The 72,089-nt window shown below is 36.6% G+C and overlaps 1 long non-coding RNA gene across 3 annotated transcripts; it reads left to right on the top strand.

Moving 5' to 3' along the window:
• Positions 1–23,328: 23,328 nt before the first annotated feature.
• LOC149793678 (uncharacterized) lies at positions 23,329–49,341 on the top strand. 3 transcript variants are annotated; one of them, XR_016422869.1, is made up of 9 exons: positions 23,329–23,790; positions 24,308–24,429; positions 29,333–29,447; positions 46,206–46,331; positions 46,650–46,766; positions 47,620–47,816; positions 48,317–48,474; positions 48,670–48,776; positions 49,229–49,341. It is a non-coding gene; the product is annotated as an uncharacterized LOC149793678 (long non-coding RNA). The 3 variants fall into 3 exon arrangements; XR_016422868.1 differs by having other exon boundaries at positions 23,330–23,790; positions 46,677–46,766; XR_016422870.1 differs by lacking the exon at positions 46,650–46,766 and having other exon boundaries at positions 23,331–23,790.
• Positions 49,342–72,089: the final 22,748 nt, after the last annotated feature.

Genomic DNA, 72,089 nt, shown 5'->3' on the forward strand with positions numbered 1-72,089 from the left:
ACATCTTTTCAACGCTGTGTGCAGAATAGGCCGACATATCACGAGTCAGGAAAACATTGGGGTGATATCCCCTGTGTCCAAAATTAATATTTTGAACAGAATATTCTGGTGACAATTGCCTCATTTCAAATGATAAGCATTGGTGTATTTTATTTTCGTCAATCGGTCAAATTCATTATGCATTTTGCTTCACTATTGGAGACAGAAACCTTAAGTGCAGAGAAATGCCAAACAGCATTGTATATATTAAAAACCAATACGAGCCCTTGTATCAAAACGGGTTTGGGGACTGGTTTAACGAGTTACAAGAAGACAAGTTGATTTTACAGAAAATTCAGTCCTTGTTTATACAAAAATATACAATTTTGAAGGTCTTTAATCAAAATGTAAATCAGTCGATTTGAAAATAATTTTTAAATGATGGATTTTTAACTAGAGATTGGATAGTTTAAAAAATTTTGTTTGGAATTTTATTGGCAGAGATAAATTCTGGGTTAAACTCTTTTCGTTACAAGACAACATTCTAATTCTTTGCGTTTATTGTTTTTTTATACTGTAATAGGAAAGATTCACTTTGTATAAGATGCATATATATATATATATATATATATATATATATATATATATATACTATTATTTAAGGTGGGTCGTGGGCAGTTTTGTCGTCCTCGGACTGGTATCGTGGGCAGATGAAAGCTTCGTGGGCAGATGGAAATCTGCCCATGAAGCACGTCGTCCTTTTCTGCACTCTTGCCACGAATATAAATAAAATAAATGCATATTTACGCTGCTGAATGTTAAATATTCGATAAATATTCATCTGCAAAATAAATAATTGCCTTTTTACCTATTTATTTCCATTTTTTCATTAATGAATTGAATTGAATAGCACAACTTGAGTTACCTCCCATTATGTACAAGCATTTCTTACATGGTAAAAATAGATTGACCCGGAAGTAGTATGTTTCAAATTTACTGCCCATGATGACAGGGGGTCGTTACAAAGAAAATCAAGGGATGGGGTTCTAACCTGTAACAATATAATATGTTAATATTGTTACAGGTTAGAACCCACATCTGTTGATTTTCTTTGTAACGAGCCGCTGTGCCCGTGATTATTATTGTGAGAGATCACAACTGCCCGGGAACCAGGATGTGGAGTGAATAATCTGCCAATGTCGCCAAAAAGCACCATACATAATTACATATATACTATTTATTATGATATCTAAGAAGTTTTCAATAATGCTAATTAGTAATGTACATGTACTGTTTAAGGTACAAAACTGTTTTGCATACTTCATAACTTATTTATCTAATAGTGCAAATAATAGGAGACAGAAGACAGTTAGAAAGAATTAATTTGTCAAAATAAGTTAAATATCAAGATTAGTTTAATGGACGTTTGAAAATTTAGTATTAAAGTAAAATTGCCTATTTTTGAGAGAAAAATCCTAATAGTAATACATATACTTTATTTAAATTAACAGTAATGTAGAGGATGCTGATTTATTTATGAAATATACCATAAACGTGTGTTTCATGTTCATTACTCCAAAGTAAAATATCCAAGAACCACCTCAGAAAATCAGTAATGACATATTCATGTAAAACACAAAACACAATTCTAAAAAAGTGTTGGAGATGCAGTTATCAGCTGTGAGTCACATAGCTAACACATGTTGAGTAGCAGACTGGATGCTTGGTATGGTAGGAATTGTATTTGCCTTGTCAGAATAGTTGGTAAAGATTGTAAGAGGACTTCCTGGTTGGAAAAAAGTGAATTTGAGAAATGTATTATTTTTTTCATCGTATGTGTCCTTGTTTCACTTCATTAATAATAATGATATGACTTTTGACAAATCTTTTAGTCTGCGTGACTCAATGCTGATATGTGTAAAACAAATGTCGAGGCTGCGACAGATGTGTCCTCTGTAGAAATGGGTGTTTATTAAACTAGGTCAAAATAAGGTAGTGTAAAAATAGGAAGTGGAACAATACACAATATGGAAAACGCTCGCTTTGGAAGACATTGGGCGGACATACAGACACATCAAGATGTACTTAATAAGATTCATACACATATTATATACTGTTGTATAGCTCTCCTTGTATGCTTCAGATTTATACTATTAACATTGAAGTTTGTGGTACCGAGGCAAACGGCAATGGTAGATGCACGTATCAAGGATATAAAGATCGTTAAATTCACAACCGATACAGAGTCAAAAATACCAAAAATTTCATATTGCATTTTCTTACATTTCTACTATCACAGATCGATTTAGACTGATGCGAAACCTATCAATTTATATCAAATTTGTCAAAATCGGGGTTTATTTACTATTGTTATGAGTTATTCACCTGTATGGAAAACGATCGTATAGGAAGACATTAGGCGAAATGACAGACAAAGGAAGACATACTTAATAAGATACATACACATACTATTTACAGTTGTACGGCTTTAATTATATGCTTTAGCTATATAGCAATAGCATTGAAATATGTAGTACGATCGCAAAACGGCAATGGTAGATTCACGTAGCAAGGATATGAAGATCGGTAAAGTCGCACCCGATATTCAGTAAAAAGAGCAAAACCTTCTATTTTGTATTTTCACACATGTCTATTGGCACCGATCGATTTAGTATGATTAGAAACATATCAATTAAAATCAAATTTTTTATCTGATATCAAATGTGTCAAAACCTTGTTTTTGCGATTGTTATGACTTATTCGCCCATATGAAAAACTTTCGTATAGATCGGATCTAGGCGCACGGACAGACAAATAAAGACGTGCTTATTAAAATATATACACACATTTTATAATATTGTATAGTTTTAATTCTATACTTCAGATCTCTAATATTAGCATCGAAGTATGTGCTACAATCACAAAACGGGAAGGGTGTATTAAAGTAGCAAGGATATGAAGACCGGTAAAGTCGCACCCGATATTCCGTAAAAAGTGGAACTTTTTTATTTTGTATTTTCACACACGTCTATTGGCACAAATCGATGTAGGTAGATGAGAACCTATATATTAATATGAAATTTGTCAAAAGCTGTGTTTGTTTACTATTGGTATAAATTATTCACCTATATGGAAACCGTTCGGATAGGAAGGCATCGGGTGCACAAACAGACATATGAAACCGTACTTAATAATATACATACACATATTATTTAATGTTGTACATCTTTAGTTATGTCATTCAAATCTATAGTATTAGTATCCAAGTATGTGATACTATGGCTAAACGGGAAGGGTAGATGCACATATCAAGGATATGAAGATCGGTAAAGTCGCAAGCCATAATGAGTCATAAATACCAACTTTTTTATTATTAATTTTCTCGACTTTTTTGGGGGACAGATCGATTTAAACTGATGAGAAACCTATACATTGATATTATATATGTCGAAATATATGGTTGTTTAAGATTGGTACAACTAATTTACCTATATGGAAAATGTTTGTGTTGGAAGGCATTTGGCGCACGGAAAGCCAAATGAAGACGTACTTAATAATATATGTAAACATGTTATATGCTGTTGTTTAGCTTAAATTTTATGCTTGAAATCAGTAGTATTAGCATCGAAGTATGTTGTAACCCCCCTCCCCTTAGTACGCTACTGCAAGCAGACTTTGTCAAATGCTAAGAGACACTAACTTGCTGGAAAATTATAATTTTAATAATTTTGTGGACTCGTATATTATAACCTTATAATGCGCCTTCATTTTCCATCAGGTAGGTCTCCAGGTCGAGTTGTCATGAAAAACAGGAACCAGTATCGTACATTCTTTTCTAAGCGACTTCTCCGATGGTGCAATGTGTCTATAGAGCGTCCGCCTCGGATGCGAGTGGTCGCGTATTCAAACCCCGGCCGAATCATACTAAAGACATAAAAAATGGTACTAGCAGCTGCCACTTTTGGTGCCGATCATTAAGAGGTTAGTGTTCGGATTAGCCGGCCTGTTGTCAGGATAGTGTGACTGGGTGGGACAAGTTTGTCTTGTGTCCGCTAAAATGCAAAAGCCTACTGAACCAAGTCGAACAGGATACGTATTATACAACTTATTTTCGACGTTTCAGCGCCCCCCCCCCTTAAATGCGTACATTTATTATCAGCATACCTCCATACGCAAGCCTATGCATTTGGGTTACCCCCCTCCCCCCTCTATGCGTACATACTAAATGGACGGCCCCTAACCATTCATGAGATGGTATTGATTCAAATTTATGAGTGCGATTGTGATGTACGCATTGTCCTACACAAACACGGGATGGTATTATTCAACCGTACATGTCCACAAAACTATATATATTTATAGATATATGTATACAACCATGGTACAACAATTAGGTATCTAATTACATAATGACAGTGTAGTGGTTAGCAAATTTGAGAAATATACTTTTTTATTCAGACACCATGCCAAAAGGAAAGAACTAACTTACAGTTTACTCTAAACTAAATTAAATTTACTATTTTTGTTTCCAGCATGGTCGGAATATGTTTAAATGTTTCATATTATGAAACAATTTGCATTATGGCTAAGTATATCTTAGAAGGAAATAAAATGTTCTTACGAACTCTTATTTTGTTGGTGTATTGGTTACCTCTCAACATATGAACCATTCTTTGCCATCTCACGATTATAATCCGTATGTACTTATGTGTTGTCTCATTTGTAGTATTAATTTTTAAATGTATACTTTGCTTGTAAAATGATCCCACTTTATATAAATGTACAAACACCGCAATCGTGATGTGCTTACAGGAATACATTCTTCTGAGTTCTACTGAAGTCAATTATTCAGTATAATTTGTAAAACGATATGGACTGATTGATAAAAGTGACTGTTTTCTTTACTTTGGTTTGTCGCAATATTTTTCTAACACAATACTAATATACACTGGTCACACATGACGCCCCAAAGAAGCAGTTGTAGTTAATTCTTTTTTCCCTGTAGTAATGGGATTTTTACAATATATGGCAGTGGCAGATGTACGTCGATTATCAGACAATGGTCGGCTTTTGCATTATTCACTTATTTCCCTACTGCGAGTGCGGACTGATTGACCGTTAAGCAAAATCTCAGTTAATCTCTGCGATTTATGTGTTATCATTTTGATGCAACGTACGATATTGTCCCCAGTGTTTATTTAATTCCATCATCGTTTAACAAGACTTCTTTTCTTATCCACTCTAAATCAACTTTTGTTGACCAAAGACAATACATTTTATAAGCAAGGCAGAACGCAAAATCACATTGCCCATTCACGAGTACAATGAAAATATATAAACAAAAATAGTTAATAAAATTCCAAAGTATGTATAATATTGTAATATATTTTGGAGTATGCGCGTTTGTTTACAGCTCTCCATTTTAAGGATTCATTATATACTTGCTTGAATATGGGAAGTCGGTGCTGGGATTATAGTCTTTAGACCGAAATAATTAGCCAGTTACTAGGGGCAAACGTTACGGAGTGAAGTGTAAGTGAGTTTCAAGATGACATGGTTTACTTTTGGTGAATTCAGGTCAGAGCCGCATGAGTGTCCCTGTCACTCAGTAGTCCCTATTCAAATCTAGTTGCGTGAATTGATCGTGTGACTCCAGGTGCAGTATTTATGACTGGCGATTGGTAAATTATACAATGGAATCAACAGGAAAGGACTGTTCCGCCGTCGGCAGGCGCCATTTATTGTTGCTATGGTGGTAAATATATTACAAAGTTACAGGCGTAATTAAGCAAAAAAATCATGATTTAAATGGCCTAAGGTGGCGTAGTAAAAACGGTATTAGGTTGTTGAGTTGTATAGTTTCACGGCGTGAAATACTGGTGGTAAGTTACGGAAAGTTAACGAAGAGAAGCTTTGCAGTTGTGACCTTGACATTCAATTGGGAAATTGGGATTTGTGGTCATGTATTAATTAGAGTAACATTATTGATAGAATGGACGCGTTGGACTTTCCAGTTTGCAGAAGTAGTTGTACAGGATTCCTTTGAATCAGGGGAAACTTATGACTCGTAGCGGGATTCGCGCAAGGGCTTGACATCGCTCGGTCAAGAAACCCCTTTGGTTGATACAATATTTCTTGCGTGAGCATAATGCAAATATGTATACTGGCTTGCACTGTTTTCAGCTATGATGTACGATGTTGAGATCTCAGTCGGTCAGAATATTCTTTAACAATGGTATCTTTTATCCTAACACGTCTTTCAATACGGTTCCATTTCAATAGGGTACCATTTACCCCTTGCAATAAAGTATATCAGTTGGAGGTTGAGGATGAACTAATCGATATTGAATTTCTCTAAGTACTGTTTGGTCAATGTTCGGATCTCATTATCTTGTTATTGCAAAAAATATATATTGGTTATAATCAATTACACCTTTAGTTTTATGATTATTTAGACATTCTATTTAAATCCAGCATGGTATTAGTTAATATTTCGACGATATTATTATATGTGACCAGTACATTTGAACAGGTATGATTATAAACAGTAAATATAGGCATTTAAACTGTAGGATAAAAAATTCTACTGAAAAATGTTTCATCAGCATAAAAAAATAAGGATTGTCAAATCCGAGACTAGACAACATTTTATAGTACCTATATTTGCTCTTTTCAGGCCAAGTTCTCACATAATGGCTTGTTTTAGTAGATGTTTGCATTCACTTGCTTGTTTTTATGTGGGGTTTTTTGTGCTCCCACACAAAATGCGCATGCGCGGAATTTAATTTCCGTTGCCATGACGAATAAAAGTTACCGGCCATGCACCAACATTTTTCTTTTTGCATCAGATTTGCATAACATGATTAAAAGTAGTTATACTTGAACAAAAAGAACCAAAAAAAAAAACTATCAAGTGTACAGAAAAAATAATTTAATTTCTCGAAATAAAAGTATACATCACTGTTACTTAGCTACGATTTTCCACCTATAGAGGACGCCAGCAGGAAATGACGTACATTTATCCCCACAAGACGAAGTACTGGGGTGGGTGGGGGGTGAGGGGCACCAGACAGATCCCCCCCACTTTTCCAAAAAATTATGGTGTTTTATGTGTATTTATTCCCCCCCCCATGTGTTGTATGTTTTATATTATGCAAAAGAATTTAGGTAAAAAACATTTAATTCTAATTTTTAACGGGGTATTTTTTTTTAAACTTAGTTTTATCTATAGGGTTGTTTTTCCGAGTAGGTTTCCATCTTTCCATCACCTGACTTGAAATCCCTTCCCTATACTCTTGGTTGACCTTGGCTAGAGGTCGCCTATATCCCGTGTGTGCTATATGTATATATGCTATAGTTTGTGTATGCTATATTTTGCTTCCATGTTGGGATATCCTATATTTTTTTTTTACCAAATCTCCCCAGTAATCTTAGGACCTTATAATCGGATCAAGAAAAAGTTTATTTTTATTTATTTAATATATTTTGGAATTTTGGCGAAGTAACGGTGTATTATAATTTAATTAAGAAAAAAAAACCTTAATGTGTTCTGTGTGCAAATATATTGTGTCATTATTCACATATTGAATTTGTAAATTGAAATCCGCTGTACTCGAGTTGGAGTCCATACACTTTTTTATTTGCTTGTATTTCTCCCACCTAGAGTTAGGCCGTCTCAAATTATTCATTGGATTTCTGCCAAAATCTCTAAAAATGGTTGTTCTTCCCCCCCCCCCCACACACACACACACAGTGGGGATTTACCGTGCAGTGCGAGAGCTGCACATTTAGAGCGAATAGAATTAGAAGAGAGACTTATTAGATCCTTTGTTTTCGTGTTTGTATGTAAAGTTTCCTATATGGGGTGTTTTCCCCGACTCTTTCATAGCCCATGACGTCATTATCTCGTACTTTTCCCATATAGTTTCTCTGTCCCGATAATTAAGATTTGTGATAGGTTGCGTAATATAATTAAAGTCTATTTAATTATTTAATTTTAATTTTAATGGATAATAAAAAGAAACTGAAGCTTTTTAGGAAAATTTATAAGAAATTAAAAGGGTGGCGGCTACAGCAGATTCCAATCCGGGGTGGGGGTATGGGGGCAAGGGTTCACTTTGTGGTGGTCCCCTTTAAGGGGAGACTATCCATTGCCCCATCTCCCTCCCCTTCTTTTCACCCTTTGCAGCCCCGTCCCTCCCATTCACAAATCTTCCTAGAAGGTCTTTTTTCTAATTAATTTGAAAGGATTACAAAAAAATTGGCCTATTCATTTTTTTATGTTTATGACTTGGTCACATGCCATCATGGTTTTAGTTATGTAATCTGTTATTTTTCCTATTAAATTTTTGTTAAAGTTGCCGTCTTGATATAAAATTTGGTTTCTTCTGTATTCTTATTTCTTGGATATCTCCATAATAATTGTATCCTGTCTTGTTTCCTAAACTCGCACTGTGCTATCGCATGATATTTTGTGGAGTTCGCACATTTGCACATGAGATATTTTACATGTATGCGTATCATTCTCCTTCGGAGTGCCACTTTACCAGTCAGCCATATGTCGTGTAGATATTTGAATATCAAGCTTTGTATTTTTGGAGAGCCGATGTTGGTCCAGTACCTCCAAGGTCTGTCCCAATTAACCGAGATATTTCCTCCTCTACTTTATTTTTAATTTTAGAGGTTAAGTTTTCCCTTATCCAATTATATGTTTCCTTAGTTTCAATTCCCCAAAGTTCCTCATTTTCCCTATATTTACATAAAAGTTCCTTTATACTTCTAAAGGTCCTTGGTTTTTCTAGTCTTTTTACCAGTTTATTATTTTTGTAGATGTCACTTACGTTTTTCATGCTAAAACCAAACCCGTAAATGTATAAAGCTTCCTAAGGGGTTTTGGGTTGGATATTTATTTCTTTTACATTATAAATGAAATACTAGAGAGGAGGCCTAACTCGAATTGGGAGAAACACAAATAATTAAAGAAAGTGCGGACCCTGACTCGAATACAACCTGCCTCATTTTGAAAATAGACTTTAATGTGAGAAACGCCACACCATAGTCACTCACATAAAACAATAGGTTTTATTTTAATTTCAACTGGTAGTATACCGTTCATCTCGCCGGAATTCTAAATTGAAATTAATTCAAAAGCAACTAAATTTATACCAGGACAAACAAATAAATTTGAAAAGTCCATAGAAAAATATATATTAAGACAACAGGGACAAATTTGACATAGTATTGCTGTCCCTATACACAGACTATGTAGCATACACACACCATAGCATTGATACACATAGCATACACGGAACATAGGAAATCCTTGGCAAAGATCACTAAAAATCAAGGATATGAAATCTAAAAATGGGAATAAGACCCGTGTTTCAGACTACTACCCTTTAGAAAACACTGGGACTAATTATAAACTAAACGTTTGATCAAAATTCCTTTTTTAAAACTTTAAACAAGCACACACATCTTGGGGTATACAAGAGTACATGAAAACACTTTATTTTTTGTGGTGGGGGGTGCATCTGTCTGGTGCGTCCCCCCCCCCCAAAAAAAAAATAAAATAAATAATAATACTTTCGTAACCCATACTAGCGAAAGATTATCATTTGCAGTCACATTGTATGTTCTTTAAAATAATGATTTTTTTTTTATTTGCGAGATATCGTCGTATAGTTAACCTGGATACAATACAATCTTGGTCCGTTTGCACCTTGTAACTTATCATGCGTGAATGGCAGGCGCCTTCAAGCAATCTGGTGATATTTTCGTTTCTTTTGCGATATTTTTTTTTTATTTGACATTAGCAATACACACACAGTAAGGATGCATACGCATGCCGGCATCCGCTACATTTACGGAGTTCGTTGATATATTTTGTTCTCTAAATTTCGCATGATGAAAAAAGAAGGAATACATTATAACAATGCAAGGTTAGTTTCTTTTATTTTATTTTCAATCAAGTGTTTGTTTATTGTACCGTGCCGGGGTGGGGTGGGGGGTGGGGGCACAAATTCAACACAAAATTAGTTCCTTTCTTATCTGCATGGAATAATGGAGCAAATATGATTGACGATATTGACTAGTAATAACAAGCTTTCAATTTACACACACGAAGACAACTTGAAAAATAGAAACAAACAATAAAATTAACTGGTAACTTCGCACTTGTTCAAGGTTTTGTAGTTACAATGGGGGGGGGGGATTTTCTTTGCTATTCTTTGGTTAGGCATGACTATTTCGCAGAAATACAAACAAATCTTTTGAGATGAGCATAAAAGACAATTTCTTTTCCTCCATACATTTACGATGCTCTCAAAGGACCCACATATTTAGGTAAAATTATGACCGTTACCAGGCGTTACTGAGTTGAAAAGATGCCGAGTAAACTTACGAATTACGCCACGTACAATGTATAAACAACACTTGGCAACTTTTAATGATAAAAGTTGGTGTTTTTATTTATTTACTTTTTTATTTAGTTATCAGAACTCTTTCAGAATAACAATGTAATTGCCGATTATACAGCTCGCCTCTAAGAAGATTTTCGTAGTTTCCAACTGCCATGCATAAAATAAGTTTATGCCAAAGTGATCGTGACCTGCATAATGTTGGCCATTGTCACAGGGCATAACATTCATAAAACAATAAAGAGCATTCCTTTTTGTTCTATCAAAGCAGCGGAACCATAATGAGTTGATAAAACACAAGGATATTTGTTGTTGTTTTGCAAACCATTGCTAATAAAATCAGCTTCAGAAACTATTATTATTGTCCGCCCTAGAGGAAAGATTTTACAAGGTGGAAATCACTGACTGTCAGTATCCCTGGAATGACAACCAGTATGACAACTCTAACTAGTTTGTGCATCAGTAAATAATCTTGAGTAGCCACTGCACCTGAAATGCATGCAGTCCATTCATCGAATACCTCCTATTCATTTATTGTATAATACACATTTTACTTACTAAGAATACCCTATCACAGTATAAATGTTTAGTCATAAATCGGGAAAGTTTACAACTGGATATGCATATTTATTTCTATTTTAACCGTACTGTCATAAAAGTACTTCTGTGGAGGCTAGTGTGTATATGTCATGATGAAAGGTTATGTCATCAATAGTTTTCTTTCTTTGCTCTTTACAAAAAATCAAAATAATAAGACTTTCGTTCATCTTTTGTTAGATTTCATATTTTCTTGAGAAATTTTTTTAAAATGTATCTGGAAAGTAAACATAAAAAAATACGATAATTTAAAAAATGAAATTTGGGTCTCCATCTAAAGAATTTATATATTCTTAGTTACTACTCAGTAATTTTTAATTATTCATAAATGATTGTAAGAGAAATTAGTTTTACAATGTAAAAGTGCGAGTTTGCTCCGTTTACAGAAGGGTTTACTTGCTTTTCTCTTTGTATAATTCTCCCAGCTTTAAACTGCAGAGACAGAACATTACATAAGACAACGAATTTCAGTCTTAACCTAAAGCTCGATGCTGGAGAAGAGGTCACTAAATTACCGTTTCCATAGTTACACACTGATCAGATAGAGCAGTCTCCCGCAGGTATCATTCCCTATAGATGAATTAGAGGCCAAGTAAACTGCCTTCATTTCATGAGCTATACTAGTGTAGTATAGATGAAATACGTTTTAAATTGCAAAAGTTGTCTCTTTTGTAACAAAGTTGTCTCTTTTGTAACAAAGTTGTCTCTTTTGTAACAAAGTTGTCTCTTTTGTAACAAAGTTGTCTCTTTTGTATAACCAAAGTGCAAATCAATAAAGGAATATAATGACATGTAAAATTACATGAACAACAATGAAGGATCTTTTACGAGAGTCGCAAAAGATTGAAACTATTTAATGAATTTCATAAATTTCATTTTAAATAATCTTAAATGTAAGATTATGTTATGTGTATCACATGACAGAAATGATATTCAATAAAAAGCATAAAAATAGGTTACATAATTGACTTTAAATTACATTCGTCATTACACCTTCAATTCATATGTCGTCATGCCGGCATTTGCTGAGTTATTGGGTGTTATTAAACGTATCATATAGTTACGTATGATACTGGAAAATATCATATGGGTATATTAATCTTAAGAGGAGCCACATTGGCTCAGTGGTTAGCGTCTCAGACCTGCGACCGAAAGGATGCAGGTTCAACCCCTGCCATCGGATCAAATCCTCGACTTTATTGGAAAATAATGAGATAACAAGTACATTCTACAAAGACATGGAACCTATTACTTCCACTGAAACGTACGAAATGATCATCTAAATTTGCAAAAAGTGATCAGGAGAAGTGCGATCTGTTGAACTCGCAAGTTTGATATGTTACACGTTTAAAAAATTATGATAAACAGTTACCGCATTTTGAAGTTAGAAATCAAACTTTTATTTCTGCCATCATTATATATAAACAAGAAATTATTGATGTAATAACTAGTCTTGACCTAAACAAAACCGCTGGAACCAATCCAATAAGTAATAAACTTGTACAAGTATAGTTGAAGAAATGTATGTTCCATTGCAAATACTTTTAAATAAATCACTCCCAGCCAGCGTGTTCCTAACATAGTGCAAGCTAGCGTATGACATACAGATGTATAAGAAAGGAGATAAAACACTACCGTCTAAATACAGACTAATTGTTGACTTCGGCTAAATTATATACACTATTCATAAGTCCAACCTTAGAATATACTTCTGGAGTCTGGGATAATTGCTCTATTGAAGATTCGGAAAGATCAGAATAAAGGGGGGAAAATCAGATGGAAGATGCACGGATCGTTCCAGATCTATACCCATTAATTCTTCTAGATAGTCTCTTTATGCGGAAACTCTTTGGTTTGCACAACGAAGGAAAAGGAAGAGATTATGCATTATGTATTCGAGTATAAATACTCAAGTACCTAACTATTTAAGCGAACTTCTTCCACAAAGGAGATATGAGGCATCTAATTATCGTCTACGTTACTCTCAAAGTATCACACCAATCTCTACCAAACTTTATATTTTCACACGACCTTTTACCATATACGATTCGTCTTTAGAACTCTCTCCCTGATGCTATCCGAAATCCTCCAAATCTTTCTATTTTTAAGAAACGTTTCTCTAATTTAACTAACGGATCATCACACAAGCAGAAAGACATCTTATTGTAGCTGGGTAGTCACGTCACTTTTCAATGATAAATCTAGACTTAACCAAGAAGTGTGTTGAAAGGTAGAGCGAAAGAGCTGGGATCTTTGGCATTAGGTAAGGGGCAATAGACAAAGTGCTCAACTTCTTCATTATCATAAGCACATGCACACGTGAAAGAGTTAACTAAATTCACCATGTAAAGGTCGGAATTCAGGAGACTACCTGCTTATCTAAGTTTAGTATGTAGGATATTAAGATGACATTTGTCAGTAGCATAATTTTAGCGTGATGACCCGTTAGTTGAATTAGAAAAACGTTTCTTAAAAACAGAAAGATTTGGAGGATGAGAAACCTATAAATTGATATCAAATATGTTAACATCGGTGGTTCTTTACAATTGGCATGACTTATTTGATTATATACAAACCATCAAAAAACGGCAAGGGTAGAAGCGGGTGGCAAAGATATGAAGATCGGTAAGTCTCAAGCAATACCGAGACAAAAAAGGCAACTTTCAAGGTAGCATTTTCACACATTTATATTGACACGGGTCGTTTTAGACTAATGAGAAACCAATAAATGGATATCAAATATGTCCAAATCTTTGGGGTTTTTTTACGATTAACATGACATATTTAGCCTTATAGAAAACGATCATGTTGCAAGGATATAGGCGCACGGACAGAGAAATGAAGATGTACTTAAGATACATACACATAACTTTTACTGTTTTATTGCTTAAGTATATGCTTCATATCATTAGTATCAGCATCGAGATATGTGATACCATCGCAAAACATCAATGGTAGAGGCACGTAACAAGAATATAAGATTGGTAATAGTAAAGTCGCAAAGGATAATGGGTAAAATATATTAACTTTTCTAGGTTGCATTTTCACACATTTCTGTAGGCATATATCAATTTAGACTGATGAGAAACCTATCAAATAATACCAGATTTGTCAAAATCTTTGTGTGCTTACGATTGGTATGACTTATTCGACTCTAAGATAAACGTTCGTGTTGTAAAGATCTAGGAGCACTAACATTCAAATGATTATCATCGAACTATATGGTACCATCTCAAAGCGGCAAGAGTAGAGGCACGTAGGTAGAATATGATGATCCGTTGATGATCCGTAATATCGCAAGCGACACCGAGTAAAAAATATCAACTTTTTTACTTGCATTTTCACACATTTATATATTTCACAGATCAATTTAGATTGATGAGAAACTTATCAATTGATATCAAATTCGTCTAAATCGCGTTTTTTAAAAAATTACTAATGTTGTAACTTATTTGCTTATATGGACAACGCACATTGAGAAAGACATTGAGCTGACATACAGACACATAAAGATGTACTTTATAAGATGCATACACATATTATATACTGTTGTATAGCTTTCCCTATATGCTTCAAATCTATACTATTAACATTGAAGTAGGTGGTACCGTGGCAAACGGCAATGGTTGATGGACGTATCAAGGATATGAAGATGGTTAAAGTCGCAACCGATACCGAGCCAAAAATATAAACTTTTTTATTTTGCATTTTCGCACATTTATGTTGGCACAAATAGATTTAGACTGATGAGAAAATATCAACTGATATCAGATTTGTCTAAATCCGGGTTTATTTACTATTGTTATGACTTATTCACCTATATGGAAAACGATCGTATAGGAAGAGAGGGCGAAAGGACAGACAAATGAAGACGTACTTAATAAGATACATGCACATATTATTTACTGTTGTACAGCTGTAATTACATGCTTCAAATATATAGTATTAGCAACGAAATATGTGGTACGATCGCAAAACGGCAATGGTAGATTCACGTACCAAGGATATGAAGATCGGTAATGTCGCATCCAATATTCAGTAAAAAGAACAAAACGATTGATTTTGCATTTTCACACATGTCTATTGGCAGATCGACTTAGTCTCATGAGAAACCTATCAATTGATATCAAACTTGTCAACATCGCTGGTTGTTTGCGATTGGTATGACTTATTCACCTATATGGAAAATATTTGGTTAGGAAGGCACTAAACGCAAGGACGTACAAATCAAGACGTACTTCATAAGATGCATACACACATATTATTTACCGTTGTGCAGCTTTTATTATATGTTTCAGATTTATAGAATTAGCATCGTAAAAATGTGATACGATCGCAAAACGGGAATGGCAGATGGACGTAGCAAGGAATCGATGATCGGTAACGTTGCAAGCGATACTGAGTGAAAAATATTAACTTTTCTATTTTGCATTTTCACCCATTTATATTGGCACAGATCTATTTAGACTCATGAAAAACTTGTCAACTGATATCAAACGTATTAAAATCGTTCTTTGTTTGCGATTGGTATGACTTATTCGCCCATATGGAAAACGTTCGTATAGGTCAGATGTAGGCACACGGAAAGGCAGATAAAGACGTGCTTAATAAGATACATACACATATTTTATAATTATGTACAGCTTTAATTCTATGCTTCAGATCTATAGTATTAGCATGGAAGTATGTGCGACCATCGCAGAACGGGAACGCTGTATGAACGTAGCAAGGATATGAAGATCAGTAAAGTCGAACCCAATATTCAGTAAAAAGTACACTTTTTTGTATTTTGCATGTTAACACATGTCTATTGGCACAGATAGAGTTAGACTGATGAGAAACCTATATAATAATATGAAATGTGTCAAAATTGGTGTTTGTTTACTATTGGTATAACTTATTCGTTTATATCGAAACCGTTCGTATAGGAAGGCATTGGGCGCACGAACATATATATGAAGACTTACTTAATAAGATACATACACATATTATTTACTGTTATACAGCTTTAATTATATGCTTCAAATCTATAGTATTAGCATCCAATTATGTGCTACCATCCTAAACGGCAAGGATGGAAGCATCAAGGATACGAAGATCGGTAAAGTCGCAAGCGACAATGAGTCACAAATAGCAACTTTTTATCATTCATTTTCGCCATATTTTTTTATTGTGTGTGTGTGTGTGTGTGTGTGTGGCATAGATCGATTTAAACTGATGAGAAACCTATAAATTGATATCAAATATGTCGAAATCGGTGGTCGTTTACGATTGGTACAACTTATTTACCTATGTGGAACATGTTCGTGTAGGAAGGCATTTGGCGCACGGTAAGACAAATGAAGACGTACTTAATAAAATATATTAACATGTTATGCTGTTGTTTAGCTTTAATTTTATGCTTGAAATCAGTAGTGTCAGCATCGAAGTATGTTGTAAACTCCCCCTCCCCTTAGTACGCTACTGCAAGCACACTTTGTCAAATTCTAACAGGCACTAACTTTCTTGAAAATTATAATTATCAAAAAAATTCTGGATTCGTATATTATAACCTTATAATGCGCCTTCATTTTCCCTCAGGTAGGTCTCCAGGTCGAGTTGTCAAGAACAACAGGAACCAATATCGTACATTCTTTGTTAAGCGATCGCTCCGGTGGTGCAGTGTCTCTACAGAGCGTCCGCCTTGGATGCGAGAGGTCGCGGATTTAAACCCCGGCCGAATCATACTAAAGACTTGTAAAAATGGCACTAGCAGCTGCCTCTTTTGGCGCCCATCATTAAGAGGTTAGTGTTCGGATTGGTCGGACAGGTGTCAGGATAATGGGATTGGGTGGGACAAAATGCTGTATGTTTGTGGCATGATGCCACATTGCTACACATCATTATAAACTGTCACAATGCAGACATGGTAGCGATATGATTGCATTTTTTTAAAGCTACGTAAAAAATTACACACACACACACTTTACTAGGGTATTTGCTATTAAAAGAGATGGAATCTTGTTCATATTTCAACCGCTTTTTATTAATGATCATAGCTGTGACCAACATATACGATAATAATAATCCCGATGATGATGATGATGGTTGCTGTTCATGATTTGTTTTATTACTACTGCTCCATGGTTTTATTATATATCGAACTTGAAAACAGAAGCACTACCAGCAATAAAGTAACTTTGAAAACAAATCGCACTTAGTCGATATAAATAATATTGACATCAAAATGAACGTCAAATGCTCTTGTGCAAATGTATCGAAATGAACTATCACAAGCCGGGTTTTTATTTTATTTTTATAATTTTTTTTTTTTTTTTTTAATTTACATTTCTAAACCGAAATAAGTAGTACTTCAAGGCTCTGTCTATGGTATAAATATGTTCATGTACACTTTTCCATTGTAACTTTAAGTGTATAGACTGCAAATACGATGAAGCACAAATCGAGGACGTCGAGTGGTAACATTGGAACAATATTACTACTTCGGTCCAGAAGGATAGCGACCTATATATATATTCCTGCCCACTACCATGTAGGATGTATCAAACTGTATATTACTCAAGCGCTCTTTGTCGAGCGTGCTGGTGTGTGTGTAAATATAATAACTTTAACTGAAATATATACAATTAAATTATATTTAAAAGTGATGCGGCACCTGGGAGTAAAGCAAAAATGGAAGAAACAAACTTCCGGATCGCTACTATCAACAGCAAGGGGATATACAAAGCGAAAGCAGACAAAATAGCCAAAGAAACAAACTTTGAGATAATAATGATACAAGAAACACACTATGGAATTAAGCCAGAATTCAAAATTTTAGTAGAAGACAAACTTAACGCAATAAAGATATGCAACAATTTTACAAACAATGATATTAGAGTGGGTTGCAACAATAATATTTTTTAATAAAACAGGCAGTAAGCTAGTAAAGGTTTGAGGTGGGGGAATTTTTTTAAGGGACGGTTGCTACATGTTAAAATGTTGAATTGCCATATTATAAATGTGTACATGCCAGCTAATAAAAATAAGAAACTAATTTTAAAGAAAACTTACATACCTACCTACAACAATATTCGATGGAAAATCTAATCATAGGGGAAGATTTCAACTGGGTAGGGGACGAAATTGACAGAACGGCTGACCTAACAAGTGACAAAATATACCGAACTGAAATGGTAAATTTATTAAATAAACACAATTTACATGACATTCATAGAAAACTGAACATTTTAAGAAGAGAATTTACCTTTAACTATAAATAAAACCAGTCTAGCAGGTTTTATAAATTTTACGGGAATTTTTATGATCCATTAATATATATTAATGCTGCAATAACCAACCAAAAACTATCAGACCATTTCATGTTCACTATTGACCTAAAAATGAAAAAAAAATAATAGAAAAATATGGGCCAAATAATAAAATAAAAAAAGAAATTGAAACCTTCAAAAATGAAGAAAATATTAATATAATAATTGATTGGGATGTTTTTGAAAAACATAATGAAAAGAATATATATTCAGTACTCAAATAGAGGGCGGAAAAACAGAAAAAAGACAAACACGAACTCAAATTTGAACTAAGCAAAACAACAAACGACGATGGAGAAAAAAAAACGATTGACAGACAAAATTATAATCGTTGAAGAAGACGAAAATCAGGGGGGAATAATAAGGGCGGGAAAATTTATAGAGATCTACAACAAGGCAAAAAACTTATATAAACGAGAAGAATTTAGAAAAGGGGGTGATACAATTTTAAACAAAATCAAAATAAACAATGTAACCCATACTGTAAAAGAAGATATCCTAAATAATATTTCCCAATATTATAAAGAACTATACACCACACAGAACATATACTTCAGCACAATCGACAGCTACTTAAAAAATGTCGACTGTGAGATGACATCAACAGAACATAGAGACCAATGTGATGACGTCATCTCAGATGAAGAAATCACAAAAAGTATATCTACACTCACAACAATCGCCAGGGAACGATGGACTCACCGTGGAATTCTATCAAAAGTTCCACGGTGAACTGACCCCGATCTTAAACGCTTTGTATAACAATATATTTTTAAGTAAAAATAAAATGACTAAATCTATGAGGGAGGGAGTTATCACACTTATATACAAAGGGAAAGGGGATAGAGACGAGATTAAAAACTGGAGGCCCATATCACTTTTAAACACGGACTATAAGATTTTAAGTAGTATTTTAACAAATAGAGTAACGGGTAGGATAAACAAAATAATTATTGTAAATCAAACTTGTGGGGGAGGGATATACAAAACAAAATTTTAAACATTAAAACTATAATTAACTACATAAATGAAACATGTATGATGAGTGTTATGGTACTCTTCGACCAGGAGAAAGCTTTCGACCGATTTGAACAAAACTATATAAAGAATGTTTTTAAAAAATTTGGTTTCAGACCCAGTTTCTGAAATGGACCAAAATCCTACAAACTGGGATAATTTCATGTGTACAATTAAACGGGAAATGCACGAAATAATTTGAAATAAAACGATCAGTGAGACAAGGATGTCCACTATCAATGCTACAATACGTAATGGCAATAGAAATCCTAAGTCACACGATAAGAAACAACCCAGAAATACAAGCAGGGGCGTATTAACCATTAGGCAGACTAAGCACTTGCTTAGGGCACCAGGGCCAAAGGAGGCACCACAAAGTTGAGAAAAGGGTGAAAAGAAAAAAAAAAGCGAATGAAGATTTGTAAAAACAAATTGATAAAACTAGTGCCAATTGATCATAATGTTCTGTTTCTTGATCATGGTACACCCTAGGGTTATCTTCCCAGGTGTACGTTGAAAGGAGGGGGTCACCAAGATTTGTCAGTGCTTAGGGCACCAGTGAGCCTTAATCCGCCCCTGAATGCAAGGCATACAAATACCAAACCTAAAAAAGAATAAAAAATGCTCTAACATGCATATGATTGCACCAACTTTATAAGAGAGGGGAAATGCTATATGCATCTAGTAGAAGAATTTGAAAAATTTGGTAAAGCGTCGGGTTCCAAAATAAACCACAACAAGCACGAAATCTTAAAAATAGTTAACTGGAGGGGCAACCACCCTGGATTGCCCCCCCCCCCCCCAACACACACACACACACCTACTGAGAGACACGGTAAAGGCTCTAAGGGTTTACTTTGGTAAAAAAAGAAAAGAAGCTGTAGAAAACTATGAACATATTATCAACAAAATAAGAGAAAATATGAAAATCTGGCCATGGCGCCATTACGTATCATGGAGCGGGCCCAAGTGGCCAAGACTTATTTATACTCAAATATTAACTACATAATTAAATCCATATATACGGATAATACTATTTTAAACAAAACAGACAAGGAAATAATAGATTATATATGGAATCATAAAATGCATTATGTAAAAAAAGAGACATTATATAGGGCCAAAAGTAAAGGGGGCTTGGGGTTGCCGAGCCCCCTACTACTATAATTAACTAACATAATCAATAGATTAAAAAATTGCAATCAGACCCGGCTACAGCGTGGGAAGCACTGTACATCTACTGGTTCGGCTTCACCTTGAGAAACCGACCAGAGATATACAAAAATAACAAATTAATATAAAAAATTGAAGTGCCACGCAAATTTAAATATATAAGAGAACTAATCTTAAAATATAGAGACAAAACAGATTTATGGAAAATAGAAATAAGTAAAAGTGACGCTTGGATTAGAGAAGAGGTAACCAAAAATATAAAATGTAGATTAGAGCAGGACAACTGGGGGGTAAATTGGACAAACACTTGGAAAAATTGGTGAAAATAAGATCTGTCAAACACAAAGTATAATTTTTTAAATACCTGCACAACACCTGGCTAACAGACGAAGAAGCAATCAAACGTCGTATGCTCAGGATAATGCCGAAATGCCCTTTATGTAAAACAGCGAACTTCACCAAACTACATACGATTGCCCAATGTGAAAAAACTAAACATAATAGGATAAAGTTAATAATGGAAATTTGCAAAAAAAATATAAGTATAACAAAAATAACATTTTATTCATAGATGTAGACTACGAAAACAAAATCGTTCTAAAAATGTATAGACTATATAGTAACTACGATGATATCCTGTGAACAGGTGATAAAGATTTTTAAATAGGATACGCCGTAAAAATAAGAATATTAACCACAATACGAACTCAGTACGTCTTACGACGAACAGATACTTACCGTCAGGCTGATATAACGCAATTTATGTTGGAATTGGGTAGAGAGGAATAGGTATGACAGACCGAAGGGTCGCGTAGCGCAATTGCGAGCTGATGCCATACCCATACCCCCTCCTCGCACCCCACAACAGCCATATTTTAAAGAAAATTTCAAATTATATTTCAAATATTTCAAAGAAACCCATATAACTTTTTTTTTAAAAGAGAAAAGGGAAGAAAGGAAGAAAGAAAACAATAAAAGAATTTTGTAATTTATTTTTTTTTTCTTTCTATGAAAAAAAAATTCTAAAGACATATATAGTAAGGGATACAGGGAAAATATAAGGGGGAAGTAAATAGCGATGACATCATGGGGCTAAGTCACATGGCGTTAAGCGAAGTGGACAGGCCCATCAAAAGTCTTTGAAAACACGCCATGTAGAACATAAACAGACAAAACAGAGACACAAATACATACTGTATAACACTTAGTTTAAAACCCTACTAACTTCTATATCTTAAAATCCATACAGCTCCCGCACTGCATGGTTGACCACTGCACAATAATGTGGTCTCATACATACGTTTGGATCTTTCAATAAAGCATAATCAGATAAACTAAATGAAGGAAGCCTAATGCGACCCAGGAGAAACACATAAAGAATAAAGAAGCGTGAACCTTGGATCGAGCGTAACCTACCTATCAACATCTTTAAAACCTATTATGAGGAACGATCATATTATCACTCGAATAATAAAATGAGAAATTATTTTTTTTTTAAACAAAATCTAAATAGTACACCATTCCATCGTCAAAATTAGAAAACCATAAAACAAATTAAAAGATACAATATAACATCATAAAGGAAGAAATACAACTGGGAAAGATAGTTGATCTATACTTGCTGTCTCAAACATAAAGAAAATATAGCATACATACAATATAGCACCATTACATATAGCAAACACTGAGACCTAGGCGACATATAGCAAAGGTCACAAAATATTTCAAGGGAAGGAACTTCGAGCAAGGTGAGGGAAACCAGACTCGGACGAACAACCCTTTAGATAACACTATGGAAACATAAATACCCCATCAAAATATCTACAAACTAAATTTTTTTATATAAAATTTTGTTTTAAATAAAACATACAACACATCTGAGGGGGAAAGACACAAACATAAAATACTTTTTAATTTTTTGGAAATGGGGGGGGGGGGCATATTTCCGGCGCCCCCCCCCCCAAAAAAAGTGTGTTTGTGTGTGCGTGTGTGTGTTACTATACCCATTACATTACTTGCAAAATATATATGGTGCTGACATTTTCGGCAAGAGGGAGACATACCGATATTCTGCATATAATTATTTTAATGTTTGTCAGAGCGAGAGTATTGGGGCCTGATCAGTTCAATATATTTCTCAACTGATATAGCGGGTATAATAGAGCCCCCCCCCCCCCCCCCCGAGTTCGCCACAGAGCGCTCGTGTAATATACGGTTTAATACAAAATACATGATCGTGGGCAGGAATATACAAATTTTGGTCGATATACATGATCGTTGTTATCTATTCAAACGAGGGCCATGAAATACATTAGTAAATCCCTACAGTATTTAAGGCAGGCGATTACGAATTATTTAAACCACATTCTTCATCTGTCACAGATTTTATAATCATTTTGAAGTGGCTGCTTTATCTCGAGGAAAACGAGCGGTAAGTGTTATATAAAACAAAATCTTAATAGCAATTTGATCACTTTTGCGTCATTTTACAGTAAGAATAGTAACAAATAGAGGATAATTTCTTTTCCTACGTTAGGCCTAATACCTGGTATGTTTCTTAGTGTGATACACACACACAAAAACCAAAACAACACCAACAACATTTTAAAAAACCCACAAAAACGAATGGCGCGCCGAAGCCACGGGCTAAAATGTTTTTTTAAATATTTATTTATAGTATCAATCACAAATTGAAATATATCCAGTATTAGCGTTGGAAAAGAAAGTTTTATTTTTGATATATTTTTTTTTAAAATTATCTCATCCTAGCGAAACACTTTCTGCAAATGACCTTAATAAAGGAAAATAATAAATTAACCTAAACCACTTTGAATGTTGACCGTAACTTGTATTTACACGGCATCATGCGCGGAAGAAAATACCAACTGAACCGGGATTTCAGACAGCAGATGAACTTGATTCATTGAACTTCATGAGCACAATCAAACAAATGCAACAGTGAAAAAGTGGAACTATGAAAAATCGAGAATGTTAGATTTGCGGAGGATTTATTCCGAATTATTGTCTGCTAATAAAGGATTCATGTCAGTTGCTGTGTCAGGGATGCCCACACAGCACGCCGTCCAAATGTGAAGTTGCGTCGTGCTGAAAGACATAACACTGTGCCATAATTTATCTTATGTCATGTAAAGAAGCTGCTTAAATTATAGTATTTAAAATTTTCTTCATTTTGTAAGAGCTCAAGAAATTAATTCTGGTTTGAAAGACAAGATGACGGTAAAACTCAGAAGACGTAGCTGTACAGTACCGTTGGTGTTTGAGACATCATAAAAAAGGTAACTGCGTTAACTTCGCTTTTTGTTTGGTAATATGTTGGAGATCATCTTTTGCAGATCTTCTTTGAGCTTGGAGTAGCTTTTACATTCTAAACATTTTTATTTGCACTTATCTGCTTAACATGTATTGCTGGGATATCATATAGAATATGAAGTCAGTATAATGGTACTATATTTTAAATATTTGAATGATAAATTACTGATAAATGATATAATGATAAACTACAAAATAAATAATTTGCCCATTATCCAAAATATGTTAATTAAAACAAACATTGAATGTAAATTCAGATATAATGAGCAGTTGTAAGAAGTCAGAAATAACATTTTATCAATTGAACCAGTTATGTGTTATCATCATCAATTGTAAAATAAACACATGGAGACAAGTATGCTTAAATTCTAAAATGAACACACACACACACACACACACACACACACACACACATGGTATTTTAATTTAATACAGAAAAGGTGACATTGATATATGCAGACCAATAATTTTTTTCTTTTTCAGATACAAATTAAAAAGCCTAATTCTGAGAGTTTCACCTACAACATTCATGATGGAAAAGGGCCACTAATTAAGAGCTGACATATGTGGAAGAAAAATACCATCCATGTTGAAAAGGGCTAGAGGTAATGTGAGAAAACATAATTTATCAATCTGAATTAACATTATTGTTGCTATTTTATCTCAACTGGTCAAAAGGCTAAGTGGGTTTATGTAATGGTCCAGAGTGTGTTATTTATTTCACATCCCTTCTGTCTTTCAACAGTAAGAAATTAGCTACTTTGGAGTCCATAGTTCTGATCAATTTGTTTATATAAAACTTGGTTTTGGGCTTAAATCAACATCTTGGATAAATCTAATAATGAGCAAAATCCAAGTTTTTTTTTTTTTTTTTTTTTTTTTTTTATTAACCCCGTAACAGGTTGACCACTGGGTCGGGGAACCATCCCAGGATCACCTTACAATCAAACATTTCTGGTTATCAGATAATCTAGGGATAATAAATATAATCTACAGAGAAAGTAAAAAAGAAAAACACACACACACACACACGCATATACACATGCATATGGCCAAAATCTAGGTGACATGGCTTTTGTGATATTACAGTATTTTGTTCCTGTTTACCCTCAAGTCAGAGACAAGTTAAATGTTCATTGTTGAGGTCCATTTTTGAAGAAATTTGTCCTCTTTTTTATTTACCTTGGCAGTGTAATTTTCATTGTTCTTATGCATTGCAACTATTTGCTTAAAAGCAAAAATAGAAGGATTTTTCATATTGAATCTGCAAGTATAAATATAATATTTTGCCAAAATAAGCAGAAAATTACCCAAACTGTCCAGTTGTTCACTTCCTAAAAATGTTTCTTTTTTGGACAGATGTACAATATTTGGGCAAAAAGGTGCAAAAACTTCATTAAAACGGTACCAAAACTGTGAAGTAATACTGCAGTCATAAAAGAGATGCTCAATACTTTCAGTTTCACTCTTACAGAAAGTACATTTGTTGTCATCAAATATGTTAATTCTTTTAAGAAAATCATTAGTAGCGATTATTCTATGGATTAATTTAAAGTTAAAAGAGATCAACTTGGTATCCTTGGTACAGCATTTTGCCCGGCTATATATATCAGACCACTCCTCACTACTTATATTTTTATTTAACACTTGCATCCAAGTTTCTTGCTTCGCAGTGTGTTGCCTTTTAGCTTCCTGTCAAAGATCTTTGTAAATAAACTTGAGTGAATCTTGTTTTCGCAAGTTCGTTATTTTATCATCCTGCTTATCAAAATTATTATGTACTAGGTGGTTTTTTATGGCATCTTTCCATGCTTTAGGAATTCAGCAAAATCCAAGTATATACACGAGGTGATCATGTATAAGATTAGTTGAGTTCTTTTAACCAACCTAAAAGCCATACTTCCACAATATAGACTAAAATCATTAAGTTGTCCTCGAAGTTTGATGAGTGTTAACCATTAATAATAATAAAGTGATCTTTCACCTGACTGAGCATGTTACCACCGCATGCAGTATTTATGCATATAGTGCAGTTTTTACTAAATTTAGAATACATGCTTATATAAATGAGATCTAGATTGAAGAAGTGAAGATGCATACAAATACACGAGGTTATAACCACTACTGCTGATTCAAGTTTGATCATACTTGGCCATTGGGCTTCTATAGTCAAGCTTCACAATGATGCTTATTAAGAGTGTGATAAAGTTATGTTAATGAAGTGACCTTGCATCTGATTGGCAGAGTTTCTTACGACTTGCACAACAGTGTTTATGGTCAAATTTAGATCTGACTTGTTTAATTATTTGCTTGTATGTCTGAGGCTGTAAGCAAATTCTATGCAAATAATGTGGTGGTTCTACATCTCACTCGCCATTCTTGCTACTGCTCTTAAAACTATTTCTCATTAATTTTATCAGACTTGGTAAATAGATTTATCTCATCAAGATATAGCAAAGGAGCAATTTTGTAAAAAAAATATTCATTCATATTAAACTCAAATTCTGCATCTGATTGGTTGACCTTGCAAATACTATAAGGGCTCTATTTCTGACAAAAAGATTATTTTGATCTAATGTAGCAGAAATGCTTATATGATCAAAACATCTAACATATTTGATAACAAATAAGAAATAGTTTTTCATGTAAATTTGATAAACATTGATAAATCAGTTCATATCATTAAAAGCTTGGAAGAGTTTGATTACATGCGAGACCTTCACATATTAATCATGCTTTATTTAGAGAATTATTTTTGTCAGGATTTAGTAAAATAGGTAAAATCAATATGGACTGGTTTTGTTATGTACAGCAACACTAGTTGTTTACTGAGTACTGAGGGAATTGGAGTAAGGCAAGGGTACATTGCAGTAGGTAACCTGGTTGACTTGATAACAGGATTGTAACACAAACATTTTTGTCAGGAGTCTATCATACATACCATTGATTCACTGCAGATCCTGCCCCCATTAGTTACCTTTTAATACATAAAGCATTTGGGTTTTTTATGTCACAAATCCCATAGGGATTAAAATTAACATCATAGGTCTCACTGGATAATTTTGTATTTTGACATACACCTAATTTTTAAGGTAGAAGGCATGAACCTAATTATCACAAGCCTAGCATTTCTAAATTCACACATAAGCTAAATCTATAATGTGGTTTAGATTTACTTTGAGTTAGGCATGGAAATAGGTTGGCTTGTTAGTGACTGCCTGTCACAGTTAGATGAGCATTGGAGATCAAATGCTTGATCTGCAAATGAGCTGCTGACCTTGATGTGTGTCTGCTACAGAGGCAAATATAAAAAAATCTAGATGGTTGAGGGTTGATGAAAAAAGTATGCTAATTTGTTATAGTACTAGTGAACTTCATTCATGCATAAGCCACATACTGATTCTTTTAGCTGCCTTGTCACAGAAAAATATTGAAAATAGCTATTTCTTGTCAAAAATGAATGTAAAATTTAGGAGATGGTGGCAGTGATGGTTCAGTATAGAAATCAATAGCTGCATCAGGAATTAACCTGATTACTGCAGTCAAAATCTCACATGTATGCTTTCTACAATAATCATTAGTTTGTTTTTGTTAGTATCTTCAGTGTAAAATTATTCTCATTTTTCTGTAATTGGTCATTGTCGGATGAAAATTCACCAGATAAAGTGTCCAGTGAGACCATAAAATACACAATTAGAAAATAAAATAAATTTATTCTAGAAAGAAATATTGCATGCAACTCTGTGACACAAATGAAATTAATGAGAAAACACTTAAACAAATGGCTAACATTACTCATCTGGCTTATATAACTTAACAGTTGGCCATTTCACTGTGGAGTAGTCAGGTATATCTAGTATTGTAAGAACAGAGCCTAAACAGTAATCTCAAAACTTTTATCAGATCAATTGCTTACTTAGGTTTGGAAAGTATTACATGGAAATTATGTTAATTTTTAAAGATCAAAATGTACCTGCATGTTTTGACCCTACCAGAACCAAACTAAAAGCTCAAATGTGTGCAGTGCTTTTTGCTCGTCACAACATAATTGGGATTATAACTGCTAACCCTACCCTCTAGCACACATTTAAGATCTTTAGAGTTTTTAAATACAGCCTTCTAATTATATAAGTTTCATTACATTGGTTAATAATTAGTCACATGTGATGACACTTGTAACTAATCAAACCACAGCCACTGAGAGCAGACTAAGCACTGATATTTATGTGGTACAGTGGCAATATACAGTCCGTCTGCTGCACATTTAGTTACCTGCCCATTAAACTGACAACACATGAAACAAACTGGACAATTCTGAAAGCCTTGAATTTGACTTTATTTATCTGTATGGTAGAACAGAACATGAGTTGAAAAGCTTTTAATGAAAGACCTTGATATCAAACCTAATAATAACTGCAGGAGTTATATTATGGATAATTAACCATTCTCTCAGTTTCAAACTGGGCATTCCATCCCATGGGGTTCTAAATGTAAACCAAGTGTAACTGATATCCTAATGAACTGTAAAGACCATAGCAGCACAACAGCAGGGGGCCAGATATGTCCAGATCCAGGAATCATAGACCAGTTTCAAACTGATAATGAGCCACATAAAAATGACACATCTGCTAGAACTTATGTGATGAAGATAACTTAAACTGCATTATTATTAATCCTCCTCCTCCACATCATCATAATTGAGATGCATCATATATGTTTTATTGTAAAATAGTTTATGCAACATAATTCAGTGAAGACCTTTACTGCCAATTTACCAGTGAACCATTTGTTTCAATGAACATATTTTATGTTGTAACAAGGAGCATCATTTAAACATTATGATACACTTATCATACCTGTATATGAAATCTTAATACTAACACTTATACTTGCAATACTACTACTAATAAAAACACCTGCACTGATAATTTGATTATGTTCAATTGGACTTGTATCTAAATGATCACCAGCTGTATGAAAAGACATATTTTAATATATAGATATTGGATGGAATACTAGTTACCACAATTGAATAGTCATATGATAAATGATATATTATTATTTTAAACAATTTATATTTGCAGTGAAACATACTTTTACATTATCTTCCCATAAATTTCATTTATAGAGCAGTATACTCTGCATTCATTAAATTACTGAAATGGTTAATAATACAACAACAAATACTGCAACTTCCAGAACCACAAAAATCAAAAGATATAAACAAAAACTTCCCTACATGTATCAACAGTTGTCACTTTATAGACAGAACCATGAAGATTTAGGACAGGATGTTAACAAATTAGGTATTCAAGTTAAAAAGAAAAAAATTCCAAGTAAGCTTACTACCAAAAAAATCAAACATTAACAGTGAATTTTAGTACATTCCCAGGAAACAGAATATATAATTTTTCTTAACTTGATCTGATACATCTTAAATCTGTAGAAAATGATTCATATTGTATGACTAAAATATTATGTAAACAAAAATTCCATCACTTTTTTCAGATGCAACATGCATACCCCAACCCATCCTTCTTGATCATAAAGTATACCAGCATTCCACTATAAGATGGGGAGCTGTAGTTGCTCAGTGGTTAGCTTTCTGGACCTGTGAAATAAGGTAGGTTCAAATTCTACCATCGGACCAACCTGGGTTAGCTACCATGGTGCGTCCTTGGGCAAGGCACTATACTTAAAGTGCCTTGGCACTAAATAACTTACTTGTGTTGCTTTACCATAAAAAGCCAAACCAAACACAAAACAACAACTTTAAAATATGAGTTGTGTCACTACTAAGTAAAGGAAAATCATACTGAAGAAATGTTTTTGTTAATACAATTTAATGGATCTAAAAATCTCTTTCTTCTGCAGGAGTTTAAAATGTTAAATTAAAAAGGTCATGGTACACATTGCTTTGTTCATACACATCAGGCTCCGTATCCCATATCCAGCTAAAATTTTCAGTAGAGTCTGAATAAAAAATATTTTAATCTGGATGATAATATTCTTTCTCCATTCATATATTACACCAGCAAGATTGATCCAGATAAGATTACATTTTACTATAACACTGATGATGAGTATGCCTCATAACAACTGACAAATGTGGAGAGAATGGAGTTAAAATGAACTCGGATTTCTTTTCAGCCATAACACAAGATGATCATTTATTATGAAAAAACCTGAATAAAGTTGGAGTTCATAACCATGACAGTCTTGATATAATATAAATTCAATATATTATTGTTGTCTTGAGGTATAGTTCTGTATATTACAATCTCACACAAGATCAGGGTATATTTTAGTACCATACAGTTAATTCAGGATTGTATTAATACCTATTCTGGTGAATGAAAACTGAATAAGTTTTACTATTTTGGAACCAGTTGCAATAAAGTTCACTACACAAGAGAAAATATGACCTTACTGTAATATCTAAAATGTAAAATCTGCAAACAGAATACTCGCTTGACTTTACACTTCAACTATATCATAATATTTATTTGAAATGAATTTATACAAATGGCATTAAATTGGGTTTCAGGCTGGTAATGACAATGGTCACACTGACTTAGACCCAGGGTGGGCAACCTTGTCACCAATTGCCACAAGTGGCAAATTGGCCATGTAAGTTTGGCTCAGTTGTGGCATCGTATGATGTTTTTCACTTCTCATTCGCCACACCTGTGGCTACATTGAAAAATAGTTTGCCCACCTCAGACTTAGACAACTAGTAAATTATGAAAGAAAAATGTCATTAAATTATGCTTTTCTGGATTGCTAGATTAATAAGTTATTGTTGACTTGAAGTTAGAATATTATGTCAGTGAAGATAACACTCACAGTGACTTTGACATTTTGAGCTTTTTGTGAAGACATTGGAATTATGTGTGTGAAGTGCTAGATTAAGTGTGTGTGTGTGATTTGGATTTGTTACATTACAAAAAAATGTAATGTAATTTAAAAAATTACTAGTTTAAAAAAACCTCAATCATATCATGGATTAAGTAATGATTAAATTGTATCGCAAAGATCAAATCAGCAAGGATAACACTCACAATGACTTGGGTATTCTATATCCCTAAGAACATTTTTGGACCTATACTGTATAAGAAATTGAATCATGTATTGCAGCATAAGAAAAATTTCTCAGGCATGGAATTAGAGTCTTAAATACAGAAAATCAGTACATACACGTGTTGGTATGTGAAGATAACACTCACTTGACAATATAGCCAAGTTCTTATAACAAATGATATAACTATATGTAGTTTGCTTGTAAAATAAGTTAGGAATGAATATTAATTATTTAAATTAGAATAGAGAAAAGCACATTAAATTCCATCAATAAATATTTTGTGCTTAAATAAAATCTTAAACAAAAATGTACAAGTCCAAAATATTTTGTTTTAGTGCTATGTCTTACTACCCAAATAACGGCCATGTATATGTGTTCCAATGTCAATTGTCATCGGAATGAGTAGTCCAAGTTTCAGGAATAGCTCACACACTTGGCAGCCTATATCGACACTCTTCCACTAATTTATGTCTAATTAATATACTTACAGTGGTGTCTTTATCCTGGTGGAGTGAAAATATGACACTAGCAAATGGATACATTATCATGTTCGATTGACATACATTTGAATTTGTTGCAATGCAATGGTAGTCGAGGTACGCCAAAGTTTGTTTAAGTAGGTTCATGTGGGGAATATGTTTCTTGAATGAAACAAAACATTGCTTACAGTTCCAATAGGCAAAACATATTTTTATTTGTTTCCTTAAAGAATAATGTTTCAGCTTAACCCGATTTTGGCATTCCTGACTTTCATCGCTTTCCAGCCAACTGAAATGTGGGCCAACAAAACTTGAAAACAGGTCCGGTTCTTTTGTGAGAATTTGAATTTATTAGAGAAAAGACATCAGGATAAGTGAAGTCTGACAAAAACATTATAACTTTACTTTGTAGAAATGCATTGTTATTGGTTACCAGTTGTGTGTGATATTTCAGAAAATTTGACTTTCATTACACTGTTAGTCGACATCAAAACGCTCCACACAGCACCCTTCGTTAGGCAGTAAGACCCATCAGCCCCCCAACAAATATATTGGGTGATGTGTCTTATGTTATCGGACTAGTCCAAAATATTGCTTAAAGTTTCTAAACTATATACAGAACAGTAAGAAACAACTTAAAGAAAATAAATAACTTTTAAAAAAGCTCATAGTAATTGCAATATTAGTTAGAAAGCTGCTGAGCTGTCTTCATACATGCAGCCCACAACACCTTATATACTTATGACATATTGCATAAAAACCCCAGCTTGTTAGAACCTTTAAACAAACATTGGACTTAGTATCGCAAAAGTACATTTAGTAAATCTGCACAATAATTATATTTAAAAAATTACTTAATAGTTTACACATTAGTACCTAATGATTTTATAGCCAAGAAGAAAAAAAGTTGATTTCTAGTGGTACATGCCATGTTTACTGCTGCTGCTCATAGCAAGAGTTCGAAACCTGTGTTAAGCTATGCACTTTTACAGTATGATCGAGATACACCACATGACAAGATTAGTCAGCATGTGTTTGTATCAAGTGAAATAAAACAGAGAAAATCAAAACTTAAACACAGTGACATACAGAAACTTAATATTGGTATAAACACATTGAGAGTAGTGAAGTGGGACGATATAGCGTCAATGGGACTTACCATTAAAAACCACCCTGGGACGATATAGCGTCAATGGGAAATTTAACATTGTGGAAACCCCTGGGATGATATAGCATCAAGGGGAATTTAACATGGGAATATGGGACTGTTTAGCGTCAAGGGGAATTGAACAGGGTGGGACTGTATAGCGTCAAGGGGAATTTAACATGGGCAAAAAAAAAAAAAAAATCTTGGGCCTGTTGAGCGTCAAGGGGAAATGGAGCAGGGTCGGGACCCTATTTTAATAAGGTCCCGACCTGATGGGTCTATGGAAATGGAACAGGCGAAAATTGAAACAGGGAGGGGTCTCTATTTTTTATTTTTTTTAAAACAAAAAAAAAATAGAAAAAGGGTAGGCAGTGAAAGTCAAGATCTTTTCGAGACCTATGAGTGGCCCTGAAAAGGGCCTTTGGGTTTATGTTAATATGCCCTTAACATAAAGGGCATCTGTGACTTCTTCTTGTCCTTAGGCTTCGCCTGACTGCAGGACCATAGACTAAAACTCTTTTGAGACATCCTTGCCTCTCCACATAGATCCTACGTATCCATAGGCTGGTATCTGTCCTATGGACAACTGTCCACTTGGATCGGACGTACATCGGTATGTCTGTCCTGAACATCATCGAAGACACAAGCGTAGAAGATTGAACGTTGGTCCACATGTTGAGGCGCCGAGAACAGGTGAAGGAATGCAGTGAACTACACTTATTTATAGGGAGAGGAAGGATTGAAACGGAGTTCACTGACCAATCCAAACACGCCCACATCCAATCCGAAGAGAGCAGTCTGTGACGTCATGTGGTCTATATAGATTTGCTAGCACCTGTGTGCAGTCAATTCATGCGACAGTTTTTCAACATGACGGAAACTCAGAAAACGATAAATTGGGGTGCACCAGCTGTGGAGACTACCCAAGGGAAACCGGACTTACTTTCAGAAGAGGTGAATTGGGATTTTGTGGATTTTCTTACCTCGCAAGAATTTGTTCCGGAACCTTCGTCACCTTCTCCTTCATTACCACACGTGGAGAAATTTAGACAGAGACAGAAAGAAGAATTGGAGAAATTTATACAACAGCAAAAGGAAGCGGAACAAGCTTTTCTCCTACAGCAACAGCAGCAAAAAGAAGAGGTAAGAAAAAAACAAGAAGAAGAAGAAGCAGCAGCAAAGAAACAAGGGTGTGAAAATCAAATGGTCACGGTACTGTTAGACATTTTAGCGGAGTTAAGAAGTCTGAAACAAATGTTATCAGACTTCTTTATTACGACCAAAGAGAATACGACCTTCCCGAGCTAAACACTCCAACCCTGTGACTAAGCCTCCCGTGCCACCCTTAGTGATTTCAACCAAATCATCATCATCAACACTACGCAGTCCAGAAGTAGGCCTTGGCCGTGGCAAAGGCTTAAGGCGGTTAAAGTTGATTGCTTAAACTCACCCCTACACCAAAAAAGGCCTTTTTCAGGGCCACCCACGTCTGTCGAAAAGAGATAGACTTTCAATTGCCAACATCCATTCAAACTATAAAAAAAAAACATTTTACCTCTGTAGTATGTGTGTATGAGTGTGTGAGTGTAGGTTCTTATTTTAAAATCAAAACCCAAAGACACTTACCTTTTAATACCTAATTTATTCTTTTATAAATATTTACAATCCAATTCACAATTCACAACAGAGCACTTTAAAAAGTTCATAAACTTCTTCTGTCTCATTGTTCACTCTCTGAGTTTTTTGAATTTCTTCACCACCACAGTCTTTTCCTCCTATTCCTCCTCACTTTCTTCTCTTCTTCTTTTCTTCTCCTGTTTCTTTTTCTTCACCTGTTTTCTTCCTCTTCTTCCTCTGAAGAATCCCTCTCTTCTTCTGACTCCTTGTTTCTTTTTTGGGCAATCTGGAGACCAGTGTCCTTTTTCTTGACAATAATAACAGGTATCTTGACTTTTGTCTTTTCTAGCCCCTTTTTTTCTTTTTTGACGGTCTGGACACTCTGAAGACCAATGCCCTTTCTTCTGACAGATATAGCAAGTATCTTGACTTTTATCTTGAAAGGAAGGAGAGTAGTCCCTCGGCTGGTCTGAAGAGAATTTTTGGATGACCCCTCGCAAAGCTCTGATGAAACGTTCGATCTGGGTAGTCTCTTCCATCGTTGTGCTCGGTTTGAGAGTGAAATGAATAGTGAAAGGACAAGACACATACCCTTTTATATACGCTGGTCTGCTATGACTATAAATTAGTCCATGGTGTTTAAACTTTAGTCATTTGACATTTTGCTATCAAGATGAAACGATCCAATTCATTTGAGAAGAAGGAAGAAGAAAGTAAGAGGCAGAAACGTGCTTTATCGCCTCGTACCAGGGCTGAAGTCTTGGCACAAATTCATGCCAGTGATTTTGAAGAGGACATGAGTGAACCAGAATCCAAACCCTCTAAACAAAGTTCACCACCCTTAGTCAACCGTGAAAAGTACTATTCCATTCAAGAGACGGAAGAGCATCCCTCTAGAAAATTTAGAACTACAGCTTACAAATACACGGTGAAGTTTAAAGATTTCAAGTCCGAAGTACTGTTAGAGAAAGCAGAAGGGTTCATCACCGAGATGTGGATTGAAATGCTCAGCATGTTTGGCCTCTCCACCCTGTCTGAGCGAAGGACAAGAACGAGTGCATTGTTCAACTGGTCTGCGCACGTTTGTCAGCCCTGCCTGTTACCAACAACATTTGAAGATGCAAGGTTCACAGAAGAAATGTGCTTGTCAGCTGCTGAGATTGTGCCCTACCTGTGGACAAGGCATACTTACCAATAATGCCAAGGCACACCTGTGTCGAGGAAAGAAAAAATGTCACATTTGCTGCCACATCGTGGACTTGGAACACGAATGCTATGTGCAAAAATACCAACCCCAACCAGAGAAAGAGATCGGTCACAAGAAGAAAGGCAATTTCATCTTTTTCGATTTTGAATGCATGCAAGAGACTGGTATTCACATTCCTAATTTCTGCGTTGGTCATCGAGCGTGCGAGAAGTGCATTCAAGAACCTATTTTCAGTCATTGCCTTCACTGCAGCAAGATTTCTGGAGGACGTGAAAAAATCTTTCGAGGACCGAACACGCTAGCTGATTTCGCTCGATGGGTCTTACACCCCATCGACAAGACGTGGATCCAAGAGGACATCGAACGTTACGGAGATTGTCATCGTCATGCCACAGTGATGGCTCACAATTTCTCCGGATACGATGGACAGTTTCTTCACAGATACTATACAGAACATGGCACCGAACGTCCTAAAGTCACTTTGAATGGAGCCAAAATCATTTTCATGCAAGTGGGACAAGTACAGTTTAAAGATTCGATGAGTTACTTAGCCATGCCTTTGAGTCGAATGCCTAAAACGTTTGGAATGACAGAAATGGCTAAAGGGTGCTTTCCACACTTTTTCAATACGGAAGCCAATCAACACACCGTTCTACCCCATTTGCCTGAGGCTCACTATTATGACCCTGACAACATGCGTACCGAACAACGAGAAGCTTTCTACGCTTGGTACCAGGCTCACGCCTCTGACCCTTTCGACTTTCAGGAAGAAATGCTAAAGTATTGTCGTTCCGACGTGGACATTTTACGGTGTTGCTGTGGAAAATTTTGAGAACTGTTCATGGAACACGGAGGGGTCGATCCTTTCAAAGAAGCTTGCACCATTGCCAAAGCATGTTCCTTAGTGTACCGGCAATGATTCATGCCTGAAAACACCGTGGCTGTCATCAGTCCTCAAATGACCAACTATGTCAAACGTCAATACTCGGTCAAAGCCCTACGCTGGTTACATTACTTGTGCGACAAGGAAGACAAATGGATTCAGCATGCCCGCAACGGAGGGGGTGAAAAGACCATCAGAATGCATTCGGTCGATGGTTGGGACTTAGAAAACCCCAAGATTGTGTACGAGTTTAAAGGTTGCTTATTTCACGGATGCCCCGTCTGTTACCCTGACCGTGGCACTAAAAATCAGTTTTTACAATGAACCATGGAAGACTTGTACCAGGCCACATGTCAGCAACGCCTAAAGTTAGAACAGGAAGGATACTAAGTGGTGGAAATGTGGGAACACGAGTACCATCACCGTTTGAAAACCGATCCAGAGTTTAAACACCTCGTGGAAAGTTACCAGTTCATGGACCCCCTGAACACGAGGGATAGTTTGTACGGAGGAAGGACCAATGCCACCAGTTTGCTGTACCAAGCCGACGAAGAGAAAGGAGAAGAAATCAAATACTTGGACGTGTGTTCACTGTATCCCTACGTGTGCAAATATTGTCGCTTTCCTGCAGGGCACCCACAATTGTTGACGGAACACATCGATTTGAAAAACATTCGACAATATGAAGGCTTGATCAAATGTAAAGTTTTGGCTCCCACTGACTTGTACCATCCCGTTCTACCTCACCATTGTCAAGACAAGCTGATGTTTCCTTTGTGCCGTACTTGTGCTGAAACGTGCAACCAAGACCAGCCTTGTCAGCACACCCAGGAAGAACGGGCCTTGACGGGGACGTGGGTCAGCGTAGAATTGTTCAAAGCTCTGGACATGGGATACCAACTGTTAGAAGTGTATGAAATTTGTCACTTTCCCAAGACAGAACAATACAACAAGGGTGACCCCACTCAGAAAGGCATTTTGGCAGACTACGTGGATGCCTTTTTGAAACTAAAGCAAGAAGCCAGTGGTTATCCGTCCTGGTATCACACTCCCGAAGACCAAAAGACATTCAAAGAGAAATACTGGGCACAAGAAGGCATTACTTTAGATCACATCGAGAAAAACAAAGGCAGGCGATCGTTTGCCAAAGTGATGTTAAATTGCTTGTGGGGTAAAATGGCACAACGACCGTGTTTACCCAAGAATATTTGACAGAACCTTCCTGCTACTTCCAGATGATTCACAACAAAACTAAATTCATCAAACACGTGGACGTTGTTCGCGAAGATTTGATCTTAGTCAATTACGAAGAAGATCTGGACTTTGTAGAAGCCGATCCTTTTGGAAATGTCATCATTGCAGCTTACGTGACAGCTCATGCTCGCTTAAAACTGTACGAAGCTTTAGAACTGTTAGGGGAACGCGTCCTGTACTTTGACACGGATAGTTGCATCTACATCGATCACCCGAGTCAACAGCACTCTAACATCGAAGGAGACCGTTTAGGAGCCTGGACAGACGAGCATTCTGATGACAAGATTCTAAGTTTCGCCAGTGGCGGTCTTAAAAATTACGGCTACGAATACCGGGACAAACAAGGAGAAGTGCACACGAAGTGTAAAGTGAAAGGATTGACTCTGAATTATCGTACCAGTCGAGTGGTGAACTTTGGCGTATTGAAAGAAGCTTTGCAGTCTAGAGAAGATGAACACTTTAAAGTGACCACCTATCAACCGAACAAGATTGTACGTTTACCCACTGACCACATCGTCAGTCGACCCTTGGAAAAAGTCTGTCAAATCGTGTATCAGAAGTGAGTGCGGCTTCCCAATCACTTTATATTGCCATATGGACATGTCGGTATAAAACATTGGTTGTAAGTGGATAGCCACTCACCAGAAGCATGACTACGCCACAGCAAGAATCAAGTGAGAAACCTGATGAGAACTACAAGTTCAAACCCTACCATTTTCCAGTCTTCTTACCTGACTATTGTGATTGTGCCCGTCGATTGGACACATTTCAGAAATAGTTTACGGATAGGGAAGGATTACCTTCTTCGCATGTTTTAGCTAGAACAGGATTTGTCTACTTGGGACCTGAGTCAGGATTGGGATATGAAGTACAGTGTTTCGCTTGTGGACTGAAGTTACGAATGGATCTATGTATCTATAAAGGTTCAGCTATTCTGGAACACACTCGATGGTCTTTGCACTGCCCTTAACTTTCTATGGCCTTTCCACCCATTACAATTATGACGGTACCTTAGAGACAGTACCTTCAAAAACTAGATATAAAAAAGGAACGATGTACAAGCTTGAGACTGCATTGTGACTAGTATAAAAAGGGGCTATGGTCAAGATCGATAGTTCATTGTGACTACCAAGACCAAGCGAACAAGATGAATCCTTTCAGAGAAACACAAAACAAGTTCAGAAAGGCACAATTCAAGTTTGGGGCTTCTGAAGTGGAATGTGATTGTGAGCCTTGCGATGGGAACGATGCTGTATGCTGTGACCTTAGCAATGCCGTAAAGCATCATGAGAACTTTGTTCTCACTACCCCTCTCATGGAAAGTGATGCTGTGCGTGTCAAACCTGAGGGATGCGAAAGCGATGCTGCTCGTCCTCTTGGACACTTTACTGGGTTTCATTTTAAATGTGGATGTTCACCTTCACGTCTACCCCCCTACGGATGTCATCCAGACTTGAGCAAACTCCTGTCCATGTCACCCAGCCCTCATCGAAACGAACCTGTGAAAGACGAATATTCGTTCCCTGTGTGTTTGTCGGAATACTGCGACTTTGAAAATCGTCTTCAATCATTCAAATGAAAATGGCCAAAGTATCTGGGAGGACCGATCCCCAAAGAATTAGCCAGAGCCAGATTTTTCTACTTGCACGAAGGGGATAAAGTCAAGTGCTTCAGTTGCGGTGTGTCACTTCACCACTGGGAACCACAAGATTCGGCCTATCTAGAACATGCTCGTTGGTCACCGAATTGTCATTACTTACCCTTAGTGGGACCGAGACATTGAAGTAACTTACCATGTCGTTAAAGAAGAAACCAGATTGGTTAGGAGTCAAATGTTGGACATCATCGAGACCAGTATTTAAACTTCATTTCAAAAACGATATTGAATCATTACCTAAAGAACTGCAAGAGAAGATTTACAAGGAAGTTTGGCAGGGGCTTGCCAGAGTGAAATCTCAATGGATAACTGTAGAACTTTTATTCCGAGAAATTCACAAGAGATAAGTGAAAAAAGTCAACCAGTGTGTTAGATTTCTCTGGGTCAAGGGTGCATTCATACTATTATATCGCTTTAGACCGTTTACATCAAAAGAGTTCAATGAGATTCTTGAACGTTACCCTGAATGGCAGTGGTCTGAAATTACTCACTATGTGGATTACTTTTGCTCTAGGAGAAGATTGTGAATTGTACGTTTTAAGTGATGATCTTGGTAATATAAGATTTTAGTCTTAGGGGGATGTTTTCCTTCAGGTCTGCGCTTTAACTATAAGAACCTACAGTATTCGTCATTCAGACCGTGTGATCGACGAGAGAATCTAATCCGAAACCGGCTAAGCAATGAAATTATCTAAATTACACTAATAAATACTTACATAAAATATATATATATCAAATTTGGACCAATGGCGAAGACAAGGATTCGGTCTCCCCGAACTCTCCATTTATGAGAGGCGAGTGTGATCGACGAGGGAATCTAATCCGAATCTAGCCAAAAGTATTACAAAATAAATACACTCACAAAACAAGTACCAAATTCTGAACAATAGAAAAACTCATTTTATCAAAACTAGCCCACTGACTGATAAAACTCTACAAACAAATATCATTAAATTAAAAAACACCTAGTTCAAATACCAGGAAGAAATATACAGGGGGTGGGTGGTGGGAAAAACAAAACAAACCTTCTCCACTTCTCCTAACTTAATACTCACCTAACACCCTAACTAACAGCTCCAAAAGTCTATCTTCTACATAGGTGACAGCTAAGACAAAAACTAGGTATAACCATATAGTCCCAAAATAGAACGTAAAAGGTGGTCGCAAGAATAGACCATCAGGGATCCCCCGTATTAAGACCCTAAACTTACACATATAAGGTAGTCAAAAAAACCCAACGACTATCGGGCCCGGCGGCACAATGCTGCAAATATAACAAATATATAGAATACCACCCCAAAAATTACTTGTATAAGGTAGTCAAAAAAAACCAGTGACTATAGGGCCAGCAGCACAAGGCTGCAACCAAAATTTACAACTAGATAATTAGGACCCAAAAACAATTACTCAGTAAGATGGAAAAAACACCAACTCCATCCAGGGCCAGCAGCACAAGGCTGCAAAACCAATCGACAAATACTGTCACCTAAAAGCTAACATCGACCTCAATAGACTCTATCTCTCTTAAAAACAGCACAGAGTTTTTATGATTCAAAATTCCAAAGACGGAAATTTAGAACAAAAATACCCTGGATCAGAAAAACCCTGCTAACCTGTGGCAAGACAACTCCGCCCGAGCCTGACCACTTTCGCCCTTTGCGACGGACAGACATCAAAACACATACGTGCAGTGCACGCATCATAAATTAAAAATACGGACTAGATCGGGTCCAATCCCACTAGTCGCTAATCAATGCAAATGAATGACAGAGTGTGTGCTGGGTCCAATCCCACTCAAACAAAACATAGGCCTTACAATCAGATCGATGTGTACACAAAAGTACCTTGACCTGACGGCCCAATCAATTAGTGTTCTGTGAACACAGATATGCCTGGAGGAAGTGGCTCCATTCCTTCCTCCAAGGAGTAATCAGTTAGGTGCCTGTGGCATCATGAACCAGTGGTACATGCTCAATGCGAAGCGCACGCCACTATAATTCAACTCAACAACAACAACAATCGTTCAGACCATTCCACGGAATAAACAAAGAAGATGGAGGTGACAAAATTACTCAATCTATTAAGAGATATCTATTTTTGGATAATGGATGTTGAATATGTTGTAGGAAGAATAGAAAAGGAATGGAGTGATGGAAATAGGCAAGACTTGTTAACTATTCAAGTCAAAGGACTAAAGGTGGCCGGAGATCTCATCGCAGGGATGATAGAAGAAGAAGTCAACAAGTCAAGCGGATTTACTGACCCACCTTATGTCAGAGTGGGAAGTTTGAAGGAAGCACTGGACCATGTCATCCAAGTCGGGTGCTTCCTGGAAAAAGTATTGTATTGGATGAAGTGGTGATACGTAAAATGGGGGTTCGACCAGTTGACAAAAACGGAAGAAGTAATGAGGAAAGTGCTGACGGAAGAGGTAAAGAACATCAAAGAAAAGTGGTCTAAGGAAAGAAAAGAAGAAGAAAATAGAAAGAGAAAAAAAAGCTTTGAGAAACTCAACAATAACTGGATAAGAATACAGGAGAAATTCCGAGTGATAGGTCATCCTGACTGGATGCCTGAGTCAGAAATAAAGAAGAAGATGACAGGAATATTGGTAAAAGTTAGAAGATGGTTGAAGAAGTGGAAGAGTTAGAAGAAGAAGAAACCCAAAGGCCCTTTTCAGGGCCACTCATAGGTCTCGAAAAGATCTTGACTTTCATTGCCTACCCTTTTTTTTTTTTTTTTTTTTTGTTTTAAAAAAAATAAAAAATAGAGACCCCTCCCTGTTTCAATATTCACCTGTTCCATTTCCATAGACCCATCAGGTCGGGACCTTATTAAAATAGGGTCCTGACCCTGTTCCATTTCCCCTTGATGCTCAACAGGCCCAAGATTTTTTTTTTTTGCCCATGTTAAATTCCCCTTGACGCTGTACAGTCCCACCCTGTTCAATTCCCCTTGACGCTAAACAGTCCCATATTCCCATGTTAAATTCCCCTTGACGCTATATCGTCCCAAGGGTTTCCATAATGTTACATTTCCCATTGACGCTATATCGTCCCAGGGTGGTTTTTAATGGTAAGTCCCATTGATGCTATATCATCCCACTTCACTACTATTGAGTATATATTTATAAATCTGAAATGGTTAATTAAAAATAGTTATTAGTCAAATTAACAAGGATGCCAGTTACTAGCTTTGATACTCTGTTTTTGTTAACTGAAAACATGTAGACTCAAGCCACATCTATAATGATAATTTCTGGCACTTTCAAGGCTGATATAGCCCTTTCATTAAAACCTGCAAACATTTTTGACAATTTTATCTGCACACATTGCTGTACATTTTATACACATCTGACTTGCCAGTATTTCTCCCAGCCATTGAGCTACCATTGGCAGAAGAGATCTTTTTGCGAAAAATATTTCCAAATCAAATCCTGTTTGGTTACTTGTAAATCGACATGGAATAGCACAACCCTAGCACAAATATTACTATCCCTACTTCGTGGAGACATTGAGGCTATGACATTGTAGCTACTCAACCTTCTGTCCTATGACCATTTTGAATTTTGCGCTAGATATGGCTGTTACCAAATACCGGTGTCTAAACAGTACATAGGTGCTTTCTGGAAAGATTTGCATGCAGTAAGATTGCACATCAGATCCACAATATTTCCATCAATATCAACACAGATTGGAGGGGGGCCTTTGAAATTGTTTCTACATATTTAAACAGGTTTTCAATGAATTGTTGCTTTTTGTTTTTATTAGCAGGTATTTATACATTTATAAAATGAGTGTCCTGTATCACAATATGTATCAATCTTCCTGCAAAAAAGTTTCCCTTGTTTTTTTGCTCCCAAGTTACTCCCATTTTATTCTTGATAAAAGTAGCTACCCCTCCCCTTACATCTCCTTATAATCATTCACAATTATAACCCCATTTAATTTTTCCTCATATGAAGTTATTAGTTCTTTAGTCAACTTATTATGTGTTTCTTGTATGAAAATCATATCATAATTTGTCTTGTTGTTTAGTTTAATTATTTTTTCCCTATTTATTCAGTTTAAATTTGCTGAGGCTATATGGAAGTTTTTTATATCCATTTTCGCCTCTCCACCAGGTTGTCGCATTTTTGGTTATACATTAAGTATTATTAGTTTTAATTTAGAATTGAAATATCACCTAGGGGATCAAATAGTAATTTATTAGTCAACATGTAGACCCACTCCATGACCTTCTTGAATCTGTAACCCAGAAATTCCGATTAACTATGCATCTTTTAGAATCATACAATACATTATATAAAATATGGTAATGTATACCTTAAAACAATACTGCATTTTAATCCAAGTTTCCAATTTTGCAAGAAGTTGTCCCGCACATGCAAAATCATCTGCTACCCAATATGTAAACTTGTCGCCAGAACATAAATTCTCAAAAAATTCCCCAGCGTATAGTCTGTTTCTAAATTCTTTAGTAATTTTCCCCCATCAACAAGACGCAAACACATTGCATCCTATTTCATTGTTGTTTCTCTTCCACATAATAGCTTATTTTTTATAAAATGTTAAACTTTACTAATCTTTTTTCAAGATCACTTTAGTTTGCAAAAATATATCTTGTCATTTATTGGCATTCTACATTGAATTTTGTAAACTAGCTATAAACCTGACCTAATTACTCAACTTAACTGCTGACAGAAACAGTCTACAGTAAATGTATTTCATTTCTATAGCTCGATGGATAAACATTACATCTTTTAAAGCTGTGCACAGAATAGGCCGACATATCACGAGTCAGGAAAACATGGGGGTGGTATCCCCTGTGTCCAAAATTAATATCATTTTGAATAGAATATTCTAGTGACAATTGTCTCTTTTCAAATGGTAAGCATTGCTTTTTTTTATTTTCGTCAATCTGTCAAATTTGGTATGCATTTTGCTTTAATATTTGAGATGGAAACCTTAGGTGCATAGAAATGTCAGACAGCATTGTACATCATGGATGGTGTCCAACATACTTTTATGATCATAAAACAAAATCCCATTGTTTTAGTTATGGCCACTGATTTAAAAAATATTCATCCAAGCTAAATATAATAATAATAATAATGAGGACTTTGTATAGCGCCTAATCTTTAGAAGCTCTAAGCGCTTTGCAACATTAGACAACATAAAAACATACACAATGATATGATTACAAAAACAAACACCATGAAATTAGAAAACATAAAAAACATGCTGAGAATATTTAAGGTAGTTAACATTATTAAGTCATTAAGTTTGTTTTTGCAGTCAGAATAAGTAGTTTTGAGAGCACTCTTGAATGGGATCACTGCGTCTTTGTGTCTAAGTTCAGTGGGCAATTCGTTCCATGTTGCTGGGCCCTGGTATGCAAAAGAATGCTGTCCATGTGACTCTGTTTTCATAGTGAGAATAATGAGTATATGATTGTCGGAAGAGGAGTGTAAGTATCTTGCTTGTGTGTACACATAGGTGAGGTCAGATAGGTATGTTGGACTAGAGTCTGTCAGTGAAACGTAGCACAGAGAACTAATGTTGTGTTTGATTCTGGATCGAATGGATAGCCAGTGTTGGGTACAGAGCAGCAGGGAGGTGTGCTCTGATTGTGGTACTCTGAGTATGATCCAAGCAGCTATGTTTTGAACTTTTTGAAGTCTCTGCAGTAGATATTAAGATGAACCAGACAGAATTGAGTTACCATAGTCCAGTCTTGAAAGTAGTAATGAACACACAAGTGTTTTAGTGGCATCAACTGAAAGATATCTGAGAATGGAGCTGATGCGTCTCAGCTCAAGATATGCAGCCTTGCATATGTTCATGACATGTTGGTGCAATGTGAGAGTACTGTCCAGAGTAACACCTAGGTTTTGTACTGATTGTGTGAATTTAATGTTGGTGTTGCTGATATTTATTGTGTGAGGTAAAGGACGTGAATGAGAAAGTCTTTGTGTTGTAATCAGAATGGCCTCAGTTTTATCATCATTCATCTGCAGCTTGTTACAAGTCATCCATGATTTCACATCAGAAATGCACATCTCTACACCTTGGATGGTAGCATCAACTTCAGTTGGGTGGCTAGATTTGTATATTTGGGTGTCATCAGTGTACAACTGGTGAGACACTGGATGATGATCTATGACACTTGAGAGCAGCTGAGTGTATAGAGTGTAGAGAACAGGTCCAAGAACAGACCCCTGTGCAACACCACAACATAGATCAACTGGGCTGGAGCGTAATCTATTTGCAGACACAATTTGTGTCCTGTGGCAAGGGCGATATGCAGATTGTACATTGCTAAAAAGACTGTTTGAATTCAGACAAGATGCAAGCTGGGATTGAACAACCTTTTGTAAGATTTTTTATATGAATTGGAGATTAGAAACCGGGCAGTAGTTCTTTAAATCCTTATGGTGTAGTGTTAGTTTCTTCAGCAGAGGTTTTACAATGGGAGTTTTGAAAAATGATGGAAATTATGCTGATGAGAGAGAGGTATTAATAACATCAGTTAGTGAAGGCAATACTGGATCTAAGCACTCAAGCAGCAGTAATGTTGGAATTGGATTAAGTTCACATGACTTTGGTGCACTCTAGGATGATTACTTAAAAATGCATTTATTGGTGGTGAGAGACTAAATACATGACTTGATACTTGTGTTTAGCATTAATTGGAAAGCTGAAGATTAGTAATCTTTTGACATACATATCTTAATTGTACCATTTAATTTACAAAATTCAATGTAATTTGCATTGGTAAAATGTGTAGCACAAGAAAAGTCATTATGAATCAGAGATAAATCATATCTTTGTTTTGTCTGGAGCTTGACTAATTTATTGCACATTTCTGTACACTATTTTGTCTCTAATCCAGGATTATTCACTGCATTCGGATGCATTTCATGGTGAAAATTCACCAGCTGGATTTAAAAGTGGTGAATATTGCTAGCGATTGTTCTGCAAACCCTGTATGTCACAAGGAGTCAGTGTATTCAAGGACTCATACAGTATTTACAAGTTCTCATTGACATTTCAGATGAAAATGAAGAACTGAAAAAAGATGAAAATCTCAAGTGGAAACCTTTCTGGTCAGCCATCTCATCCAAAACCTCCTGAAATGGAGAGTATTTTGCAGACTCCAAGATTTCCTCTTATCCTGCTGGTATGTTCTATTTAGTTTATCTGGTCTCTTTTTATTTTTTATCAATTGCTTTTATACCATGCCACAATTGGAAATTCTTTATCAAAAGTATGTATAAATTTCATCATTTTTCTGTCTGTTTAATAAGATGTGTTTAAGAGTACTTACTTATTCATGATGCTGTATATATGAGATTAGATGTTTTGTTAAAAAAGAATGCATTTTGTGATATATTGTATCACTGCTTTATATACAGTGGTCATTGCAACCAGTATGCATTTTGTTTACATGCCAAAAAATCCAGTCTGATTTCTTTGTTTCTTTTTTACTGCAATTAAGGAGTAGTGATAATCTTTATACTCTTAGCTGCATCCAGAAGGACAACACCATCACCATCCCCATCCACTCTGGAGTGGAGAATATAAAGATTTCTCTCTGCCAGTTCCTCTGCAAGTAGTAAGTATTGAGGATGGAAAAAAAAATGTACATTATAGAATAATGAAACAAATACTACAGGTGTTGACTTTTATATAATCTCTTATTTCATTTACAGCTCTCTAAATACGAGTAGGTCAATTATACACTGTATTTATGAATTTAATTCTCATCTAAGGTAGTAGAACTGTTTTATGTTTGACAAAATGTTGGGTAATTTGTGGCCATACACTAAAAACACATTTTATAGCATTTAAAAATGCTTATGTTCAATGCACGTAAAACTCATTGGTTTGTTGTCACTTCAGTTGATAATAGTCTTGTCATCTTGTAGACATTTTGAATGTTAGTGTTCAATGCTAAGGTCATATACATTGATTCAACATCAAAATTTGTTTGCAAAATGGAAGATTATGACATGAAAGCACAAGCTCTTGTAGCTTAGATACTGTTATTTCAGAACATTGTGAGATGTTAATTAATTAAATTATAGGTCATAAAACATACTGTTCAAGACTTATTTGTGCAAATAAACAATGAATTGTTTTTCATTGATGTGTCGACTGTTCATCATTCGATTGGTTTTTTTTACTTTTCTTTCTGATGTATACCATTGTCTTGTGTAAGTCAGATGCCTAAACCATCTACATTGAATGCAGACTTTACAGACACCAGCAGTGAAACAACATATCCAGGGAATAAAAAAATAAAGGATTATGGGAAAAGTTTTCATATAAACTGTACAAAAACCATGTATTTCATTCCATAAATATATTTCATTGTTAAACCCATGTTCACTGTACAGATCTTTTTAAGGAGTTTATAATAATGATCTTGATCTTTCAAAACTAATTTCATCACAAATCTGTTACAGATTTCCAGTTCAATGTACTTATGAAACTGGACACAAATATTGAGAATTTGTTGGAGCAGCTGGCCCTCCAAGTTCATACACAAGGCCCAGACACAGAATATAGAGAAGAAATTCTTGCAATGCCATGTGATTCAGTGGAGGAACTAGAGGGCCTTTGCCAGAGGTTGGAGGAGAATCCCAAACTCTCCAAGAAGATGGTAAATTGGGGCTTTATTTTCTATTTAAAAAAACTGTTATAACCTTTATTTGCTGTTGTGAACCTCAATATGCATTATGCAAGTTCTGCAGTGCCTGTATAATTATTTTTGGGGGTGGGGTGAACATGTAGTGGTCGGCTGTTTTGTCTTACGGATGTAGGCCAAAACATGTTTAGAGATGAACATGTAACAGGTATTTTACTACATATACACTATTACATATTATGTGGCTACTTTAATTCAATCCTTGAGTGAATGTCATTTATGAAGTTAATAGATTCACGGTGGTTAATTTGGTTTATAATTGCTATTAGTACATTGTGTTGCATAGTTAATGTTATCAAATTTTTTTCAAGTTAGAGAAATTAAATTTGCTTGCAAAACCATGGCAAAAAATAACTATATACAAGCATATTTTGTCACATCGATCATGAAATACTACTACTAATAATAATATCAAAATCAAAAAATAGTAATATTATTATTATTATTATTTTCAGATATGCTACTTGAGCTCCCTTGGCAGGTTTACAATTGGGGATAGTGTCTGCAGGATGATGAAAAAGCTTAAAACAAAAAGACTGGCCAGAGTATAGTCCAAAGGGACGTAAAGGGAAAAAAGCATTTCAAGAGCTTGTGATATGTCAGGTTTTGATAAGTAAGTATGGCTTGATTTAAATTGTGTTTTTCATGTGACTTGCCAGAGATTTTTAAATGAATTGATAAAGTAACTTGAGACCACATTTCAAAGTACATGTTTTAAAAATATTCCATTGATTATTGCTGGCATTTAGAAAAATGCAATGCATCCTTTGTTGTGAAACTTTTTTAAAACATTGTATTACTCTTGCAGAAGCCTGCTTGAAAACTAATGGCAAAGCAAAGGCAAATGGAATGGAAGAGACCATATCAGAGACCCTCAAATATGCACCCAACCAACGCAGAATGATAAAAAACAAGGTAATCCAAATGACTCTTATTTCATCAATATTGGATTTAGTTTCGTCTTTTAAAGCATAGTATTTGCAAAGTGGATGCATTTCTAAACTGATAACAAAATCAGCTTATCCTATTGCCCAGGACTATCAAAGCTAGAGTCCAGCTAACTACAATATGCATATATCTTGTCTGATCGGACAGGTGCCTCCATTTGGAATTTTTATTCACATGAAATATTTGGATGAAATAAATTCATCTTTGTGCAAATTGATTGCACCATCCACTTGCCAGAAATGATAAGTAAGTGCAAAGTTATCTTGTATCATGGCTTAACGATAGTAAGGGAAGCACAAGTGCAGTGAAGAAAATTTCATACATTTTTATAATGCTGATTAACATGACTTCTGCATATGTAACTAGTGCTGAGATGATATGACTTTATTTAAGCATTACAATTTTGTTTTAATTTGCAGGTGCCTGAGCAGAAGAAGTAATAGATAAACTTTACAGTGGAGTTGGAGACTGATTCTGACTCATAATCTTAATTAAATCTAGAAAATAAACATTAAAGTCATATTAAAATATCTGTTGTATTGTTTCCTTCTTTCATTTTTCTCTTAAAAACAAATGTCTGAACCTTTAGTCTGTAAATTCAGTGGATTCCTTATCAGCCCATCTACTTTTACTTTACACCATGCTACTTTAAAAAAAAAATGAATTATCCCCATTGGGGTAGGTCCCCCCAACCCCCCACAATACTTTGTCAACTTACCTGCCACATTTAAATCTAATGGAAGGCCCTGCTGTAAAGCCTGTTAGTAAAACTACCCAACAAGAGGATTTCATACATTTGCAACTCCTAGGTGGATGGTAATGTTTTCATTTTTGTAATGTAGATTTGGACATTCTTGCCACCAGTATGGAATATGTGTTTCAGAAACACAAGCAGCTTTCATCAGATTTGCATAAAGGTTTTATATGTTGTGAGTATGTTGTAGGAAGTTTTTTTTAAATAACATCATATGAGATGATGCCAGTGGAAATGGCAGAAAAGTGTCTGTATTGTTCACCAACTACACCTTGTTCTTACAAAATGTGGCTGTTACACATTCCCATGATGATGTCACTGACAGCCATCAGTGAGGAATGCCCCAACAAGCATAATACAAATTGCTTCCATTGTAATTGTTACAATTCCATTCTGACCACTCCAGTGTCCTAGTGGTTAGAGTGTCCGCCTCAGAAGTGGGAGGTCATGGGTTCAAACCCCAGCCAAGTCATACCAAAGACTTACAAAAATGGTATTAACAGCTACCTCGCTAGACGCTCAGCATTAAGAGGTTAGTGTTAGGACTGATCGGCCTGGTGTCAGGATAATGTGACTGGGTGCAACATCATACTACATGTTTGCAGCATGATGCCCCAGTGCTATACATCACTATAAACTGCCACACTGCAGACATAGCAATATGACTGAAAAATTATTCAAGCTACGTTAAAAATCCAATCACACACACACAATTCCATTCTATGATCCAGAACCAACACTAATTCCGTACTACAGTTCTTGCATTTCAATCCAATTTTGCTTTTGAAATGTAGTGCCACTCAATTCATAATGAACCCATTCATTTCAAACACTCGCAAATACATATTATTCCTGTCTACAACTGAAAAATATCTATATAAAAAAACGTGTAACTGTGTTTTATGCAAGGGCATGGAGATGCACAAAAACTTGCACCTGAAGCTTGAATAAATCCCCGACTGTGGATAAGACTTTACCCATCGATTACCCCAGCTTGGGGATAAATTCCGACCGTGGCGATTTATTATATATCCTATGACTGCTCCAGCTTGAGGGCAAAATCCAAGCACATCCCTAAAAAGATAACAAGTATAGCGGCTCTTTACCTTCTGTAAATGCCACTTGAGCTTCCTGATGCTGTTGTATCTGCCATTTGACAGAATCACGAATGTGGATATATTTCTTAATTGCCTCTAGTTGTTGAGTTAGTTTAGCTGTATGAAATTCCTTTGTGCAGACTCGCTCATTATTAATATTACAACAGTGATTTAATTACACATTACCTGTCAGCACACCGATGATAAGTCAGTTATTTTATAACACACCAACAAGCTTGCCCCTTGCACCCCCCCCCCTCTTTTTTTTTATTTGGGCACCTGTGGACATGAATCTGCAAGGCTCAAATTGTCATTTTTAATATAAGATCTCAACATTTTTAAGGCCTTAATTTTAAAGACATCCTTAAAACCCCCAAAAGGTTATCAACTGGATCACCAGCCTTCGTTTAGAGTAACAGCAAGTATATATATATATTTAGGTCTAAGGAAACACAATAAAAATGTTTGATTTAACAATGACATATTTGCCTCAGGTCTGTGATCCTGAAGTGAATATTAACTGTCCATTTATTTTCTTGGCTTTTCTTTACTAGGAAATTGATTATAGAGATTTCTGCGATGGTGAAGGCAATGTAAAAATTGGTTACTATAACATACTTTTTACGCCATGTTTGAAAAAATAAATCCAATGGAAAGGTTATAGTCTGAACATCTTCATTAAATTAAGTTAATATAGGGGAAAAAACTTTAAGAGTTCATAAATATTTTTCAGTGCTGAATAAAGATATAACACTTTCTGCTGTGATTTTAATAGTTTCTGAGAGCATGAAAAATTTCTAGAACTATAATGTATAAATGTTTTCAAAAGATTATATTAATATGAGGGAAAAATCTGTTATGAAATAAACCAACAAGATCTTGTATGAATTCATGTTATCTTTAAATATGATATTTGTGTGAAAATATCTGGAAGAAAAAACAAGATGGTGCCACTCACACATACAATGTGGTTGCCACAGTAGCCATATTAAGAAACTTTTTATCGCTACTTCTGAATGGATAATTGTGTCAGCGTGTCAACATGTGTACAAAATACTTATGTTGATGTCTAGCAGGTCCTGAATGAGAATTATGGTGCTGTACAGACATCCTATAAGGCCACCAATGTGGCCATCCTGAAAATCCTGTTATAACTACTTCTCCTGAATGAATCGTCATATCAGTGAAAGACTTCTTATGTCTAGTTGGACGTACATGAAAATAGTGCCAATCTAACCTCCAATATGGCTGTTTTAATGGGCATCTGGAAAACCCCTTCCTTGCTACTTCTCCTAGATGGCTGGTCATTTTGACATTGTGCTTTCACTAGATGACCTATTTGATGTCTGGTTGGCCGTAAATGGAACTATGCATATGGTTTTGATGTCTAGTTGGTCCTAAATGTGGTTTTTGCTGCTCATAAACTTCTAATGGTATTATAGTTGGTTCCTTAATGAAACTGCTGTACAAAATTAAAAGGCCTTCTGACTTTCTATCAAGTTGGATACAATTATCTTTACTAGCTAGGATTTCTTGATCCTCTTTTTTATACATCAACCCTTCGCATATGTAGTTAGCTAAAACAGTATTTTGAACAATTAATTGCTCTCTTGCAAATAAAATCCCAACTACATGCTTTTACCAGTGTGAGAGCTCCTTATATAAGTAGCTAAGTATTCAGTAACTGAATTTCCACATCCACATGCATCAACTCAGAATTAAAAGTTGCAAAACATATACAAATTTGAAAATCTTGAGACGTGTCACTTTGCATGGTGGGTGTTATGATTTAAATGCAACAAGGAAATTGAATTAGGGTTAATTTCTTTAAGCTGTATTCAATCATGGGGCCCTGGATTATAGAATGGTCTAGGCATACACATCACTAATCAACTCTCTCTAGTCCAACCAATGTGTGTATATGGGAAAGTTTGCCAGTAGCGTTATGTGTGTTGATTTCTTCCAATAAATATGTTGGCTGCCATGTAAAGTCTATGATGTCCTGAAAAATGGTGTTAAGCTCCATACAAGCAAGCTAAACAATCAATGATATAATGGAACAGTAGACACCATTTTAGCTAAATATGCCAAGAATTGATTTAGAGACTTGGTTAGTGATGATGACTTAAAATTGGCAAGGGATTAAAAAGATAAAAGAAATGACCTTTCATGGCACTGTAATATAACAAATGAGGAAAAACAAAAGTTTATTGCATTTGAACCTTTTGTTTTTTCACAGTTTCAATTTAAGTCATAAGGCCCCTTATTTTGCCTTACCAAACATATAGCAAGTTATTACCTCAAACCCTAGCACTAATAATGCCTCACAAGTAAGCAGTCTTTTATGAAGTCTCAGGTCTGAGTATATGTCTAGCAATACTTATGTCCAGTTTCTTTATAAAATTCTTTCTCACATGGTACAGTTTTCAGAGAGACACGATAAATTCAGCAAGTGTGGTAATGAAGGGACAGGCATTCTTTATTTATGCACACATCCCAAAGGGACATTGCTATGTTTGAATCAACACTGAACTGAAGAATGGAGCATCAGTTGCATCAATTAAAATATTGTGGCCCACACAAAATACTGCAAGGACTATAATCAATTTATGAGTGCAATGGGCATGAATTACTGTAGCAGACTGGAGGAAGTAATCCGAATTTATTAATATCTTGAAGCTAAATATAGTAAAGTTTTCATCTATAATCTGTGGAATCGTTTTTGCACACAGTTTGCAGGATTTGTCTTTGGGTCATCGTTTTTCTTTTTCTTCATCTTTCTAGCTTATGGTATCTTGATAAGTCTTATGGTGCCGTGCAACTGCACTTGATGATTACCACAACCAGTGACATTGTATCAAATCTTCTGGGATCAGATGATTCAATGCAAATTCCACATAACCTATCACCATCCTCATGTTTGCCATCTGACTTACTAAGTTATTTTGCCTAAATAATAATAAAAACAATCTGGTCTGATGTATTGATAGCGTTCTGAATGACCATAATATATTCTCTGTATCTACCCTAGAAAATCCTGAGTGGATCGCTGTTTGGTTTTAATAAACCAAAGTAATCCAATGAAAGGCATTTTACAGACACAAGTGTCTGTTTCCTGTATGCAGTGATTAAATGATAGTATTATGTCTTTATTTTTTTAAAACTGATGATACATATGATCACCTTCAATGTGCAATATTAGTTATGTTAATTAACGAGTGGGCAATATTTGAATTTCAAAGACAAAAGTGTATGCCATGATCACTTTAGTAGGATGATTTGTCAAGTGAGGTTATCTTTTCTGTTTGAATAAATATTGTTAACTAAACTATTTTCGCAAGTTATGACATAAGAATGATTCAAAGAAAGAAAATTCATTAAATTGAACATATAAAATGTAATACTGCAACAGAGTCTAGATGAACTATTTCTTCAGAGACACAATCCAGACTCTGTGGCAGCAAAATTATCAAATAGGACACAACTAAGAGACAATCACATTTTCAGTCACAATGGTTTGACAATTATCAATGGCTTGAATTCATTGACTGTGAAGGCAAAGTGATTTGCAGTTACTGCAAAAAAAGTTCCCAAACTGTCACAGATTTTAAATTCTACCAGTGGACTTGTAAGTGTAACTGACAAATTCAGGATTTAATCAAGCAAGTCTCATGATAGTATTATACCTAATAAAGCAAAATGTAGCACAGTATATTCATGACACTTAGGCCAGCATGTACAAAATATTCCTCAAGTTACAGTTGCTAGCACTCCACTAAGAAATGTCATTTTATAATAAATAAAAATGTAATGGAAAAAAAAATCGATAAAGTGATTGCACTCTTTAACATAGCCTACTACCTAACTCAATAATGAAAATGATTTGGTTCATTATATCTTTGTGTTTTATGGAATAAATGCATACATCTGATTGAATTTTAGGCAAGAGACTGAACTTTTGGGTTAAGTTAAAATGTATGTGGAACAAATGCATTTTCTAAAACTACTTGTATCAGTGTGCATTGTGACTTTTCTTTAAGATAACTCTAAATGGTACTGGGTATATATCATTTTCTTCAACTGCACACTGTTGTCTTCCATTTGATTTGATGACTTACAGCTATACTGTCTACACAGTAGGCCTCAGTATCAGGAAAAATTCTGTATACTTCAGTTACAGCTGAAATAAGTTTTGCATTAGTACCTGAATCAGACAAAAAAGGTTGTGTTCTGGTGTGTGAATAGAAATGGCTAAAAGTAATATAGACAAAAGCCATAAGAGTACACAAGTTACATATGAAAACCACCAATTCACTTGCATGTGTGGCATACAAGTTCAAAGATTTGCTTTATGTTTATTTGTGTACACACATTGTTCAACTCCTAAGATATTTTAAGAGCTATTTCTCTATTGTATGCATAATTCATTTACAAATGTGATTAGTGGGCCACACCGAAGGCCATACTATTAGTTCACTTGGCAATATGGTAACGTCAGCTGAAAAGCATAATCATCCATTAAAAGAGCATTATGATATGAACATTAGGTATTTAGAACATATAGATTTTTCTTTTCCAAATGGAGTCCAAGTAATTATTGCCCAATCCAGGTATAATTTTGTACACAAGTAAAGAACAAAATAAGATAAATCTTCATTTATTTGCAATTGACAATACACTTCTTAATGAATATACACTTTTACATTTATTTTGTATCACTTGAATAAACAGTATTTCTTTCAGTTCATTTTAAACTTTTATTTTATATCACTTGAGTAAACAATATCTCTTTCATTTCATTTAACACTTAGAAACAGGTTCTTCAAGTTACAATAATCAACTCTGGAAACAATAAACAAACTGGAACTTTTGACCTAATTATATTACATTTACTAGGGTTAAAACAATAAATTCCTTAACATAATAAATTAACAGTTCCAGTTAATCAAACACAAAATCATCTTTTATACAGGGTGTGAACTGTTAATATTTACAGGGTAAAGCTTATAGTTTCCAAATTGATTGAAGCTTACATGTTTCAGTTGCTGGCACATATCTATTTCCAGCATGGTTTGCATACATTCCACCTTTAATAATTTTGTTACTTCCCTACCCCACCCCATTCAGTAACAAGTATCAAAAATCAGGCTCATTCTAAGGCAAAGTCTGTAACTTGTGTACCACAGTCATCAGAGTGACAAAGATGCAAAACTTTATGATGCCTGTCAAAGGAAGAAAACAGTTTGTTGTTTACCCAAGTTTTGAACCAGTTAACTTGAATTCTCAGACCATCAATTGCTACAGCCCCACTAATTACAATTGTTAGGGAATAATGAGAACTCACCTTCAGTTATCTGTGTATATATATAATTTTAATAACCAAGAATACCGGATGTCTGGGAACATTATAGCATTCAATGGTAACGTCAGAACTGAGATGAGAGAATTAAACAAGCATAGTACATGACATAATATATCCATAAACTATTAACTGGGAAAAATACTACAGAACACCATTTCTGCTGGCAGTAAGATGTTGAACCTATATGTCATAAATATCAGGTTGGACATCTAAGACCAGTAATATTCATAATGGGCAGTACCCACCCCCCACCCCCCAAGTGAGAAGGGCCTGATTTGTAATCTAAGCCACCCAACCTATCACAGCCTTTATAGTACTTGAAACAAATATTGAGTAATAGTAAAACAAACTCTGAAAGTTATTAAAACCAATTTGTTATATTTCCATAACTCTGCATAGTTAACTGTGCAAGCAGACTTAAACATATCAGTGTATGACAGTTAAATTGAGCTATAACATTGATTAACAGAAGCTACGAATTCATCAACAAGCAGTGAACAATCATCTTCACAATAAATGTCAAACATTAGCATCCATAAGCTGTCAAGACAAGTTGTTACACTGGATATATAATCATCCATTTATTTCAAACAAGCTGTGAAAAACGAACCTCACGTCCGCTATATGTACGCTGGCCATTGCAAAGGATGCTTTAATAGATTAATGTTTATCGTCGTGTCTTGACAACCATTTTGCGCGCGCACACCGGAAAGTCATGCTATATATTTGTTACTTGTGAACGTATTCGTGGGCAGTACGCTATATATTGTTCCCGGGGCCGTGTTCGCGGGCAGAATGCTATATGTTTGTTCTTCGTGAACGTATTTTTGGGCAGTTACTTTGTCATCTTCAACCTAAAGGTCAAAACTGCCCATGAAATTTATATATCTGCCCACGAACCGAAAACATGAATAGGACTATAACATAAGTGTATATACTTATTTTCAACATATACATAATTACTATGTAAGAAATACAACCTATGTATATGTATTTTGATTTGAAATGTAAACTATATCATGTCCTTCCCGTAAACCCACTTTCGGGATGACTGCCCACAACGCACCTAAAACGTGTATATATATATATATATATATATATATATATATATATATATATATATATATATATATATATATATATATATATATTAGTCTTGAAAGGGAAACATCTTTAGATTTAGAAAATGCATGTTTATAATATAAAATGTTCTTTAATTCCATTCAGTAATGGTCATATGTGAACCTTGAAAATATTTCATCCTGCAAATGACCTGGAAATTAATCTTTAGAAAAGAGTGGGAGTCATGGTTATGGTAACTATTTCTATTTTAAATGTCTTCAAGGAAGTTAACGTTTATTCTAAAATATAGCTCGTGTGCAACCTATTTCTTATGAGTATTTTCAACCAACACATTTTTATGTATATTTGATTTAATTAATATTTGATTTCATTTAGTTGTTTGTCTGTTAGTTTAAATTTTTCTTATTCCATTACATGTTATAGTAATGTAATTTTGTTACTGGAATTTTACATTTTCCAGGAAGTAGTTTGACCTGTTTTTTCATAAACACCTAAAAATAGAACTTTGTATCTTTATGCTGACCTAGTTCCTGACCTTGATTCAAAATTAGTAACAGTTGGAGTAAACAGCTTTGTTTTTTTAATTCATTCTTAATGTGTGATTTAAAGAGGGAAATCGATGCTGTATGGGAGTATGTGATGTAAAGCTTCTACCTTGTTCTGGAAAGTGATCACATGACCCTCATACAGGCATCTGTTTTGTGCAGTAGCTAGGTTTAATGTCAATGTTTTTAGAAATCATCTCAGTTGGGCTTTTAAACACTTAGATATCAAGGTGGATTTTTTCTGTTGTGACCAGTTGGAATTTTATTTTAATTTTTCTTCGAATTATTTGGATTCTAAGAGATTAATTCTTTTCCCAGGAGAATATTTGAGTGCTCATACAGAATTCTTGGACAAAGACATTTATTGAAATTTGATTCTGAATTCAAACACTGGAATATTATTGTTTGTGGATCAACAAAGAACTGTTGACACATCAGTGCTATACTGGCTACAGTATACGTCATCACATTCCATTTTGGATTTTCATTGGGACTTGAACTCAAATTCATTAGAACACTTTATTACTAGGACTTCTAATTCTTAATTCTTGGATTATTTTTGAATTTGATTCATAAAACTGTAAGTTCTTTTTTTTCTATTTTTACCTTGTTTTTCTAGGGAAATAAATTATTTGTTACTGTTTTTAAGAGCCTAAACACATAATAACATGTACTGTCAATAACCCTAAACTATATTTTACTGTTTCATTATCCTTTATGCATACCATTTTACATCCCCCATTGATCAGGAATCTTCATGTATTATACTCATCATCTCATCTTTTGGTTTTGTACTTTGATCACTCAATAATAGACCTTGTCATACGTAAAACATTTATCACATAACTTTTTGTTGTGCTTTATAGCCTTACAGTGCTGGCATGCCATAAAACCACAAAAAATTAATAAATCCATGATCTTGAATCTTGTACTATGAACTTGTTTCTTTAGTTTCTTTGTAAACACTGAGCATCTCGTGTGATAACTACAAATTGCCCATGAATAAATAAATTGTTGCAGAAGTGCGAAACATACCAAACATTCTTAGAATGGAAAGTGAAAGCAATTTGACTAAACAAAAAATAGAGTGGTCCCGGATGGCCAAGTGGTCTAAAGCACTCATCTTTACTGATCACTGCCAGTTCAAGTCTGTTCACATGGATTTGAGTCTCAGCCTCAGCCAATTTGGTTATGAGAAAGTTTGCCAGTAGTTGTCCATGGGTCGGTGGTTATAACCGTGGTTTTCTTTCACTAATTATACTGGCTGCCATGTATAGCTAGCTGATCATGTGCTGTAAAATGGTCTTAAACCCACAACAACAGCAACAAAAATAAAGTCCTTTGATCATTACTATGTACAAAGTTTCCATTATATCTTGGTGAACTATTACATATTAAAACCAAGACAACACTTGCAATTTACGATCAGTTTCAGCTAACCATCTTTCTATTCCACAACCGAATGAATTAAGAAAGGTTTCTATGTTCGGGGTCACTGATTTGGAACAGAATCCCAAAGCAAACTAGAGAAAGTACAAATATCAATGAATTTGCTTATAATCAAATTCATTGGAGGAGTGGAGCATGTTTGATTTAACAATTACATTACTACTTAAAGCATAAATTCTCAAACCTTCCACTTTATATCTTAAATTTATTCTACTGTATATACAGAATGGACCTACTATGTTCTTACAAAAGTTTTTGTTAATTATGTCCATATATATACAAGTACTTGAAGCATGTTCTTACAAAAGTTTTTGTTAATTATGTCCATATATATACATGTACTTGAAGCATGTTAGTAGTGAAGTGGGGCACCCTACGGACAATGGGAATTAGCATTACAGGGACCCCTGGGTCACTCTACGGACAATGGAAATTTAACATGGCGAAAAATCGTGGGTCAATCTACGGACAAGGGGAATTTAACATGGGAATAAATCGTGGGTCACTCTACGGACAAGGGGAATTTAACATGGGAATAAATCGTGGGTCAATCTAGCGTCAAGGGAAATTGAATATAGGATTTTTTTTAAAAAATAAAAAAAATAAAAAAATTTTTTTAAAAAAGGGGTAGGCAATTCAAAGACTATCTCTTTTCGAGATATATGGGGGCCCTGAAAAGGGCCTTTGGGTTTTCTTCTTCTAATTTCTTCTTTTCCTCCACCAACTTCTTATTTTATCTCCAACACTCTTTCTCTTCTTTTTTTTCTCCTTCTCTTCTTTCTTCTCTTCCTCCTCCTCTTCTTTCTTCCTCTTCTCATTTTCCTCTTCTTTTTCAATTTTTTCGTTCCATGTTCTTATTCTTATCTTTTCCTCTTCATCCTCCTTCTCCTCCTTTATTTCTTTCAACAGATCACTGATGATTACCTTCATTTTTCGTAAATTGTTTATCTCCATCTTCACTCGATGGGGACTATATGAATAGTGATCCTCGTTTAGGTTAACCAACATTTGCTCTATCATTCCTAAATTGTCGAGGACGTTTTGCAATTTTTCCATTTTGTCCATTTGGTTAGAAGCCATCTTCTTTGTATTCTTTGCAGAATGGTTTGAACAACGAGCACTGTGGGTTCTTATACGAAAAGCGCGAACGTGAAGGAAAACATCCCCCTAAAACATAAAATGGATCTTACCTAGATGATGACCCAACATCGCGCGTACGTGAAGGAAAACATCCCCCTACTTTCTCATTTCATATAATAAAACCCTAACTATACTCTTCACATACGCTAAGAAACCCATAATCTACTATTCACACTAACATACCTGAGCTCTTACAAACACAAACACACAAACACACAAACTCATACCCTCACACTATCTAAAATAAGAGTTAGTGTTTATATACACACTACTCTACCTACACACATTGGCAAATTAATAGTTATTTCTTTTCTAGAGTATTGGGTAGCCCTGAAAAGGGCTGTTTTTGTTTGGAACTTCATGGACACCTGGTTAATGGTGGCACCTTCCAGGCCTTGCGCCACATACACATCTTATCCCCCAGTTACTTTTTACCTTTTGGGGGCAGAGAGCAGAGGCAGGATATGTCGCGTCAGAATCCCAATTTTCGCTCTCTGGGATTTTGAAATTTCTTCTCTCCTTTTCCTCCTCCTCTTCTTTGTTTCTTCTTTCCTCTTTATATCTTCTTTCTTCTTCTTCTTTATATCTTCTCTCCTCCTCTTCTTTCTTTCTTCTTTCCTCCTCTCTTACCCTTCCCTCCTCTACAATGGCTTCCGCGGCCAGTTCATTTAATATGCGCCTGGCATATTCCAGATGCACATGAAGCTCCAACAGTTTCTCAAGTCTCGTGTTCATTCTTCTGGCTGTGTTGATCAATCAACAAGGGTAGCTGGACTGCCGAACGAGTTTCAATTTATACTGAAAGCGCGTACGTGAAGGAAAACATCCCCTAAAAAACATAAAATTCATCTTACCTAGATCATGACCAAAAAACATCAACAACGCGCGGACCTAAAAGAAACACTCGCTCACTTTTTTATGCTACCCATCACTTCAATAGACTATCCACATACGCAAAGCAATCCAATCTAACCCAAAATATACACCTCAAACAGCCCAAAAAACAAACATCATTTTAATCTACTATCCACACCAACCTACTTTATCACTTACAAACACAATCACACCAACACATACCCTCAAAATTTTTAAGAAAGAGTTAGTGTTTATTTTCACACTACTCTACCTACACAAATTGGCAAATTAATAGTTATTTCTTTTCTAGAGTATTGGGGTAGCCCTGAAAAGGGCTGTTTTTTTGTTGTTTTTTTTGCTATGGCATTCTTTTTTAGTTTCTAAGAATGCGATGTCCTCTGAGGATAGACTTTCTGGCGATAGGTCTGCTTCTTCGGAAAGAGAAGAAGAATTCTTTGGTGTCGATACGACAATCGACAAAGCCTCTGTCAGCTTCAGGTTGTTGCTGCTGCTGTTGTTGTTGCTGCTGTTGTTGCTGTCTCTGAAGTCTGTACTTCTCTGTCCATTCTTCTTTTTCCTTGTTCATTTCTTCTCTGAAGAGCTCTTCTATCAGGTCTTCAGTGATTTTTAACATTCTCACATTCTCTATTTCTTCTGGCTTCGGTATCAGACTGTGTCTGACCCTATGCAAATTCACGTAGGCTTCGTTGAGCTTAGCTAGTTTGGAGCACATCTTCTTAGGAGGATGAGTCGACAATGGATGGCTAGACTGGGAACAACCCCGGTTATTATAGTGAAAGCGCGGACGTGAAGGAAAACATCCCCCCACACGGTTTTCGAGCCGCAACGTTCATGAGAGGGATAGTAAGAAATGAAAGAGCATCAATCCAATATTCTTATAGCTAAACAAACCACAAAGGCATTTTTTTTCAAAACACAACATTTTTATTCAAAAATCACTTAACACTAAACAACAACAACTCTAACATTTTTTAACATTAATCCAACACTATAACATCTAACAATTTTTTTCAAATCACAAACATTTTTTTCTTCAAATACGATCTACTTTAAACAAGGCTGACAACGTTGTGAATGAAACTGTGATTTCCACTGTTGGAAATCATTAGGCCATTGATGGACACTACGTTTCCTAGCTTGAGACAAAAGATAAGCATAATGGTCACAAAACCATCGATCTACTTTCACATCGTTTCTAGCAGAAGAACGAGGATCAAAATGAGTCACTAAATGTTCTAAGGAATAGCCCAGGCTGCGATGATGCAGAAAATACACACAGTACTGTCCACACACCAAGGAATCTGTGCCTTGTAATTTCACGTTATTGAATCGGGTGGTTTGAGCATTTCTTCTCATAAAGTCGATGATATCGTCTTCCAAAGGGGGCAATCCGTACGAATCGAAATATTCCACACATCCTTCTTGAGGAAAGTAGACGGCTACCCAGTGGGTTCCTGGGAGATGACTTTCGTCCGTGTTGATCACGTAAGCTTGATGGTCTTTAGGTTTGCGATGAGGGAGTTCATCTTTAGCACAGACGACAGGATTCCAAGAAGCCGTATACGAACTATGGTTCAAAAGGTAATAAAGTTCCCAGGTATCCATTGATTTGTGTTTTTTTCTTCTTCACAGGTAATAATAAGTCGTCAATTCGATCCTGACTTTTTGCTTGAAAATGTCTGACGAATAAACGGTTATTCGTTCTGTTTCCTCACTCTGATTCAGGAGAGCTTCGATACGATGGATCTCTTGAGTGGTTAATGGTGGACAAGAATGTTCACGCAAGTCTTTATACCACTGGTGCAACACGTCTTTGTTTGAGATGAGACTCCAAGCTTCGTCCAGATACTCGTCCAATTTTTCTTCTTGACTCAACATCAGGCATTTATCGTGTTGAATTTGACTGGGATGATCGTTTTGACATCCATAGCAATTTTTCTTGATCAATTCTGTTATTTTGTCGACCAAGTGTTTGGCAAAACAGGAGACTAAATGGGCTTCTTGTTCTGGCCATCTCGACTTCATCATGATATCTTCTTCTCCTTCCACGGTCTCCTTACATTCCATCTCCAAAGTTTCTTCACTAGGTAAAGAGGGACAACAGTCTTCCATGGCTTTCTAGTAATCTAGGATGACTTCTCTCAAACTGTTGATTTCTATGGTATTATCGAATTCTGCGTACAGGATGACGTTCACCGTTACATCAGGGTCTCGGTTTGCAAACTGAATTTCCACACGAATCTGGCCTGATTTTATAGGGTGGAAATGTCCCTCGTCGCTGCCTTGGTCTGGAGTGAAATCGAAAGCCCACAAAGCATAGCCTCCTACATAATCCTCGTACGTAATACCGTGACTGGTGTTGGTTCCTAACTGACCGGTGGCTTCGTACAGGGACAAGTACGATCTCAAGTAATTCTTCTTCTCAAAGTCAGGCTCAAAGGGTCGGGTACACAAGGTCTTGCCATCGCGACTGACTTCGATCTTGGACACGCCAAAGTGTTGAAAGTAGAAAGGATTTTTAGCCAAAGCTCCGTTGAAGGCTTCATTTTCGACGATACCAACGATCAAACGCTTGGGTAGCTGTCCTTGGAACAGATGATCTTCGATCATGGATCGTTGTCCCTTGGGAATGGTGAAGGTTTTCACTTCCACGCGTCGTATGGGATACTTGGCTGTCGTTCTGCTCAACGTTTGACTGATGTCGTTACCCACTTTAGGTAACACTTCCACACGACGTACGTAGAGCCTGGCTTCCTCGATGACAGTTTTGCAAACAGTATTACCTATCAAATGGAAAGCGGCACTGCTCCGATTCAGTCTCAGGCGGACATTGACCCCGTTTAGTAAATATTTCTCTTGCAACCACATGTCCAGATGTAAACGATCCATCAGTTCTAAACTCTGTCCATCTTTGATTCTCTTTCTTCGTTCTATAAATCCGTCATTGTTTTCTTTCTTTTCATCAGTTTCTAAATTTTCAAACTTTTCAGCTTCGTCAGCTTCCCATACCACACAGGCATTGAGATGAGTGTTCTTGGCGTCTATTCCGTACGTCAAGAGATTTTCCAGGTACGCTCGATAAGGGTAAGTATCCATGCTGCTGCTGACCAGTTTGTTGTTCAAGTACAAGTCCACTCCGCTAAACAAGGAATGCATGAAATTGTTGACGGGAGCTATTACCTCATCGCCATCTAGGGTCGAATTGTCCTCATCGACAAGTTTGACTTTCAAGTACAAGTAACTGCTATTCAGATCGATGTAATCTTCGGGCTGTCCTTTGATTTCAAACTCGATGGGAGCTGAGGCTGTCAATGAGGAGACGGGGTGAAATTCCACCCATTGGGATTCTTGCATGGTCATCATGGTGGGGGGCATGGCAAACAGATCCAGTTCCGTCTTGGAACAGGCGCAAGATTCTCGGTGCATCATTTTTTGTCTCTTTTCTCAATAATCGAAAACGTCTAAGTCTCGTACGGTTCTTCTTTTCTTGGCCTTTCTCGCTTGAAGTCTGGTGAAGGGGTGTTTTCTTCTTCGTCTCTTTCTGCCTTGTCCTTGCTGAATGCTTGACTCGGTATCGTGCAGGGCATTTATAGGTGTGTCTCGTCGGCCCAAAATGTCTTTACCCGTTTGCAGCAAGACATTTTTGCCTGCCCTCATGAAGGCTTCTTTAGGGTTTTGTTTGTCGATGATGACATTTTGGAGAAATTCTTTGCCTTGCGTCAGTGCCGCATCTTTCAAGGCGTGCAATCCGCGTGTCACCATCGGTTTCAACACCGGGGCCACCGAACGAAAGGCCGATTTTAACATGTCTCCTAAACCGTGTCCTCGCTGTCGAGCCACCCCTCGGTACACTGGATACATGACTTACTTACGAATCGTGAGAGAACCGTTTTCGAAAATGGAGTTTCACCGTGACTTTTCCTTTGGTGAATGGAATATTTTGTCCCAAATCTCCTTTTATAGTAATGTTGACCGTGTCCAAATACGACTTGCTGACCGGCAAATAGTGAGGATGGACAAATTCGCGGTGGACGTGGTAAGTGTTTCCACCTTCCTCGTCAGCGTTTGCGGCAGAATCCACTTTGAAAGGAATGACACGCAGTAACGGTACGGAGGTGTGTCCCACCACGTTGTATTCCACCACATCGGAGTACACGAACATCAAATTCAGTCCTTAGTTCAGTTCTACCGGGGTACGAAAATACTTGGCAAAAGTATCGTTGTCAGAAATGACTAGTAATTCGCCTTTTTGTTGTTCTACTTTCTTCTTCATCTCCATGTCCCCGCCCAACATGTCAAACAATTCAGGACAAAATAAGAAAGACATGATTTTGGGCCCCTCAGGAAATTTTATCAGGAAGCGACGAGCTGTTTTGTGGTACTCCAGGGTGACACTTTTTTTGACACTTTCCAAAGCTTTCAGAAACACACCATTAAACCTGGTGGCTATGGTGCTGACCAAATGTTGACCACTAAAATAATAGCCTGGGGGAATGAACAAGTGATAGGTGGTCCACTTTGGATTTTGTGTGTTACGGGTTTTCTTGTCATATTTGCCATGGGTATCCAAGTACTGTTGCATTTGTTCGTCATGAACTTCCACATCAAATTTATTTTGATTGGGAAGGACATTGAGGACTTGGGTCGGGTGAATCATTTCTACTAAAGCCACTTCCCAATGGGCTTCGTGATCTAAGGGGATGGCTTGAGGTAATTTGGCCGTGTAACAGCACAACGTGTTGTTGGGAAACACCTCCATGGAACTGTCACTGGGTAAGGTTAAGTAAAATTGGTTTTGGTGACTCATAATTCCAGAGTTCTGTGGCTGTCCGAGGGAATATTAGTGGATGTCAGAGGTGTGTCTCCGCCCAAAATGGGGTTCTGATTGTGGTTGGAGTGGTGACTGGCACTGGCACTGGACACAACGTTCCCGTTCGAGGAGAATTTCAGGGAGGGATTGGGAAGTAGGTAACCGATGCAACTGCTCAATAAAATGGTCCACAATTGTTTGTCTCCTTGTTGCAAACTCAAATTGGCGATGGCTGCCCCGATGACACAATACACCACGAAGATTTGGCAGAAAAAGACGATTTGCGTTTTAGGCACACGTTCTCCACACCACACCCACAAGGGTTGTTTTTGTAAATCTTGCACAGAAGAACTAGGGGAAGAAGGACTGGTCGACGTAGCTGCGTCTGCTGCTGTGTGAAAGGGCATGATGGTCACTTCTTCTTTTTATAGTCGATGACTTGCGAAGCGTCGATCCAAGAATCGAAACTGGGTGGATATCCTTTCCAACGTACTTTGACTTCTTTGACACGTCGTTTGCCCACTTTACGGGTTCTGCGTTCCAGAATGCTTTCGATGTCGTACACGTCGTCTTCTTTTTTGGTGACACGTTGTAACTCGGGCAAATAAAACGTTCCTTTGAGTACTTCTCCGTTCATGTCTTCCAATTTATAGACGGCAGGATGACGGCCATGCACTCGTCCAGTGACGCGAAACAATTCGGTCGTCCAGTTAGGTAAGTAACCTTTGTCGAAAGTGCGTTTGGTTTTGCCAATGCGCACCCAATCTCCTACGGTCAACTCTCCACTTTTCTTGGGGACAGCCCTCGTCGGGGACGTACCAAACAGGCGCTCAAACACCAGCACTTCGTTCTCGGGAGTCACGTCTTGCGGGGCACGTCCGATGCTTCGATGGTAAGATTGGTTGTACGCTTGCACCAGGTGAGGTAAGATGTCGATGTACTTCAGAGTGTGGTGATGCGTAAAATATTTCCACATGCGTTCTTTCAAAGTGCGTTGAAAACGTTCCACGATGCTGGCTTTGGTTTCGGGATTCTCGGTGGTAAAAAAATGAATGTCACGTTTCTTTAATTCTTTTTGGAAAGCCTGGTTCAGAAATTCGGTGCCTTTGTCCGTTTGCCATCGAAGAGGGTGACGGCCGCTTTGTTTCAACACCCGTTGCAGGGCTCGCACTAACTCGCTGCTGGATTTGGAAGTCAAGGGCACGACCCAGGCAAATTTGGAAAAGACGTCGATGACACAAAACAAATATTTGTAGCCACGATTGTAGCTGGCTAAATGAGAGACATCGGCTAAATCGGCTTGCCATTGATGATCGATGCCTTCCACTCGGGTGCGACTTCTGGCAAACTTGCGTCGAATGGGTTTGTGTAAAGTGTAGGTAGCTTGTTCTTGTAACCATCGTTGCACTTGAGGTAAACGGAGACTTTTCAGTCGAGTTTTGGCAGCACGATACAATTTTTGAACTCCTGCGTAACCTGCAGGATGGGAGGGATCGTAGTAAATGCTGGCTAAGACTTTTTCCATTTTTTATTTTGTGTTGGTGTGTTAATAAGGCACCCACTCTTGGAAGAGGCTACTCTTTTTCTCTGGGGGTATTTTCTTGGATTGCAAGGCTTTGCGTGTGCGACCGGCAATAGGTGTCGAAGAGGAGGAGGATGTCTGAGCGGGGGATATAGGTTCTTGTTTCACTTCTGTCTTCACTTCTGTCTTCACTTTCTTTTTCTCTTGTGAGGAAGAAGGGGTGGCCATCATCTTTTTAATCCATCCAATTCTGGAGGTAGGTGGTGTTGTTAACTTGCGTACTTTTTCTGGTGGAGTTTGAAACCCTTCTTCTTCTTCTTCTTTTCCTTTTTCTGTCTTGGTCACGGGTACTGGTGGTACTGGTACTGGTACTGGTACTGGTGATGGTGCTGGACTTTTCATCAAGGTCTTAAAATCTTTCAGAGTGGGTAAAGCTGTTTCGTCTAAAGCTTTCTGGTGAAAGAGTTGCAGTCGTTGCAAGAGTTGACCATACTTTTGCGATTTTTCTGTTTCGGACAAATCTTGGCGATCCATCAAGGATTGCAATTCGTGTTGTAACTGGGACATCTCGCTCAAATTGGGATTGGGAGGTAAATGCGGGGTGCGTTGTTCTTGCCACCGATGGTATTCCATCCATCGTTTGTAAGGCACTAAAGCTAGTTTTCGTCCTTCCATGGGGTTGTCAGGGGTGAATTCTGAGATCTTGGGACTTCCGATGGCCTTTTTATCTTGCTCCCATCAGTCCTCCCAACATGGTTCCCAAGACTCCTTTCAGTATGGGGCCTAACAAGAGAGGTAAAATACCTCCACGTTGCACTAACATCTTCTTTTTTTGACGAATGGGAATTTTCTTTCGAACCATTTGGCGAAGAACGTGACGATGTTTGCTCAAGCATTGTTTCCGGTGTTTGGACAAAGGGATCGTGCCTTTCAAGACGTTCAAACAACATTCGCACACGGTATCGATGACCTCTTTGGAGGCCGTTTGAATGAGTTTTTTTCGTAGGGGTGGAGAAGCTTTGGACAGGACAGATAACAGGTCCCCATGTTTGGCTAAACGTGGTGGCAGTCCTTTCCTTTTCTTTCCTTGGGGTTTTCTGGAGGGTGACATCTTTGAGTCTTTAGGAGCACCTAAAAAACACTGATACCCTACTCGGTCACAGGCCTTTTTTATACTGGAACGCGTCGCCACTGATTGTCTTTACGTTTTATCAGTTTGAGGACAGGCATGACACGTCGTGCAGGGGTACGTAACGGACTAAATCGAGCCAGTTCTTGCTTGGACAAATCCAGTAAACTTTGTAACATGCCCGATCTTTCTTGAACTTTGATTTTGGGAGAAGGTACTTTGTGAGCAGCAGCCACTGCCACTAAATTGGAAGGTCCTGCCACTGGGGAAGTTCTTTTGGGGGTCATCAACGGAGAAGTTCTTGGTGTGATCAACGTCTCCAAGTACTCTTCAGTTCCTGGTGACATCAACGGAGAAGTGGACAAACGTGAGGCTACCGGAGACGTTGTGGCAGGTCGTGGCTTGCGAGTGTAAGGTTGCGTCCTGGCCGAAGTGCCTCTCTTGCGACTAGTTTTCTTCTGTGGACTTTTCTTTTTTTGAGGACTTTTTCTCTGTTTCTTTTTCTTGGGGCTTCTTTTCTTTTTCCGGGGTGATGGTGGTGGTGTCTGCTAAGAGGAGGGTCCTGCCACTGGAGAAGTTCTTCTTGGGGACTTGGTCTTTTTCTTTTTCTTCTTGGGGCTTCGTTGGACTTTTGTCTTAGGGATAACTTTGGGGGCATTAGGATCCCATCTTAAGAGTGAGCGAATGATGACCCCTCCTAGAGTACCGCTCCCTCCAGGTTTCAAAATGATTTGTTTTTTGGTTTGAGTGTCGATGCGGGGATCGGCCAGTTGGACCAAAGCGACTTTGTTTCGATCGAAAAAGCGTTGGGTTTGATGAGGAATCTGAATGATTCCTTGGAGTAATTGACGTGCCGTCACCGTGAACCATCGTAAGACTTCTTTGAGACTAGCTTCTAAGACACGAGCTCGTGTTTGTGGATCTTTTTCTCGACTGATGCCATACAAGGCACGAATCAATTTGACGGGAAGATGCGACTGAAGGGACGTCATGTTCACACTGTGTGAGACAGACGAAAAAGGGTCTGAGGTTTTTATAGATTTTTTTCATGGGAGGAGTGAAATGAAGTCGAGGACGGAGACGTGTACAGGACAGGCCCTCCGTCTTGGCACCAGTGGTGAAACAAGTGGGTACGAAATCGCAAATCCTCGGGGGTCGTAGGTTTCAAATCGACGAGTAAATAGGCGTGTGGCGTTTGAGTGGCATCGTCGTACGCCTGAGTCAGCCAAGGCGTTCCTAACTGTTTGGCTAAGACTTGCACTTGCGATTTATCTCGAGGGCTTTTAAACAAAACCACGTAATGCGCATTGAGACTGATGGTGCGATGGGCTTTACTTTGTTGAAACAAATTTTGGGTGATGTAAACGACACTGGCATTACGGTGATGCCCTTTGCGCGTAAACCACAATTTAATTTCTTCTTCGTCTTCTCCTAACATGTCGTCGAAAATGACCAAATGGGTTAGACGGGAGTCAGAGACGATGCCATCGTCTTCTTTAGGAATGCCTTCCACAAACACGATGTAATCGCCTTGACTTTCACGCAAGAGGCTGTACGCCGATTGCCACTCTTTGTAACACCACACGATCCGTTGAGGGGGCCGATCGATCAAATGATGTTTATGTTCGATCAAACGTTTGACGAATTCGGTTTTGCCTGAACCGCTAGGTCCAGCAATGAGCATGTTAAAGGGATGGCGAAGATACAAAGCCTCCCAACTGGCACGATCTAAGTGTTCGTCGATGACTTTGACAGTAGAGGAAGAGGGAGCAGAGACAGCAGAGGTAGCCATGGTGTGAGAAATGTCACTTGTGACACTAAAAACAAACAAGACAAGAGTTTATATACTTTTTCAGAACACGTTTATTGAATGTTTCAAATATGAACACGAAAGACAAAAATACATACAACCCAAATAGTGATGTACAGGAATATAAAACACAGCAAAGCGATCAAAGTGGAATATAAACAAGTGTCTGTACAACATGTTTTGGGTAACCAAGATGTCCTAGGGACAGTGTGTAATGTTCTTACAGTCTCTACATGAGGTATTGTCACACAAGTGTCCTCCCGGAATGACCTTTCAGGCATGTCCATGACAGTCCTGTCCTGAAGCGAGTGGTTGTTCTCGGTGACGGGTTCTTCTGGCACCGTCACTAACACGGGTTGAAAAGTAACTTTTTTCCTTGAACAACTCTTGTGCATACTGGGCCACTTCTTGGGTCCAAGCCTCAAAACCCCCCTTTTTCCAATCACGAACATCTGTCCAATGAGGGTGTAAGTCACAAGCTACACACACATCGTCATACACGTCTTGGGTTGCTAAAAGTTGACGAATCTTTTTTTCCTGTTGAGGTCGAGAAGTATCCAGATGAAAACGCAAGGCTTTGAACAAAAGGAGTTTTTCGTGACCATTTAAGGCCATGGAGGTGGTAAGTACTGATCGTAAAGAGTCCACAAAGAATCGGCTGGTAAACGAAATCCCAAAAAACAAGTCACTAAGACACACACCACTTGTCGTCCCAAATTGAATGGATACAGTTCTTGTAATAATTGATGGTAATGATCCACGGTTTGAATATGGTCATTGAGTTCCTTCCACGGAATCTGTTGGATGACATGTGACATAAACCGTGGCATGGCAGCCTGTTTTTATATTCTCTTTTTTTCGGATGCAATAGACGTACTTTCTAGCCAGAGATCTTCGTTCTCCAGTAGGGAATCTAAATCTTGCATACTGTAACCGAAACGTCAGAGTTCGTTTAGGTGTTTCCTCTTCCTCTAAGTAGATTCCACGTAAAATATGTTTGTAATCCTTTAACTTGTCTTCCTCAATGCGTTGCACTAGGTGAATCTCGAAGTAACCATAATTATGAACATGTCGATCATTAGCGACCTCAAAGTGTTGAACAATGTCTGACCATTGAAAGAATTTCTGACGAATCAGTTCTCTTATACCATTCAGGTACCAGTGGTTAAAGATCTGGTGACGTAACGGATGCAATTGTTCTTTACGTTTCACTTGTATTTTCACCAGCTCTCGGTAAATCCTTTCTCTCAACTCCTCAGGCAAAGCACGAATGTTCTCTAGCAAAGTATCCATGAATAGGTCATACTAAATCCTCTTTGGTCTGACACAAGAAATGTACTCTTTGCACAAACATGGTTTCACTTCAGTGTCAAATTTAAATCGTTGAGTCACTAATCTACACATGACAATTCGTTCAGAAGTTTCCTCTTTCACCAAGTTGACATTGTGTTCAAGATGTTGGTAATTCGTTAACTCTTCCTCTGGAATTCGATGCAATACGTTTACAATGTAGTAGATAGAATCGTCCATACCAAACCAATCCTTTTTATAACCAGGAGATCGTTGATCAATGTCTGTCCAATGGAACACTTTCAATTGAATCAGTCCTTGTATAGCCTGAAGGTACCAGTGGTTCAAACACCGGTGACGTATCGGATGCAATTGTTCTTTACGTTTCACTTGTATTTTGACCAGCTCTCGGT

The sequence above is a fragment of the Sinohyriopsis cumingii genome, chromosome 8, assembly GCF_028554795.1.
Source record: "Sinohyriopsis cumingii isolate HCF-2022 chromosome 8, ASM2855479v2, whole genome shotgun sequence".
Classification (NCBI taxonomy): Eukaryota; Metazoa; Mollusca; class Bivalvia; order Unionida; family Unionidae; genus Sinohyriopsis; species Sinohyriopsis cumingii.